This window comes from Spinacia oleracea, chromosome 2 (assembly GCF_020520425.1).
Source record: "Spinacia oleracea cultivar Varoflay chromosome 2, BTI_SOV_V1, whole genome shotgun sequence".
NCBI lineage: Eukaryota > Viridiplantae > Streptophyta > Magnoliopsida > Caryophyllales > Amaranthaceae > Spinacia > Spinacia oleracea.
Window position 1 is genome coordinate 4,104,584 of NC_079488.1, and position 72,089 is coordinate 4,176,672.

General features: G+C 33.3%; 3 protein-coding genes and 2 long non-coding RNA genes across 6 annotated transcripts; all 5 read left to right on the forward strand.

Moving 5' to 3' along the window:
• The first annotated feature begins 6,683 nt into the window (after nt 1–6,683).
• On the forward strand, nt 6,684–14,619 carry LOC110803466 (probable caffeoyl-CoA O-methyltransferase At4g26220). 2 transcript variants are annotated; one of them, XM_022008978.2, is made up of 6 exons: nt 6,684–6,820; nt 8,932–9,037; nt 9,492–9,574; nt 12,750–12,894; nt 12,997–13,128; nt 14,182–14,619. In XM_022008978.2, exons 2-6 carry the CDS (start codon nt 8,972–8,974, stop codon nt 14,473–14,475), a joined length of 720 nt encoding a protein of 239 aa, XP_021864670.2. In that variant the 5' UTR covers nt 6,684–6,820; nt 8,932–8,971; the 3' UTR covers nt 14,476–14,619. The 2 variants fall into 2 exon arrangements, with proteins under 2 accessions (XP_021864670.2, XP_021864671.2); XM_022008979.2 differs by having other exon boundaries at nt 6,731–6,820; nt 8,970–9,037.
• A 13,266-nt stretch (nt 14,620–27,885) lies between these two features.
• Nucleotides 27,886–30,310, forward strand: LOC130466750 (uncharacterized). Its single transcript, XR_008926901.1, has 3 exons — nt 27,886–29,042; nt 29,249–29,306; nt 29,951–30,310. It is a non-coding gene; the product is annotated as an uncharacterized lncRNA (long non-coding RNA).
• Nucleotides 30,311–32,833: 2,523 nt separating this feature from the next.
• Nucleotides 32,834–35,447, forward strand: LOC130466751 (uncharacterized). Its single transcript, XR_008926902.1, has 3 exons — nt 32,834–33,986; nt 34,193–34,250; nt 34,895–35,447. It is a non-coding gene; the product is annotated as an uncharacterized lncRNA (long non-coding RNA).
• Nucleotides 35,448–44,497: 9,050 nt separating this feature from the next.
• On the forward strand, nt 44,498–55,276 carry LOC110803456 (probable metal-nicotianamine transporter YSL7). The gene is made up of 7 exons (XM_022008966.2): nt 44,498–44,954; nt 48,523–48,683; nt 49,849–49,946; nt 50,382–50,516; nt 51,826–52,015; nt 52,686–53,214; nt 54,585–55,276. The coding sequence occupies exons 1-7, from the start codon at nt 44,612–44,614 to the stop codon at nt 55,127–55,129; spliced, it is 2,001 nt and encodes a 666-aa protein (XP_021864658.2). The 5' UTR covers nt 44,498–44,611; the 3' UTR covers nt 55,130–55,276.
• A 6,912-nt stretch (nt 55,277–62,188) lies between these two features.
• Nucleotides 62,189–68,391, forward strand: LOC110803457 (caffeoyl-CoA O-methyltransferase). The gene is made up of 6 exons (XM_022008967.2): nt 62,189–62,340; nt 64,959–65,043; nt 65,180–65,259; nt 66,111–66,255; nt 67,127–67,258; nt 67,913–68,391. The coding sequence occupies exons 2-6, from the start codon at nt 64,972–64,974 to the stop codon at nt 68,201–68,203; spliced, it is 720 nt and encodes a 239-aa protein (XP_021864659.2). The 5' UTR covers nt 62,189–62,340; nt 64,959–64,971; the 3' UTR covers nt 68,204–68,391.
• Nucleotides 68,392–72,089: the final 3,698 nt, after the last annotated feature.

The following is a 72,089-nucleotide window of genomic DNA, read 5'->3' on the forward strand; positions in this document are numbered from 1 at the left end:
CAAAAACCAGCTGTGCATTACCACAGCCACGTCTGCACATTATTAAGGTAATCGCACTTTTTCCCAATACTTGCATTCAATTCGAGGTCTAAGTGGGAATACTAAAAATGAATGGAAAGCAATTAATTTGATTCATCGAATCTTACAAAAACTGGTGCATGCATTACTACTCCATTTTTATTCACTCAAACACGCTTCCCACACTCCGATTCCCAACACCAAAACTCTTCCCATTCTAATCATTCCGCCTATAAAAATCTCGGAACATCCCCTCCTTCTTATCAAATTCCCAATTTTAAAATTCAAAATTCACCTATCTCTCCTAGTAAATCGCACCAGCCCTACCTATAAAATCATGACCCTCTACAAACTCCAATTCCCAAACCCTACAAATTCATCTTCTCCTTCTACACCCATCATCACCGTCATACCTCTTCAAGTCATTCATCCGGAAACAATGCCTCCCAAACAACCAACACCAAAACCACCAGCCACAAAATCCACTACAAAACTCACCACCAAACGAAAACTGGTCTTGAAGAAGGAAATTGCTGCTTTGACTCAGGGGGAACCTCATCTTCCAGCTGAGAAGAAGGTAAAACTCGAACCCACAAAATTTTTCTATTTTCCCCCAGATCGTATGCTCCCTGGTCTTAGCATAGATTTTGGTTGGTGTCGGGAAATAGGGTTTGTAGAATTGTTGGAGACGATCGAGTCTCAAGGTTGGACTTATCTTTTTGAGGTTTGTTCTAAAGCTTGCATGCATCCAGAAGCAATGGGGGAATTTTGCTCAAACTTTGTCAATCAAAAGGGGGTTTGTAGTTCTGAAGTTAATGGGAAACACTTTAGCTTCGATTCTGAGAAATTAGGGTCTTGGTTCAAAGTCCCAGTGTTAGGAGAGGAGGTCTATCACAAGGGAAAGGGTCAAATTGAGCTCGGGGGTGCAACAATGAAGGAAGTTTACTCATATTTTGGTGGTCAAGGGAAACACCCAAAAGCTCTCAACCAGTCTGTCCTCACTCCTTTTCAAAAGGTCCTTTTTAATGTGGTCCGACGAGGCATTGTTCCGCGTCATGACAAGCGTGCTTTGGCAAGCAGGTTAGATCTGATCTACATCTTTCTCCTAGAATCTCAGCGTCAAATAAACTTTCCTGTCGTTTTTATCTCCCATCTCACTCACTCCATCTCCCAGAACAATATGATTGGGTATGGGTCTCTTCTCACCTTCATCATGAGAAAGGTTGGGGTTGACCTTACTCGTTACTCAGCTGAACCTCTTACTCCTGCCCATATCCTTAACAAAGCTTGCTTGAATGGGATTAGCCTGAGTGTAGTGGATGGAGTCGTCTGTGTTGGTAAGACGAATGTGGGAGATACTACACCTCAGGAGGAAGAGGGAGAAGAAGATGTCGATTAGGAGGAGGATGATTTAGAAGGAGTAGAAGAAGAGCTTGATGAGGGAGATGAACTGTCAGATGCGGAAGAGGAGGCACCACTTCCTTGCCAGGAGACAGAGGGTCAGACAGAGGGTGTTCCTGTTGACCTATGTCCAAAGGAGACAAGTCCAATCAAAGCCACCTCCTCTCCCAAGAACATTCCAACCACATCATCTTATCAGCCTATCCGTCGCAGTAGCCGTCTAGCCAGCTCTTCCAAAGGAATTCCTCCGGTCTACAGGGTCGAGGATTCAGAATCAGACAAAGATGGTGAAACTCAATCTGCTGCTCCCTCACCAGACGGTTCAGTGCAGCTCTTGGTGGCTAAAGTGGATCAACTGCAGCTGGACAATGTGGTTCTGTTGTCAGCTGTTACTTCTTTGCAGGAGCTCATTCACAAGATGCAGCAGGACCAGGCAGAGTTCTTCAATGACATGACAGAACGTCTTGCTGACATGATCGTCGAGGAGGTGACACATGCTGAGGATGCTGCTCCTGGATCTCCCCAAACCTGACCCTGCTACAAAATCTTTGCTTATCCTACCCCATATAATCTGCTGTCCATCAAACATTTTATTTTGTTTTGCTGGCTCTTTAAACAATTTTTTTTGGTTTGGTTTTTGGATGCGCCAAGTTTATGACTAATGCTCATTAGTGCGCTTTTCCTACGTTCTGATAGTTGCCCCACTCTGACTTGTAGAATTTTTGCTTGTGTTGTGCTATATGTTGCGTTTATCTTGTTCTGCTTGCAGGGGTGCGGTCAAACTCGTTGACCGACTTGAGCTGCATGATGACTATCTGCTTGCTAGGGTAATATGATTTCCATATCCTCCTTCTTCTTCTTCTTCTCCTTTGGTTCGGCGTTTTTCCCTACTCCCTTTTTGATAATTCCAAAGGGGGAAGATATTGAGAGGACAACTTGTGTTCCATTATATTTGTTTTTATACTTGGGTTTACCACCTACGCGACTCATCTGTTCCTGGTTAAGTTTTTGACTCTGGATTGTCAGGTTACATATCTCATTCCTTAAGTTATTTACTCCTATCAAGTTGTAAGGTTGTCATCATCAAAAAGGGGGAAATTGTTGATTCCTGGTTTTGATGATGACAAGCTTACCTTCTACTAATAGTTCGTTTTGGAGAATGTCAGGAACAGGTTAATATTTAAAGAAGAACAAATGCAACAACCGAAGCAAGCTAGGGAGCTTTGAAGTAATTAAGTTCAAAGTACGTGGCAAGATTAAATCAAGGATCAAGTCAAGCAAATTCTATAAGGGTCGAAAGGTATAAGACCAATGTAATTTAGTACATGCTTAGTATGGGAACAGAGTATTTTGAAGAGTCCTAGTTATATCGTGAAACGAAATAAATCAGTTTTACTTTTACAAAAAGATAAACGTCAAATGTTTTAAACTGATTTTACAAAACTGTTTGAAGTTACACTCTTGAATTTGAGTTAACATATAACTCTCAAAATACGAAAAGATTGATTTTCCTAAACGCGTTTGAAGTAAGATTTGCGAAAATCTATCTATTAAAAAGAGTCCTAAACTGGGTTGGATTTGAATCTAGGTTAAACACTTGGATTCGTATAAATACAACCTTTGTTCTTTGCGAAACTTTTTATCAGACTTATTTACATCAACCGGAAGCTTTCAGGTATCACCCTTAAAGTCTTAATCTTTAAAGAAGTCTGTTCCTGTTCCCATATAGAGCAGTATTTGTTACTTAGTCTTATATCATATGTTAAGTAGTTAATTAATTCTTATACGTTTGATTAAAGTGTTGAGTTATTGTATGTTAAGCCTGAGTCAGGCTTACTTGAGCAAGAGAGAAGATCTCACGAGAGATCAGTGAGTAGGAACAGTTGAGGGACTGTTTCCATAAGGGAAGGAACAAAGAGGGTTGTTCCTAGTCATCTGCAATCAGAGGCGATTGGCAGATTGTGGCCCGAGTAGATTAGGTTTGTAAAGAAACTAAGTTGTTTTGCCTAATTAGTGAAAGTGTTTAAGTCCCCAAAGGGGCCGTGGTTTTTTCCTCTCTATTGGGCCTAGAGAGTTTTCCACGCTAAATCTTGCTTGCATATTTTACTATTTCTGTTCCTTATAGTTTAATTTTTATAAATACGTAAAATATCAATTCACCCCCCCTCTTGAGGAACTCTGTAAAACTAACAAGAACTTACTAGGAAGTTTCACTTCATATAAACCTCTTTGCTATTCACTTCTTAGGAAATGAAACTTCTCATGCATTAGAATGTCAACCAAATTAACACAAATAAATATTTATTTTTAAATGTTATTGGGTTTGATCTTAATATATACAAGATCAAAATATCTAACTTTTGTAATTTTTATTATTATGTAATTAAAAATATTGGTGGTCAAAATTAGTATATACGAAGTATATAGTTTGGAAAGTCAAGATACGATGCATCTATAATTATATTCTTTACTCCCTCCACCACATTTTATGATTCCTTTTTTCTCCGCCTTTTTTTTTTTCTTTCCTCTGTTTTTATTTTTTATTTTTTACCAAAGGCAAGATGACAAAAAAAAGTACATCGTCGCCTCATACGTTGCGTCATCTGAGTAGACCAAAGTACTGCATATTACGCGTATAAGTACCTCATATTCCATTCATTGAAAGACACATTGAACACTCGTACTTGCTCTCACTTCTCTCTACTTTCTTCTCTAAATAAACTTTACTCTGACTATTAATGATTTAAGCATCGAAGAAGATTTTCTCGATTAAACCTCTAATGTTAGCTAAGATTTTCTTTGCTTGACAGGGCAAGGTGTTCTTAAACCATCTTCCCAGTTTTATATTCGGAACAACCATCATGTAGAGTATACTAAAGGCCTGACCCATGCTAAGCCCACTCTGTATCGTATTAGGTCGGGCGGGGCCAAAATTCGTTAAATAGGGCCCAGGCTCACGGACCGTCGTGCTTAAGCCAAATGTAACGTGCTTTGTCATGTTGGGTCGATTCATACTGTGCCTTGTCGTGCTTTTCCAAAAAGATGCGGACCACGTCCAACCTACGACTCCGTGCTCGTGCCAGGCCAGTCATTTTTGTGTCAGGCCGGCCCGGGTCGGCCCACAACATCTTTAGAGTAGATCAGTTGTTGACATTTTATTTTTTTATAGAATAAAGTACATTTAGTATTTTATGTTTAGGTGTGGAACCGTGGAAGTAAGAGAGATGTATTTTACGAAGCAAATTTTTATGTTTGGCCTACGTTGACTACGAGCCCGCCACATTTGAATAAACGTTATGAATCGTATGTTTTTTAATTTGATAAGAAAAAGCGACTCTACTAAACAACATCTATTATAGATTAATCATCCTAGTTATATAGGTTTATGTTTGAGCCACTCTCAAGTATTGCATAGCTGATGAGACTCGACTCTGTAAGGTGAGTTCCACTGCAAAAAACTGTACCATTAACGACGGGAAATCCCGTCGTTAAAGGTCAATAATCGTTGATTAATGACGAGATTTCTTGTCGCGAACCCGTCATAAAAGTGGGCCATCGTTAATGGAAAATCTCGTCGTTAATCCGTCGTAAAAGACATCCTGCGACGATTGTTCCCGTCTTGTTTGGTTGTTAGGTTGTCGTTAAAAATACATATTCTTATAGTGTTCTCCACCAACTTATGTTCGTTGTTATGAATTGTAGATGGATTATGGAGAAAGTAGGAATACTGTGTATTCGGCTAATAAGCAAACATCATTCAAGCTTGATGGAGATAGTAGCTAGGCAACTCAACCTTATAACTGAGAGAGTGAGAGGTTACAACTTACAAGTTTTGTAAAAAATGAAAATAAGATGAATAGAAAGGAAATAAGTCTATTTGACATATGTGCATGGGTTGTCGTATAAACATATTCTTCTATCATTCCTTAAATATATGACTTTGTCACTTAATCTCTGGAAGTATGCATGAGGAAAAATTAAAATAATAATAATTGACATTTAGAAAGTATATCAATATGAATCTAACAATTAAGATCCTACATGATTATATATATTTCCCGACGTAAATATTACAAAAGATAGTCAAAGGTACGATGTAAATAGTGTAAAAGTTAAAATGATGCGATATTTGCGGAACAGATTAAATATCACAATTAGTCGAGTAGAACATCTTATATTTAGATTAAACAGAGTTAGATGGTTAATTTTTTATGGATCGGACTGAAAGTAAATAGTTTTCTTGTCTCTCGAGCTTGTTAAAATTGCAACGATTAATCATAATACTTATAAAGCCTTGAACTTCTATTACTATTCACCCAATAATGCAATTATCTACATACCCCTAATTTCCTTCTTTGTTTTTTTTTTTTGTCTTACTCTTATCAATAGTGTAATGTCTATTTTCACACTTCCTTTTGCCTTTGCTTTCTCTAAGATGCTCCTCTTCCATTTTCGACCTAAGTACGTTACTAATGTTTCATGTGGAATGCTACAATAATGATTTTAGAGAGCTTAATGTTGCATGTGGAATGTTAAAATATCAATGACACCTCTTGTAAACGTATATATAATCGCATATTATTAATTACGAGCAAATCGAGCTTTATCTTTATTTTCCTAGCGTTCGCCATAAATTTGTAAATGTCACTTTACGAAACAATTCTACAAAATAATTTTTTTATAGTTTGGGGGATCGTGCGCGCTAGCGCACGGTCCAACAACTAGTTTACTAAATATTTCATGAATGAATGCAACTTACAGAATTATGTGGATGTCAATTAGTTTAGTTGGTAAAGTCTTAAGGGACGGTATCCCGTATCCAAGACATGAGATCGAATCCCATCTATACCATTTGTCGCCTTTATATCATTTTATGGCTCTCTCCACAACCAAAAAAAATTTGTATATTTTTCTTGAGAAAATTTGAAACATACAATCAAAGATACTCCGTATTAACCAATTGTCTGTTGGTTCAGTGGTGATTAAGGCTGAGCTTGATAGGGAGGATCCCGTGTTCGATCATCCGTAACAACAATTGGGAGGGGACTGAAAACTATCCACCCAGAACTCGTTCCGAATCCAATTTAGCCCTAAAGATGAGCCAGATGGTACACACAAAAAAAAATAAATAAAATAAAAATAAAATACACTCCTTATTAGAGAGAACTTTTCCAAGTCATTATATGGCCCGGTCAAGATGGGGTTATAATATAAAACAAGCGTTGACTTTGAATATCTTGTTCATTTGTTTGACTTGTTTAAAAGTTCAATTTAGGATCTTTACTATTTTTTTGTTTTGACATGAGCTAATCCAGAAATTAAGTGTATAAATGTACCACATAATATTTCTTCTTCAACAAGGGAATCATCGATTAATCTATATCTACCAAGACTCCAAGAGGTATGATCTCTTTTAAATTAGTTTATTCAAGTTTTTCTTTTGAGGGGATTAATTTAATTTATTCAAGTTAATTCTTAGTAATATTCATCTATTTTCTTGTTAACATTTTAGTACTTTTAATTTTTTGTGTAATTTCTTATAAGAGGTTCTAAAATACCGTGAAATTTATTATAACTATTTCACTTTTTGTCAAGAAAAGAAATTAAACAACAAAACATGGTGTAGCCACTCTTAGTCTCTTACAATATTATCATGAATTCATGATCGAATAAGCCTAGCTATAACGATGGTTCTAAAATTAAATACGAAGTTGTTCATAAATTTACTACTAAAAGTTTGTTAAATTATTGTTGCTTTCTAATTCTTTTCCTAACTTTTATAGTTGTAGAGTATGTTATAGCATATGCGTAAAAACCGTTGATGTTAATTACCATTAAAAAAAATAACTATTTGACTAGAAAATATAACTATTTGATTAAAAATTAAGTATACCTATTTAATTTATTGTAGAATCTAATATACATATATAAAGGAGGCATATTTGCTGAAAGATTAGAGCGCCACCTAGGATTACTAATGGTTTCGGCCAATGAAAAATAAGATTTCTAATTTATTTTTGAATTAAAAAAATCGAGTGCCACGTAGAAAATTAATTAGGTGCCACGTAGATATTTAAATTAATTAATTAATTACTAATATATACAATTCCATCCAAAATCAAACGCTCTAATAATTAAAAAACAAATCTAAAATAAAATTCATCCAAAATCATACACTAATCTAAAATAAAATTCAATCTAAAATCAAACATTAATCCAATATTAGAGCGCCACGTAGGAAATCTAATGGTTTCGGCCAATGAAAAATAAGACTTCAAAATTATTTTTGAATTAAAAAGTCGAATGCCACGTAGATAAATAATTAGGTGCCACGTAGATATTTTTATTAATTTCTAATTTATTTTTGAATTAAAAAAATCGAGTGCCACGTAGATAATTAATTAGGTGCCACGTAGATATTTAAATTAATTAATTAATTACTAATATATACAATTCCATCCAAAATCAAACGCTCTAATAATTAAAAAATAAATCTAAAATAAAATTCATCCAAAATCATACACTAATCTAAAATCAAATTCAATCTAAAATCAAACATTAATCCAATAAGAGCGCCACATAGGAAATCTAATGGTTTCGGCCAATGAAAAATAAGACTTTAAAATTATTTTTGAATTAAAAAGTCGAATCCCACGTAGATAAATAATAGGTGCCACGTAGATATTTTTATTAATTAATTATTAATATTTCATATATACAAGTTCATCCAAAATCAAACACTATAATAATTATAAAAAATCAAAATGAAATTCAATCCAAAATAAAAAAAACCAATCTAATCTAATATATAAAATATAGCAATTGATATATATATATATATATATATATATATATATATATATATATATATATATATATATATATATATATATATATATATATATATATATATATATATATATATATATATATATATATATATATATATATATATATATATATATAGGAGTTTTATTTTAACGTAACAATTTAATAGAAATCGTGCATCGCACGGACTAAAATCTAGTATAACTAATAATAGTAGAAAATACAATTTGATCACATTGAGTAATTATTTAGTAAAAAGTTGATCTTCTGCATAAGACAGTCTTATATAAATTTTTCTAATATTAATTCGTATAGGGTACGTGCTATAGTTTTCATCGATTTTTTTGTTGACAAAACTTAATTATCAGAGGTTCTAAGAGCATCTCCAATGGTTGTAGCTAGGGACTAGCTTGAAATTTATTAAATTTTCAAGCTAGTAGCTACACCATTGTAGTGAAAGTAATAAATTAGCTTGGTCAAGCAAATTAGCTTAAACAAGATAATTTGCTTGACAACTAGCTTCTAAAAATTATCAAATTATTAATTGACAAGTGGGACAAGTGAGACCAATTTAAATATCAAGCTATTTCCTAGCCATTGGAGCACAAACTAGCTAGACAATGAAATAGCTTGAAATCTTATGTGGCATAACAAGCTAATTGTCAAATTGACTTACCATTATAGATGCTCTAAAACACCGTGAAATTTCGTGTATAAAATAGCTATGGCATCCAAGGAACAATCATCAATTGCAAGTGAATCAGTGATGCAGAGTGATGAGCTATACAAGGTACTCCCTCCGTCCCATATTAGTTGTTACGCTTTCCTTTTTCTCCCGTCACAGATTAGTTGTTACACTTTTAAATTAGGAATGAAACCATGATTATTATATTGATTCTCTCTTCCCACTAATTTTTTTTATCTTCACCCCTCTCTCATTCAAGTAAAAAAAATACTCCACTAACTCTTATCACATCTAATTTTTCAATAAAATAACAATTGATAACCAAACAATCACTTATCACCTAAAACTTTGTGCAAAGGTAAGTGTAACAACTAATCTGTGACGGAGCGAGTATTTTTAATTACAACACGAAGGAAAACAAAACAAAAAAAATCAATTTTTTTACATTTATTTATGCTAAAAAACTTCAATTTTGTAATTAAACAATTATCTTTAATTATTTTGATTTATGTTGATAATATTAATAATAAAATGTTCTATTAATATGAATGATGAGCAGTATATTTTGGAGACCAGCGTATATCCAACGGAAGCTGAATATTTGAAAGAGTTGAGAGAAGCCACAACTTCTAACCATACTACGTAAGTATTACTTTCGTTTTAAAATGATCTTTACTGTTATTATTTACACAATCATTTAGACAAAGAAAGAAAAATTATTTTAAAAGATGGGTAAATATAATAAAATATGGATAAATAAAGTAAGAAAATGTGTAAAAAAATAGATGGGTGTAAGAAAAAAATTGTTTTATCATAAATTGTTTTTTACCCACCTGAAAACGAAAGTAGTACGTTGCACTTTCCATGTATTTAAATGTCAACCAAACAATCCTGATTATGGATGCTAGAATATGCCTTGAATAGGTCAAATCCCCTTACTGCAATGCTCCAGCACGAGCATCTCGCTGACCGGGTTATCTATTTTGGATCTATTTTCTGGGTTTTTCCTAATCTGTCAAGAGAGTACTATATAAACTCTTTAGGTCATAAATAACCTAGTTGTATTATCTAATATGTATTCCTCAAGATCAATAAAGTTTTCCTCTTCTTAGCATGTGGACAAACCTATATATTGTTAACTAGTATAGTAGCCGTGCAATTGCACGGTTTAATAAGTTTAAATATTAAGTTTGTACTAATTAGGAAATCTATAAGAAATAGTAAAACTTTCATAATATACATATCATTAAATATTAACAATAATGGAGTTAGAAATAAAAAAATTACGCTCTAATAATTACAACTCATTGCAACGTACATCGTCCTTCATACACCATATCATAATTTATGCTACCATTTAAATTTCGAGATTAATTATTAATATATTACTATTTCCTTTATAATATTACATATCCGACTTGTGAGTATTTTTTAGGGTTAATATCTTATTTGACTAACTTAATTTTTTTTAATTATAGAATTATATCAAAGTAAAAAATTAAAAAACAAATAATAATTGAGGAACGAAGAGACGTATATTTTATGTTGGTTATTGTATTAATATACTCGTTCTAGAGACGAAAACAATAATTAAGGAATGGAGCAAGTTGTATTTTGCGCTTGTTACAATTCTCTTACTATGTATTTTACCCTTTCGTACGGAATGGAAATTATGTCGAGAAGACGGTCTATTTTTTCACAAATATCATAATAAAACAATAAGTATAAAAATAAGGACTATATGTAGGTTATAAAATAATTTTTCAATGATTTCATCCTTTCAAGTATTACCATAGAGAGACCATATATAACATATATTCGCTCGTGAAACCATACTATGTCTTTTTAATATATGGACTTAATACAAACTCAAACTAACCTTGTTTTCTTGCTTACTATTTTTCGTGTCTCATTTGCGTGTTTACTCTCTTTAACATAATTTTTTACTTTTCATGTTTCGTGTTTCACGCCATTTCCTTACGACGGTTGATATTAGCCTTTTGGGACTAAGACTTTGTTGTTGTAATGAACTGTAGATATAGCATGTCAATCCCCGCTCATTACCTATGATGGAAGCAAAATCTAAAAGTTTATATATCACACCATCCACCTAGGTATACAAACGCGCCTAGTGTAATGACTCACCTTACCCGCTTCACTACCCACTTTACCTGCCCGAGTAACCATCTTGATATGTATCTTTATTAATCATGTGTGTGCAAGTTTGTAACTTGAGTCTTATTTTATACTAATAAATTACACAGTACTTAATTAAGGTTGAAATAATATTTGAAACTCTGATATTACCAGTCTTAATTATAGCTAGGATATTTAAAAAGGTTTTAACTGCTTCCTAATTCAAAGCGATGCTTACTTTAAAGAATCTCTTTCCTAAATAGTCGTCAATTCTAAATTAACTTTAACCTAATTAATCATGATATATTCATAGTTGACACGTTTAATAAATATTAAATTTTAGAAATAAAAGTGGACTACATTACGGTTAGAGAGACTACATAACTATGTTAAAAATATTAGGTGCGATTGGAAAAAATTATATTTTTCTAGAAATTAATAGACAAACAAAAAATTTTATTGCACTACTTATTTTATTTAGTTCATTTTTACCAAAATGGAAATGCAGAGTATGCTAATTTGTCTTTCCTATTTTTTATGAAGTATATTTGAAAAATTATCAAAGGATATTGTGCATAATATTATATCAAGTTAAAAACTACAATATCCCTTATATATCTTTTATCATCTACGAAATATAAAGTTTTCTTGCCATCTTAAATTATTGAATTCTCCTATTTAATTTTTAGAACACCCTCAATTTTTCATCCAACCTATTTTATTAGCTTCTTTTTAATTTTCATCCCGGAACACACTCATGTACGTGTACCTCTTAAATAGTTATTTTCTTTATTATTCATGTTAGTAAAAGAAGATGTTTGTTGCACCACATTTTTGACAGCTAATGAATTTTGATTGTTTTCTCTTATGAAGAGATTGAATGGTTACCTAGTCGTGTGCCTTTTAAATTAGTTATTTTCCTTATTATTCTATGTTAATAAAAGAGATTGAATTTTTCACGGTTCTAATTGTTTGTACGTTTTAGTTAAACGTACTAAAATTTGGAACACGTACTACAAAAATAAATTATTTCAATATACAAAACTGAAATACCCTCTAGATATAGGTTACTAAAATTAAAGTGTATATGGAATATTTATTGAGCTCTAAATATAGAATATTATGGAATTATACGGGTTACTATTAAGTAATTACTTTTAGAAATTAAATAATTTAAAATTTAAAAGTTATGGACATTAATTCTAGGAGTGACACGTGGACAGTGGAGGAGAGAAGAACTTCTCTTTTAGTATAGATAATAGATATAGATAGATTAGCGACCACATTAAATCTATATATGCACTCTACAAGAATTTGTATCTTTAATGACAACTTAACAACGACGGTTCAAAAATCCCACCGCAAAAGTTTTTTGCGACGGGGATAACAACCAAACAAAGATGGGAGCAACCGCCACAAATTTCTTTTACGACGGGTTAACGACGAGATTCTCCATTAACGCAGCCCCCTTCTATGACGGGTTCACGACAGGAAATCCCGTCGTTAATCAACGATTATTGGCCTTTAGCGACGGTATTTCTCGTCGTTAATGGTACAATTTATCGTAGTGGCATGTGGACGTACCTAACACATTATTAGTGAACCACATACGTTCTTAATTTATTGTTTTTCTTGCTTCGGTTATAACAATGGAATTTCGATTTTATTGGATTCATTTCAGAAAGACAGTTGTTACATGCCCAATTGCTGGACAATTGATGGGCATGCTCTTAAAGCTAGGGAATGCAAACATGGTCATTGAAATTGGAGTTTCTACCGGATATTCTACACTTTTAACAGCTCTCACTATTCCTAAAGATGGGGAGGTAATTAACTAGCTAGGGTTTTACGTTAATTACATCCCAATTAAACGTCAATTTCATATAATTTACAATCTGATTAATTAATGGTTAATATATAAAATGCAGATTCTAGCCATAAGTCCAGACCAAAAATCATTTGAAATTGGTTTACCAATCATCAAGAAAGCAGGTGTTGATCATAAAATCAACTTCATTGACTCGGAAGCTCTTCCCGTTCTAGATCAATTTGCCAAAGATGTAAGTTGTCACAATTAGGCCTGTCAAATGGGACAGGTGGGCCGGGTTTGAGTTGCGCAAATACGAGTTAGGGTTGAAAACGGGTCGGTTGTGTTAAATACGGGTTGAAATTTGAACGTATGCGGTTTCAGGTCGGGTTAAGGTCCTAATAGGGGTTTATGACGCCTTTTCATCAACTTTTTTATTTTTCTATTTTTCATAATAATTGAGTATTTTTGTTAATTTTTATATGGATATATCAATCACTACAAGAATTTCTATCTTTAATGACAACCTAATAGCGAAGGGTCAAAAATCCCGTCGCAAAAGCCTTTTGCGACGGGGATAACAATCAAACAAAGACGGGAACAACCGTCGCAAATGTCTTTTACGACAGGTTAACGATGAAATTTTTCATTATTGACGGCCCCTTTTTATGACAGGTTCGCGACAGGAAATCCCGTCGTTAAATCAACAATTATTGGCCTTTAGCGACGAGATTTCCAGTCGTTAATGGTATAATTTTTGTAGTGAATCATATTAGCAACATAGTTTAATCAACAAAATGATAAAATCCACTATTTTTCAATGTTCAATATAATAACACAAACTTAATAGTCTCAGTTTAATACAAATTGCTTTCTAATGTTTTTCGAATGCTAGACCATTTTTAAATGAGGCTTGAAAAATACTGTGGCGGTGGGTATAAATGAGAAATATAGTAGATAAATTGTGGGGAAAGTTAGGATTTCCTTATTTTATAACTGCAGTTTTTTTTCCCATGAGGTTCAACCCTAATCCGACCCGCAATATTACGGTTGTACGAGTTCGTGTTTATTTGGGTTTTGGGTTGGAAAATCGTGCTCAAACCCAAAAAACCAGTTCAGGTTCGAGTCGAGTTCATTTTTGACAGGTCTAGTCACAATGTCTCACTCTCATCTTTCACTATACTTCGTTTTTAATATATATAGTAAATTAGATGACTATTTTTTGGACGGAAGGTCTATTTTTAGCACGGAGATTAATTGTCTGTAAGACTGTAACGTATGTATGTACGTGTTTGATCCTACGCAGAAATTGAACATGGGAAGTTTCGATTTTGCATTCGTTAATGAGATTGACACTAATAATTACACAAACTACTACAAGAGGTTAGTGAAGTTGGTGAAGATTGGAGGGTTGATTTACTTTAGTAACACCCTTTGTGAAGGGTATGTAGTTAAACAAGAGCAAGATGTGCCAGAAAACAAGAGACTTCTTAGGCAACAATGCCACAACTTCATCAAGGAAATGTCACAAGACCCTCAAGTGCAAATATGTCATTTACCAATAGGCAATGGTTTCTTCTTATGTAGGCGCGTTTATTGAATCTCGTGTGCATCAGTGCCTTTTCAGTATCAGTCATGTTGTTTATAAACTACTATATGTAGGAAGATGTTACGATAAGGAAAATTATGTTATGGAAAGTTTTTCTGAGATACAATATATCTAGGACGTAGTTTACATTGTTTATGATAGTTTCCTGTTAGTTGCAGTTTACCTTAATTACTTCACTTTTGCACGCTATATATTTTTCATCAATGAGAATAAACACACAATCTTTTTCCTTCAATGATACTACATACTAGATTTTAGCATTCTAATAAATTGTTAAGTTAAAATAAAACTTTTATGTATACCAACTACTATATTTATATATTAGATTAGATTATTTTTTATTTTGGATAGAATTTCATTTTAGATTATTTTTTTAATTATTAGAGTATTGGATTTTGGATGAAATTGTATAATTAATAATTAATTAATAAAATTATCTACGTGGCGCCTAATTATTTATCTACGTGGTACTCGACTTTTTAATTCAAAAATAATTTCAAAATATTATTTTTCATTGGCCGAAAGCATTAGATTACCTACGTGGCGCTCTAATATTGGGTTTAGTTTTTGATTTTGGATGAATTTTATTTTAGATTAGTGTTTGATTTTGGATGAATTTTATTTTATATTAGTGTTTCATTTTGGATGAATTTTATTTTAGATTTATTTTTTAATTATTAAAGTGTTTGATTTTGGATGGAGTTGTATATATTTGTAATTAATTAATTAAAATATCTACGTGGCACCTAATTAATTATCTATGTGGCACTTGATTTTTTTAATTCTAAAATAAATTAGAAATCTTATTTTTCATTGGCCGAAACCAATAGTAATCCTAGGTGGCGCTCTAATATTTCAGCAAATATGCCTCCTATATATATATATATATATATATATATATATATATATATATATATATATATATATATATATATATATATATATATATATATATATATATATATATATATATATATATATATATATATATATATATATATATATATATATATATATATATATATATATATATATATAAGATTTGACAACGATTGAATTTTGTATGTATCAGTGTCATTTAGGCTCCATTTAGTTGGGTGTAAAACGTTTTTATTGGCAGAAACCATTAGATTTCCTACGTGGCGCTGTAATATTGGATTAATGTTTGATTTTAAATTGAATCTTATTTATTTTATTTTAGATTAGTGTTTGAATTTGGAAGAATTTTATTTTAGATTTATTTTTAATTATTAGAGTATTTGATTGTAGATGGAGTTGTATATATTAGTAATTAAGTAATTAAAATATCTATGTGGCACCTAATTAATTACCTACGTGGCAATTGATTTTTTTAATTCAAAAATAAATTAGAAATCTTATTTTTCATTGGCCGAAAACATTAGTAATCCTACGTGACAATCTAATAATTCAGCAAATTGAAGGAAATAATGCCTTTGGTCCAAGTATGCATATAATATTAAGTCTAATAAATGCGGTTCAGTATTAATTAACAAGTTAATAAATTCAGTGAGATCAAGTGAGCTGAATGCCTAGCTAGAGGCCGCTTCAGTTCAAGTGGAATTAATGATATTAATCCACAGCTTACTCTTGACTGAACCCGTAGGGTCACACAAATAGTACGTAAACGGATCAAGTATTTAATGTCATTAAATACTCCATCTATGAATATTCGGAATCAACGGATCTTGGTTTCAGTGGGAGCTAAGATCGTCAAAGACAAGCAAATGAATACTCCGGAAATGATGATATTGCCGGAAACGGAAATATGGATCGTATCGGAAATATAAATATTATCCAAGTCCTAGATGTTGCCGGTAACGGAAACATGGTACGTATCGGAAAATATTAATGGAAATGGAAATATTGCCGGAATCGGAAATATTGCCGGAAACGGAAATATTGCCGGAAACGGAAATATTGTCAGAATCGGAAATATTATCTGAATCGGAAAATAATTCTGGAAACGGAAATATTAAATATTTGTTCGAAACGAAAATTAATTCCGGAATCGGAAATATTAAATATTGTTCGTATCGGAAATGAATTCCGGAACCGGGAATTTAATCGGAAGCGCATCGTACGAATTAGCATCGGACGAGGCTTACTAGACGAAGGCCCAAAACGAAGCCAGGCCCGAGCCCAACAAGCCAAGCGCCCAAACACGGAGCTGCTACAGCCTCGCCAGGCCCAGCGCAAGGCCAGGCCCAGCAAGGCCATAGGCGCGCGCGGGCTTATGCTCGTGGGATGCGAGGCAGCGCCTGCTCGTGTGGGCCGCAAGGCCTGCGCGGGTGCGTGTGTTCCTCGTGGTCGTGCAACACTCGTGTTCGTAACGAATCCTAATCCTATTGGAATTCGTGCATTGATTAAATCCTAATTCTAAAAGATTAAATTTATTATTTAGAGTTCTAATAGGATTCTAATTAATAAATCCATATCCTAGTAGGATTATAATTCCTTTCCATAAACTCTATAAATAGGTGCCTAGGGTCACATATTTACATCGAGATTTGAAGTATTCAAAAGATAAGATTTTCAAGCAAAAATCAGCCAAACACTTGCAACCCAAATAGCCGAAAATCCTAGTAACCTTAAGGGCGATTCTAGTTGGTCAAGCTTAAGGCGGATCCGGACGTGCTGTGGACTATCTACGGAGGGACGACACTTGGAGTCCTAAAGACTTGTTCTTGTTCGGTTCGGGCGCAGCTAGGGAGGGCACGCTACAAAGTGTATGCATCTGAATTATGCTAAATGATTATGTGTAAATAATATGTTTCCTGGCTTTATGGTTTTTCCGCATGATTTATGTTTATTCATATGTATCATAACCTAACAGTGGTGTCAGAGCCTCTTATTATTTTCATAATCTAAATTGCATGAACATGGTTAAATTTTACAAATTTGCAAAGAATTAAAGGGGTGATTATATGTACGCAGTTTTTCGGCAGTTTCTTCGTTACTCATCTAAATCGAGTGATTTTTGTGTCAATTTCGCATGTAAAAGGCATTCTAAAATTTTGACAAAAAAAAGTATTTTTTGGCCGAACCCAGAATTCCTATATTTGAAGCCTAACTATGACTTTTCGAAGGTTTTAGTTTTTCGAACGCAAAAGTTTGTAAATTTAAAATGTTAAATTAAGTATTTGCGATTCTTGTTGATAAATCTTGAGTTTTTGATTGACCTACAGTATATGTTTAACAATTATGAATGCCTAGACTTGTTAATTATACAACCTAATTTGCAATTATGATTAATTTGTTGAAATTCGAATAATTTAGAATTGATTTATTTTTCATAATTAATTAATAATTTAATTAGGTATCCATGATTAAAATCCACCATAAAAATTGTTAATTTATGTTAAATTTTTAATTTTTATAACCTAGATTTGAATCCATGTTAATCGGAAATTAAATGATTAATAAATTTTCGATTTTTCCCCCTAAAATTATGAAATTAATATGTTTTATTAATTTGTCATTAATTTTAAATTAAAAATTTTAATTTTTTATGAATACGCCCATAAATGTTGCATGCACAAAGCAATGGAAGCTACGTGTTACCCTTAAGGGGTGTTGTATAGTGTCGGCACGAGACGACGAGCAAGGGAGCTCGTCGCCCGTGCGGTACGAATGCAGCGAGCAACGAGCGTGGCATGCGCAAGGCTATGCGCCTAAGGGGCGTGTGCTACGCGTGTGGGCGATGGGGCAACGGGCGAGCAAGTGCAGTGAGCAAGGCAAGCACGTGTGGGAAGCGATGGATGCTGCACCACACATGCGTTGCCTCGCTCAGCAGCACGCCAAGGCAGTAGCCAAGGCAGCGACAAGCGCAGCACAACGTGCACGCTGACAGCGTTGGCTGGCCTGTCCAGCGAGCGTTGCCCAGCAGCGCGCCAAGGCGATGGGCGAGTGGGCTACGCGCAAGCGTGGCTCGCTGGGCCTGACGCATTGGTGTGTTGTTGCTTGGGCTTTGCGGTACGATCAATCGAGTGACAAGGGTTTGTTGCTTGTTGGACTTGACGAGTTATGGGCGCAAGCCCATGGCCTTGTCTTGACCCGATTGGTTCGTTTTAAATTTTAATTTGAATTTTTTAGTTCGGAAATAATTTTAATTAACGTTAAAATTAATAATTTAAATTGTTTTCTCGGGATTTAATTTTGATTATTATAATTACTATAAATTTTAATTTATACTAATTATTTTACTAAAATTAAACCTTGAATTAATTTAAATTCGTTTAATTCAACTGAAATAAATTAAATTAATGGATTCGATTATAATTTTATATGAGCTTTAAATTTTAATTAAACTTGTATGTTTCCGGTTAGACTAGAAATACATTTTTATGTTTAAAATTAGTAAAGCATATAAAGTTATTGGTTTAAGTGGGAGTAACTTTCGTCATAAACTCTTGATTAGGTCTACAAATCCTTTAACGTTAAACAACTTGATTAGAATTAATAAGGACTGAATAATTGGTAGATTATTGGTGCCCTTAATTAATTGCTGCAAATATTTATGTGATGCATACAATGTGTTTTAACTAACCAATTATGTGGGCCATTCATGATAATGAATGGATGAATGGTATATATTGTATATGTACTGTTTTGCAGGTTATGAAGTGACTAGTATGGCCCAAATAGGATAGAAAATATGGTCTGCGTACCATTAATTTGAATGTAATTGGTCTAAAGCACCAAATTTATTTTTCAATTCAAATATGGTCTGCGTACCATCAAATAGTTGTAATTAGTTTAATTATAGCTTATCCTAGTAGAAGAAAATGACGCCTCACGGTGAAATTCAAGACGAAGTTTCCAATCCATTTTCAAGACGAACTTTGAAGTCGAAGCTTCAAGATGAAGTCGGGACATACTAGATCACATTTATCTTATGCATGCTTTAAGTTATTTATTGCTTTTAAAATGTCTTAAATATGCATGAGGTCGAAGCTTGATTATGTTGCATGATTAAGGATTTTAGTTCACTTAAAATCTAATCAACATAGTAAGAGCCTTAAGTTCCAAACTTAAAAAAAATTGAGTTAAAAGGTGCCATGCCAAAATAACACTTACTTGGATATCCTTTACATCGATCTTAGTAATAGTTTTCCGCCATAGCGAGGTGTTACTTATCGATACTAAAGGTGTAAGGTACACAAATAATTGTGAGTACATGTTAGTTTTGGTGAAACTCAACGATATAAGTAAGGATTCCTTTTATGTCGTGGCAAAATCGATAGGTTTACCTAATAAGTTCTTAGACGTACCTATCAACCAAGAGTAGTTTCTAGACTATTAGCAAAAGGCTTTTGCTTACCTAAAATGTTTTAGAATTGAGTCAAAATACATAATGTGCTTAATTCTTCAATGGTTTTAGGGTCTTGGAATCATTTTATTCACACCTGCCGGAATAATAAAATCGAATAAAATGCTAATAACTTGTTTGAATTGCATGAATGCTTTAATTTTCAAGTTATTACTCATGATAAATGTTTAGACTTTGCATGCTTCAATGTATGTTTTAATTATTGTTTATAATTAAATATCTTTTACTGCAATAAATCCTTTTAGAAAGGTAACAGTAAATTTCCTTGATTGGTAGTGAATCCAAGAACGATTCAGGGAAATGAGAGAAAATGAGCAATTTAAAATGTACGTTTCTTTTAGCGACTTTTATGGTTGTTTTCGAATATCAAAATCGAATGGCGAACCGATTGGTGCTTGTGGATTCAAAAATACAATGTAGTTTTGAGATCATAAAGCATTGGGCTTAAACGCTCAGCTTTATCAATGGTTAACACCTAATATCTTTGTCCATTTAATTCTCGAATGAGTCTAGTCCCTAGACATTCGAATAGATCGATGCTTAGAGAACTTTAGAAGCTTCTGGTAAGATCATCTAGTTGAAACAGAATATTCAACATAAATGGTAAGAACTTTGTTAGAGTGACATTGGACATGTCTAAACAAAGTATGAAAGTCAACACTAAAGAATTCAATTCTTAAGGCTATTAGAAAAGGTACAATAAATAGGAAAACAAAGGAACAAATGAAAGGAATTTACGATTCCGTTTCTACCTATAAGTTTATGTTTAAAGAAAAGTGTCATAGCAATCAAACTTCCTTGGTATCATATACCGCTTGAGGTTCTTACTTCGGTAATAACTCAAACAATGGAAGCTAGGCTACACTAATGGCCTACAAGTGGGAAATGAAGCATGGCAATGCTACATTAGTTGTAGGGTCATCTAGTTTGTTTTAAGTCCTTTCAAAGGCTGGAACTTAATGGCTATTTTGTTCCATAATCAACATACCTAAATTTCTGCTTCAAACACAGAAAGACTCACATTCAAGAAAAACAAAAACAATGTTTGTTTGTTTATTTGAATGAAATGGTCATTTACAGGTTGAGTCAATATGCTTGATTAAAACAAACAACTCTTTAACAATAAAAACTTTACTAGGTTCAAATCAAACCCTTGATTTGAGTTCCAACTAATCTTTGGCATTGTTGCTTAGACCATATAAACAAGTTAACATTCTAAAGCTCTATTTTAATGGACTTTTGAAAGTTGATTGATTTCTAGATCAATTCAAGACAGGCTAGTCTTACTTGTTGAAAGTAACAAAAGATATGAATTATTGTTAGAACGCCTAGACAATAGAATTCAAAGCTAAAGAAAGATTTTATGACTTTATTATTTCACATGGACTTGAGTGAATATAGGTTTATTTATTCAAATGTGATATAAGTTTGAATCTGTTTGGCTAGTTCAAAGATTCAGAAGTACAAAATCCACTTGGCAAGAAATCATAAAGATCTAGGTTAGATCATGTTGATGATTACTTATACCAAGAATGATCATCAATGATTGTGTGTTGTAATTTCACGATCTAGCTCCATAAGATATGGCATATCTAAGTTGGAATGATCGAAGTCAATTAGTACTTGATTCGATCAATGATGAATCATAAAGACTTTTCCTATAATTTCTAAAACAAAATGCTCAACTACCACCAAACTAAACCAAATTCGTCAAAGCTATTGAAAAGTAATTTCAAAATATCTTTTCATAATATATCTAAAGAGTTCCTAAACTCAGTGGGAGCTTAGTGTTTGTCATTCAACAAACTAAGGCCCAAGTATAGATATATGTTTCATTGTGATTTATTCAAATGAGACACAAGGGTATTGTTTCTACCACGAATTTTTGAGAACATAATGTTTGTTTGCTCGAAATAATGTTCTTTTGGAGATTCGTTTCCAAAATGACAAGTGGGAGAAAATAGACCTCGAAAGTATTCGAGGCGAACAACATGAAGGAAATAATGCCCTTGGTCCAAGTTTGCATTAAATGATAAGTCTAATAAATGCGGTTCAGTATTAATTAACAAGTTAATAATTCAGTGAGATCAAGTGAGCTGAATGCCTAGCTAGAGACCGCTTCAGTTCAAGTCGAATTAATAATATTAATCCACAGCTTACTCTTGACTGAACCCGTAGGGTCACACAAATAGTACGTAAACGGATCAAGTATTTAATGGCATTAAATACTCCATCTATGGATATTCGGAATCGACGGATCTCGGTTTCAGTGGGAGCTAAGATCGTCAAAAGCAAGCAAATGAATACCCCGGAAACGATGATATTGCCGGAAACGGAAATATGGATCGTATCGGAAATATAAATATTATCCAAGTCGTAGATGTTGCCGGAAACGGAAACATGGTACGTATCGGAAAATATTAATGGAAATGGAAATATTGCCGGAATCGGAAATATTGCCGGAAACGGAAATATTGTCAGAATTGGAAATATTATCGGAATCGGAAAATAATTCCGGAAACGGAAATATTAAATATTTTTTTCGAAACGGAAATTAATTCCGGAATCGGAAATATTTAATATTGTTCGTATCGGAAATAAATTCCGGAATCGGGAATTTAATCGGAAGCGCATCGTACAAATTAGCATCGGACGAGGCTTGCTAGACGAAGGCCCGGCACGAAGCCAGGCCCGCGCCCAGCGAGCCAAGCGCCCAAACACTGAGCTGCCACAGCCACGCCAGGCCCAGCAAGGCCATAGGCGCGCGCGGGCTTATGCTCGTGGGCTGCGAGGCAGCGCCTGCTCGTGTGGGCCGCAAGGCCTGCGCGGGTGTGTGCGTTCCTCGTGGTCGTGCAACACTCGTGTTCGTAACGAATCCTAATCCTATCGGAATTCGTGCATTGATTAAATCCTAATCCTAAAAGATTAAATTTATTATTTAGAGTTCTATTAGAATTCTAATTAATAAATTCATATCCTAGTAGGATTATAATTCCTTTCCATAAACTCTATAAATATAGGCCTAGGGTCACATATTTAACAGACGATTTTGAAATATTCAAAGGTAAGATTTTAAAGCAAAAATCAGCCAAACACTTGCATCCCAAATAGCCGAAAATCCTAGTAATCTTAAGGGCGATTCTAGTTGGTCAAGCTTAAGGCGGATCCGGACGTGCTATGGATTATCTACGGAGGGACGACACTTGGAGTCCTAAAGGCTTGTTCTTTTTCGGTTCGGGCGCAGCTAGGGAGGGCACGCTACAAAGTGTATGCATCTGAATTATGCTAAATGATTATGTGTAAATAATATGTTTCCTGGCTTTATGATTTTTCCGCATGATTTATGTTTATTCATATGTATCATAACCTAAGACAACAAACATAAACGGACATTCCGGAGGCTTTTCGAAGTTCTTTAGAAAATCCGAACACGTATTCTTTAAGGACTTTAGAAGTGGCTTTTAAAGAATAGACATCTCTTAGAAGACTTTACAAGTGCTTCAAGGAGAACAGAATATTCAAAGGACTTTCAAGTGGCTATTGATATTCTATTGTTTGATGTTCCATACCCAAGTAGGCATAGAGTTAAAGTCACTGAAACTATGAGATTCTTCTATTAGATAGTGAAGAATCATGGAGTTCAGGTCACTGAAGCTATGAGATTCTTCAATTAGATAGTGAAGAAACCTACAACTTGCAGTCAAACTATTATCGCGTAGATTAATGAGTTTGTGACTTCTAAGAAAGCTATGATGAAACCCAGATTCCCTAAAATGGTTAGAGGCCATATATTGACTCAATGTTTTAGATGGTTAAAGGCCATAAAACATAATCAATGTTTTGATGACAAAATTGAATTTTTTGTTGATTTGTAAGAATAGTTTACACCTATTGGTTGCAAATTGGTTTTAAGGATAAAAACCATCAAACATGGAAATGTGTTCACAACACAAAGCTTAGCTTCTAAAGGTTACAAGAAAATTCATGGCATGGATTGTGTTGAAACCTCATGCATAATCGTAATGCTCAAGTCTATAAATCAAGCAATAATTGCATATTGGTACATATGACAATTGGATGACAAAACGTATTCCTCAATCAAATGTTGGAATAAACTATGTACATGGTATGTCATAGGATTTGTGGATCCCAATAAATGCTTGAAAATGAAAGCTAGCTTATAAAACCTAAGTACAGATTTAAGCAAGCAACTGGGAATTGGAACTGTATTTTAGTGAAGCTAATAAGTATTTTAGTTTCATAAAATGTACATGATTCTTATAGATATATAAGAAGTTTAGTGGGAGTACATAAAAACTTAATTGGTCCTATGTGTATCATACACATATCTCTCTATTGTGAAATAATGCTAATGACTTAGATTTGAAAATTATTCATCAATGATGGACCAAGGCGAAACTTAGTGCATACTGGGTATTAAGATCCATTCACAAAGATCTTATAATATTGTTTTGGATTAAGTAATGGCATTTACTAAATCAAACACGAAAGACTCCATTGGAGATATTCGACCCATATGAATAAATCTAAGTAAAAGATGTTTGAACTATGTATAAGCATTTACTAAGTTAAACATCAAAGGATCTAAGTAAGATTCTTAACCTATATTATATGTCAAAGAATTTAGCTGGATTTAGTATCTACTGAAACTAGATGAGCTAAAGCTACATGAATAGAATTCAATTGGGAATGATTCTGCAAAAGAATTTATCATGTATGATATAATATGAGGATCGCCAAAAACGTATCGTATGACTTTAGGCATGAAGAACATATACCAATCTCTATTGATCTAAGTGAAGATCAACTAGATTGAGATCAAGAAAAACTTATGGTACTTGAAAAGGTACATAGGAAAAGTTCTTGACTCAAGGAAATAAATATATGCTAAATATTGATGCTACACGCATAAACACTAGCAAAGGATCAAGCAAGATTCCTTTGGAGTTAACCATTGGCAAGGACGAGCTATAGAGCACCGTGTTTTGAAAATGGCAACATGGGTTGGAGACCATGAGTTGTTGCGTGGGAAATTAAATATTAATTTCTATGTTCTAAGATACAGCTGGAAAGTCTTCCACATATCTGTGAACTGCTTGGATAAGTAAATCCAAACAAAGCATCACTAGCAACCTAAACAGTTGAAGTAAAAGTAATTATTTCCTAAGAAGCAATAAAACAGGGTTGTTTACGTTAAAGAGTTCTTCACTGAACCTGGATGGATCACATGTCTGCTGACTTGATGGTTCTTCATTGCAAAATGTGTAGAACCACTATCGAAGTAAGAAAGACTAGATCACATAATAAACAAACTCAAAAGATCTTATCATCCTATCTCGAAGAAAAATTCGATGAAAAGGATATTAAGATTGGCAAAGCATGATAACTAAACCTATGCAACAAGTGAGAAGCAACACTCACATTGTAGCACTGGAAATCAAGCATAGCTTTGAATTCCATGAACTGTTTTAAAGATAGGTTTGAGGCCCATGGTTGTAAAACATTGGGGTTGAACATTTATCATATATGAAATGTATTTTCATATTCCATTTAATCTTGGTTTAGTATTAAATGATGAGTCCCTTCAATTTGACGAAATATTCAAGATAGACTGTCAGGACCAGTCCCGTGACTAAGAAATGTCTATCAAGTGAACTTGAATGTCAAAAGTTGAAAATGGTCCCTGGTCGGAGTTTTCTATAAAGATGGACGCATAGAAAACGTTAGACGACTAGAATGCAAGATGACTAGTAGTTCTGTTTCTTGAACTATGTGGACATGGCAATGTCATAATCATTTGCACAGATACTTACTTTGGGAAGACTAGTATCGGACAGGCCTATGAAACTTTACTGTAAGAGATGAAAATCTGTCATAAGTAAATTTCATTAAAATTATTAGACACTAAATCCTCAATACCTGAGTGATTTGAGATTACCTCCTGCTTACTTTGACGTTGACCAACCGTCGCACCGTAAAAGGAGGCTATAAAGGCAACGCTCAGGTAATCACCTATCAAACGAAGTCTAATCTCAAGATCGCAAGATTGGGATTGTCCTCCCATAAATCGGGATGAGATGCTTAAAAGTTGTACAAGGCCACTCGGAGAGCTAGAAACTGTAAAATGCATGGCCGTGCTCGGATGAATCATAGGCTATGATTATCTGTTTATTTGATCAGTTGAACTCTGAAACCGAGAAACACCTCTGGACATAATAAGGATGGCAACTCTTACCTTATGTTCAAGAGCAAGCATCGAGCGACAAAGGAATTAGGAAATGCACACTTGTCCCTAAGGACAAGTGGGAGACTGAAGGAAATAATGCCTTTGGTCCAAGTATGCATATAATATTAAGTCTAATAAATGCGGTTCAGTATTAATTAACAAGTTAATAAATTCTGTGAGATCAAGTGAGCTGAATGCCTAGCTAGAGGCCGCTTCAGTTCAAGTGGAATTAATGATATTAATCCACAACTTACTCTTGACTGAACCCGTAGGGTCACACAAATAGTACGTAAACGGATCAAGTATTTAATGTCATTAAATACTCCATCTATGAATATTCGGAATCGACGGATCTTGGTTTCAGTGGGAGCTAAGATCGTCAATGGCAAGCAAATGAATACTCCGGAAATGATGATATTGCCGGAAACGGAAATATGGATCGTATCGGAAATATAAATATTATCCAAGTCCTAGATGTTGCCGGAAACGGAAACATGGTACGTATCGGAAAATATTAATGGAAATGGAAATATTGCCGAAATCGGAAATATTGCCGGAAACGGAAATATTGTCAGAATCGGAAATATTATCGGAATCGGAAAATAATTCCGGAAACGGAAACATTAAATATTTGTTCGAAACGGAAATTAATTCCGGAATCGGAAATATTAAATATTGTTCGTATCGGAAATGAATTCCGGAACCGGGAATTTAATCGGAAGCGCATCGTACGAATTAGCATCGGACGAGGCTTGCTAGAGGAAGGCCCAGCACGAAGCCAGGCCCGCGCCTAGCAAGCCAAGCGCCCAAACACGGAGCTGCCACAGCCTCGCCAGGCCCAGCGCAAGGCCAGGACCAGCAAGGCCATAGGCGCGCGCGGGCTTATGCTCGTGGGCTGCGAGGCAGCGCCTGCTCGTGTGGGCCGCAAGGCTTGCGCGGGTGCGTGCGTTCCTCGTGGTCGTGCAACACTCGTGTTCGTAACGAATCCTAATCCTATTGGAATTCGTGCATTGATTAAATCCTAATCCTAAAAGATTAAATTTATTATTTAGAGTTCTAATAGGATTCTAATTAATAAATCCATATCCTAGTAGGATTATAATTCCTTTCCATAAACTTTATAAATAGGTGCCTAGGGTCACATATTTACATCGAGATTTGAAGTATTCAAAAGGTAAGATTTTCAAGCAAAAATCAGCCAAACACTTGCAACCCAAATAGCCGAAAATCCTAGTAACCTTAAGGGCGATTCTAGTTGGTCAAGCTTAAGGCGGATCCGGACGTGCTGTGGACTATCTACGGAGGGACGACACTTGGAGTCCTAAAGACTTGTTCTTGTTCGGTTCGGGCGCAGCTAGGGAGGGCACGCTACAAAGTGTATCCATCTGAATTATGCTAAATGATTATGTGTAAATAATATGTTTCCTGGCTTTATGGTTTTTCCGCATGATTTATGTTTATTCATATGTATCATAACCTAACACAAATATGCCCCCTTTATATATATAATATTATATTAGATTAGTTTTTGATTTTGCATTGAATTTCATTTTAGATTTTTTTTAAATTATGAGAGTGTTTGTTTTTGGATGAAATTGTAATATGCGTAATATAAATAAATAATTAATACAAATATCTACGTGGCACTTAATTATTTATGTAATACCCCGAATTTTTTTTAAAACTTGATTAATTATGCTTAATTATTTCTACTTAGCTTAAAACCGTTTTAAATCCTAATTTCGAACTTAATTTTAGTTTACGAAGTTTTATGTCGCTTGAATTTTAATATTGTTACACGATTTATTTATTTTAGATTTATAATTTAATATTTACCAGCTTAAGCTACCTTTTAAATCTTAATTATTATTTCGTAGTTTATAAAGGATTTTAATAATTTCGGAACGTTCCTATATTATTCGAAAACTAAATTTATTTTATGTTAACGATATTTATTAAAGAATTATTTCACAATCTGTTTTTAATTAAACATTTCTATTTATATAGGATTCCTAAATATAGCAAAGGAATTTCTGAATTTTACCCACCCTATGAAATAACCCAAAATGCTATTTTAAAAAAAAAAAAAAAAAGGGAAATCCCCTAGCTTTCCCCCCTTCTCCTACGTGTATGGGTACAATAAGGGTCAAAATTTCCTAGTTTCTTTGACTCCTCTTTACCCACAATGCAGTCTAAGTTCATTTTCTTGACCCCCAAGTACCTCTCCTTCTTCTTTACTCTACTTCCATGCTGAGATCATGGGTGATGTCCATTGAATTCCAATTACCTTATAAATAGAGATGAAATCTGTTTCCCATTTTCACAACAATTCGGTGGAGTAATCTAACAAAAAACCTCAAGTCCTCTAGCTATTCCCCTGTTTCGAAACAAACCACCAACGCCACCTCTTGTGGCCACCACCATAGACACCGCAGCTCTGCCACTGCAACTACTTCCACCACCGCAAACACCCCCGCATCCCCTCCCCGGTTCGCACTCCCTTTCCCTTGCTGTTCCGCCACCGTGCCGCAACCACCGCACTCCGCCCACTTTTCCCAGCCACCCTCACTACCTGTACACCTCTTTCGCCGCCCATAATCGACCGGAAACACCCATTTCCCTGCTTTCCCCGTTCGCACGACCCTTCCCCCTTCCTTGCTGTTTCGCCGCCGCGAACCACCACCATTGTCACCACCGCATCACCTCACCGGTGGAAGCACCACTGAACTTTGCCGCCCAGAAACTCCGACCACCTGACCACCTCCATGTGTCACCCTAGTGATGTTGCCGCTAACTCACGCACGCCTCACCTCTCCTTTTTCTTGCCTCTGTTTCGTCTAATGTGAAACCAGGTGGTTTGGGACCTTGCTCCAAATCCCAATTAATATGCTGCTAATATTTTCTTTTCAAAAAAAAAAAAAAAAAGTCAACTATACTTACCAACCACTAAAGACAAATTGGGTAAGTTTTAATGCTATTCTACGTAATACAAGTAATACTCCTAATAGATTCTTCAAGTATGATAATACTCTAACAATAAAGGATTTTATATCTTATTCAAAATGGATTTACATAATTTATAAAACTTGTTTTTCTAAAATATGATTATTAACAACTATATTCATAATTGTATATAATTACTAATTTTGGTAATTTAATCGTATAAGTATTCTCGGAGCTCAGGAAGAACGGTCCATCGAACAGGAAGTATAAACTACGGTTGAGGTAACATCTATTGCTAACACCCACAATCCCCTTATAAAATGTGTTTTATGAGATTATGAAATATGTTTATAAGGATATGTTTTTATAGGATTGTGGGATATGAAATATGTTTATAAGTGTGTTTTATGAATGATGATATTTAAATGTGTTTGTGAATGATTTTATAAGAATGATGTTTATGAGTTACGAATAAGATACGAAACATGATAAATAAAAGTGTAACCGGTTCTGGCAGTTAGTGGGGTTACTATTTCTAGGTCGTGCACGTACCGCCGTACCGCGGGACACCCAACAAGGGAGAGTGCTCCTTGAGGGTTACCGCAAGCTAAAAAAAAAAAAAAACTAATTAGGTACGGGCGTATGTCCAACAAAGGAGAGTGCTCCTTGAGGACTATCGCAAGGTGGGAGACGTCCCGCAAGGCTAACTTGTCAGTTACCAAGTAAAATGAATGTTTTATGAAAGATAATGGGAACTATTAAAGTTTCAAGTTATAAATTATGTTTTATTATAATGCATTTATGAAAGTGTTTTACTATATTCTATTCTCCCTGATTGCAAAGTAAATAAAATGAATTGAAATGAGTTTACGCTGTTAGGGTAGTATGTTACTGGGCCTCGGCTCACGATATTGCTTTTGTTTTAGGTACGAAGAAGATCATGGGATGCCTTAGAGTGAGGATGCAACCACCAAATTCACGATCGATGTTTAGTAAAGATAACTATGTCTCACTAGTAATAATGGATGCATTAATTAAACTCTAAGTTTAATTTCAAGAATTGAGTTAGACTTTTATATTAATATTTAATCAATGATAGAAGTATTTCGTTATTAAAGTTTATTTAGTGATTTAAAAAGGTTATATCGCCTTGTATTTTCCACGAGGGAGATACCGCATGTGACGCTCCGACTAAGCTAGGGTTTTCCGCTGCTAACTAAAGATAATTAACCTAATTAATGGTGTTTAGAAGTCGGGGCGTTACAGTTTGGTATTCAGAGCCAAGGTTCTGCGACCATAAGTGCTAAACCTTACGGGTTTTGCACGAAATAAAATTCATTAGGCTTTAAGCAAGAATTTTAAGGAATAAGTTAAAAAGAATATTTTAAAATCAATTCAAGTTAAAATGGAATGAGTGTGAGTGTAGGAACGGGATTAAAGGGATTTATTCTCCTGTTATTTATGTTTTCCTGATTGAATATATTATGCGAAATATCGATTGTCGAGGGCATTAACGATGCCATGAACGAAGCTCACAACAAGCGCAACATTCACGATGGCGCCAACATTAGTATTATTTCAATTTATCTCTCTCGCTTTGGATCCGAACTTCCCATGTTTTCATGTTTATCATGTTATGAGTTTCCTACCCTAGACAGACTAGGCAAAGTTTAAGCATTACTGTTTTCTTGAAAGAAGTTAAGTTAAAGCACGGTGCGAACACAAAGATTTTGTGGATATGAATTGTTTTGAGGAATTTTTATGGTTATGGAATCTTTAAGGATAGTATAAATGTTTAAGTATCAAACGAGCATAAGGTTGTATTTCACGAGTGGTGGATCACTAATTAAGTTAAGGTTATTATAGGTTTATAGTGTTCAAATTATGAATGAAATTGATTCTAGGGTTACCTTCCCGTGTTATCCATGATAATTATTTTGGTGTATAAGTACAAAAGTCTAGTATCTAAAAGATGATTGATATGCCTCTATTAAGGAAGCTAAGAAGTTATACATAAATGTTATGAACCACATGAGTTAGGGTAGAAGACCCGTTTTAGTTGACATATGAATAAGATTTTGAGGATTTTATCAAAAGGAGTTATCAGGAATTAGTATATCAAAAGATTGAATAATAGAGTATCGAAAGAGCATGAGTTTGTATTTCGTAAGTGGCGAATCAACAATTAAATCGAGGTTTAAAGCATTGAAGTTACGATTGAAATCGATTCTTAGATTACCATTCCGCATAATTTATAAGGATTGTTTTTTTATGTATTTATCTGAAAGGATGCTTGATAATCTCCATAAAGAAAGCTAAGAGAGATAATTTAAGGTTTGCAAAATGTTATGGGAAAACATGTTTTGTGGTGATCGAAAAGACGAAATTGAGTTTGCATTTAAAGTTTTGAGGATTCTACCATAATGAGTTATCAAGAATTAGTATGTGTATCAGGTTGATGATATCAATGAATGTTATGAAATTCGAAATGAGTTATGAATGATTGAGGAATGCAATGAAATTGAGAATAGGAAATCGACAAAACGACATGTCTATAAAACCAGGTAGTCTGAACTAAGTTTTCTGGAAGATAGATTGTTTCTGATAAAGGCACATTTGATGACTTAGCATTATCCGCGAAATACGAGGGTTGTCTACCTGAAATACTAAGAATAAGTAACGATCGAAGTCGTATGTCCAACGATGTATTTTCTATCACGTGATTGACTCGAACCCCTGCAACGAACGTAGTCAACGAAGTTATTCAACATAGAGGAAAAGATAGGAGATCGAAATCAAAACGAATCGAATAAAGAAAGTCAACGACAAGATTCCTGCAGCAAAGAAGCTCAAGAGCAAACGAAAACGCAACATCTCCAGATAGTCGCCTAAGAACAATATAATGTACGAATCACGAGGTTTTATGTAAACGTGTTATGAATCAACCATGCTCGTGTGTTAGATCGAATGATTATGAATGTTATGCTTATGTTGAATGTGAAAATTTTCAATTAATGAATTATGTCTTTATGATATGCTTTATGGATTATGTTTATGCTGACATGATTGTATTGGTAATCTAATCGTTATACATGGAAGCCGACTTCGGTGGACGTTCTCCTGAGCTCAGAGTATGAGATTGTTATAATAAATGACTTTTACGAATTATTTGAGTATTGCAATTGTTAGATAAATATTTATTCTCATTTTCAAAGTCATAAATTTTGCATTAAATATTACTATTTTTGGTAAGAAAAATATTTTCAAACAAGATATCACAAAGTAAAATGGGAGCCTAGTCTAAGCTAACAAGTTTGCCCCTTTTATGTTCTTTGCTCCTCGATCCTATTTTATGAAGTAAAGTGGAGGTACGAAAGATGCTGGCAGAATGTAATTGACCTTAATGACGATTAAGGGTCGATATATAATTTTGCCCCTTTTGTATTCTTTACTCTTCAATTCTAGGTCTCGAGTTGAAGCTGAGTCATCAAAGAAGATGCAGAAATAAAGCTAGACATTGTCGGAATTGATATACAATTGTGAGATCTTGGTTTTAAAATAAAATGTCATACTTTTATTTCGAATATTTTCGATTCTGAACAATCATTTTATAGGTTTAATTTTCAAGTTTCGAGGACGAAATTTTTTCTAAGGGGGTAAGAGTGTAATACCCCGAATTTTTTTTAAAACTTGATTAATTATGCTTAATTATTTCTACTTAGCTTAAAACCGTTTTAAATCCTAATTTCGAACTTAATTTTAGTTTACGAAGTTTTATGTCGCTTGAATTTTAATATTGTTACACGATTTATTTATTTTAGATTTATAATTTAATATTTACCAGCTTAAGCTACCTTTTAAATCTTAATTATTATTTCGTAGTTTATAAAGGATTTTAATAATTTCGGAACGTTCCTATATTATTCGAAAACTAAATTTATTTTATGTTAACGATATTTATTAAAGAATTATTTCACAATCTGTTTTTAATTAAACATTTCTATTTATATAGGATTCCTAAATATAGCAAAGGAATTTCTGAATTTTACCCACCCTATGAAATAACCCAAAATGCTATTTTAAAAAAAAAAAAAAAGGGAAATCCCCTAGCTTTCCCCCCTTCTCCTACGTGTATGGGTACAATAAGGGTCAAAATTTCCTAGTTTCTTTGACTCCTCTTTACCCACAATGCAGTCTAAGTTCATTTTCTTGACCCCCAAGTACCTCTCCTTCTTCTTTACTCTACTTCCATGCTGAGATCATGGGTGATGTCCATTGAATTCCAATTACCTTATAAATAGAGATGAAATCTGTTTCCCATTTTCACAACAATTCGGTGGAGTAATCTAACAAAAAACCTCAAGTCCTCTAGCTATTCCCCTGTTTCGAAACAAACCACCAACGCCACCTCTTGTGGCCACCACCATAGACACCGCAGCTCTGCCACTGCAACTACTTCCACCACCGCAAACACCCCCGCATCCCCTCCCCGGTTCGCACTCCCTTTCCCTTGCTGTTCCGCCACCGTGCCGCAACCACCGCACTCCGCCCACTTTTCCCAGCCACCCTCACTACCTGTACACCTCTTTCGCCGCCCATAATCGACCGGAAACACCCATTTCCCTGCTTTCCCCGTTCGCACGACCCTTCCCCCTTCCTTGCTGTTTCGCCGCCGCGAACCACCACCATTGTCACCACCGCATCACCTCACCGGTGGAAGCACCACTGAACTTTGCCGCCCAGAAACTCCGACCACCTGACCACCTCCATGTGTCACCCTAGTGATGTTGCCGCTAACTCACGCACGCCTCACCTCTCCTTTTTCTTGCCTCTGTTTCGTCTAATGTGAAACCAGGTGGTTGGGACCTTGCTCCAAATCCCAATTAATATGCTGCTAATATTTTCTTTTCAAAAAAAAAAAAAAAAGTCAACTATACTTACCAACCACTAAAGACAAATTGGGTAAGTTTTAATGCTATTCTACGTAATACAAGTAATACTCCTAATAGATTCTTCAAGTATGATAATACTCTAACAATAAAGGATTTTATATCTTATTCAAAATGGATTTACATAATTTATAAAACTTGTTTTTCTAAAATATGATTATTAACAACTATATTCATAATTGTATATAATTACTAATTTTGGTAATTTAATCGTATAAGTATTCTCGGAGCTCAGGAAGAACGGTCCATCGAACAGGAAGTATAAACTACGGTTGAGGTAACATCTATTGCTAACACCCACAATCCCCTTATAAAATGTGTTTTATGAGATTATGAAATATGTTTATAAGGATATGTTTTTATAGGATTGTGGGATATGAAATATGTTTATAAGTGTGTTTTATGAATGATGATATTTAAATGTGTTTGTGAATGATTTTATAAGAATGATGTTTATGAGTAACGAATAAGATACGAAACATGATAAATAAAAGTGTAACCGGTTCTGGCAGTTAGTGGGGTTACTATTTCTAGGTCGTGCACGTACCGCCGTACCGCGGGACACCCAACAAGGGAGAGTGCTCCTTGAGGGTTACCGCAAGCTAAAAAAAAAAAAAAACTAATTAGGTACGGGCGTATGTCCAACAAGGGAGAGTGCTCCTTGAGGACTATCGCAAGGTGGGAGACGTCCCGCAAGGCTAACTTGTCAGTTACCAAGTAAAATGAATGTTTTATGAAAGATAATGGGAACTATTAAAGTTTCAAGTTATAAATTATGTTTTATTATAATGCATTTATGAAAGTGTTTTACTATATTCTATTCTCCCTGATTGCAAAGTAAATAAAATGAATTGAAATGAGTTTACGCTGTTAGGGTAGTATGTTACTGGGCCTCGGCTCACGATATTGCTTTTGTTTTAGGTACGAAGAAGATCATGGGATGCCTTAGAGTGAGGATGCAACCACCAAATTCACGATCGATGTTTAGTAAAGATAACTATGTCTCACTAGTAATAATGGATGCATTAATTAAACTCTAAGTTTAATTTCAAGAATTGAGTTAGACTTTTATATTAATATTTAATCAATGATAGAAGTATTTCGTTATTAAAGTTTATTTAGTGATTTAAAAAGGTTATATCGCCTTGTATTTTCCACGAGGGAGATACCGCATGTGACGCTCCGACTAAGCTAGGGTTTTCCGCTGCTAACTAAAGATAATTAACCTAATTAATGGTGTTTAGAAGTCGGGGCGTTACAATTTATCTACGTGGAACTCGACTTTTTTAGTTCAAAATTAAGTTTGAAATCTTATTTTTCATTGGCCGAAACCATTAGATTTCCCACGTGGCGCTCTAATATTGGACTAATGTTTGATTTTAAATTGAATTTTATTTATTTTATTTTAGATTAGTATTTGATTTTGGATGAACTTTATTTTAGATTTATTTTTTAATAATATTAGAGTGTTTGATTTTAGATGGAGTTGTATATATTAGTAATTAATTAATTAAAATATCTACGTGGCACCTAATTATTATCTACGTGGCAATCAATTTTTTTAATTAAAAAATAAATTAGAAATCTTATTTTTTATTGGCCGAAACCATTAGTAATCCTAGGTGGCGCTCTAATATTTCAGCAAATATGCCTCCTTTATAATAGATTTAAGCTCGTACGATGCACGGATCAATACATTAAAGGGGTTGGATCGTCATGATTAATTGAATACCTCATCACATATATCGATCAGTCAGTAATTTTTTTTTTGTGTCTAATGTAGCCGTATTATTATATAGAACATGGTAGTTGACTCCTAATAAAATTTATCTATTATTATCTTTTACTAAGTATTTATTTATTATTTAGACTCCTAGAAAAATTGGCACTCCGAATGCTCTCCAAAAAACTCCCCTTTAAATAGAACTCCTTTGTATATACCAATTTTATATATTAGATTAGATTACTTTTTGATTTTGCATTGAATTTTATTTTAGATTTATTTTTTTAATTATGAGAGTGTTTGTTTTTTGATGAAGTTGTATATTCGTAATATTAATAATTAATTAATAAAAATATCTACGTGACACTTAATTATTTATCTATGTGGCACTCGACTTTTTTTAATTCAAAATTAATTTTGAAATTTTATTTTTCATTGGCCGAAACCATTAGATATCCTACGTGGTGCTCTAATATTGGATTAATGTTTGATTTTAAATTATATTATATTTATTTTATTTTAGATTAGTGTTTGATTTTGGATGAAATTTATTTTAGATTTATCTTTTAATTTTAGAGTGTTTGATTTGAGATGGAGTTGTATATATTAGTAATTAATTAATTAGAATATCTACGTGGCATCTAAGTAATTATCTACGTGGCAATTGATTTTTTTAATTCAAAAATAAATTAGAAATCTCATTTTTCATTGGCCGAAATCATTAGTAATCCTAGGTGGCGCTCTAAATTTTCAGCAAATATGCCTCCTTTATATGTATACCAATTGTAAGCCCGTGCGATGCACGGATTTGTTTAATATATAAACTTATTCAAAAACTCGTACATTTCAAACTTTTGATACTACGTAATATATTAATCCACTAATTCTATGTTAATTGCAACCTCCTAATGTTTAAATAACCTACGTGGTATATATATAAATAATGAGTTTGTCTTTTGAAAAACAATAATCCATATTGTTGGGATATAAAAGTATTTTTTATTTTAGTATCTTTTATCAATACGATCTTATAAATTTTAGCTTTACCCAACTATTGCCTTTGTAGGCTAGCCTTATTAGGGAGTATCATATTTTTTTTTTATATGGAAATCTTTTTTTTGTCTATTTGTGCCAGACCTTGTAGACGTTTTCTAGTTTTGCACTTATTTGATTATTACTTTTAGCAGAAATAAATCTTATCTTCGGTAAACACGCAATTACAATGATTATTTTTTTAAAAAAATATAATCTAGTCAGACTTCTATCGGTAAACACGCATCATAATTGTATACAAGCAATATAAGAAGTATACTTTTTGCAATAGGAAAATTTGGTAATATTAATCCAATCTTTGACCGATTTTCTTTTATTAAGCCCACCTACGACATATTTTTTAATAATCCCACCTTTATTACCTAATAACTTTTATTGGGCCCAACAGGTCATAAAACTGTTGTAAGCGGCATTATTTCTCTACATGGCAGTACTCTCTCTCGATATATTCAGTCATCATCATCAATTCATCACCATCTCGTTGACTTTTTCACCGATTACCGGCCACTTAGGCCCAATAAAAGTCGTCGGATAGTAAAGGTGGGATTATTAAAAAATATGTCGTAGGTGGGATTAATAAAAGAAAATCGGCCAAAGGTTGGATTAATATTACCAAATTTTCCTTTGCAATATACATGTACTCAAACTCGATAATTTAACAATATGTTAGAGAAATGTTTTTAGGTAGAGTAGGAGTGTAGGACCATATAGTTTGTACTACGTAATTGGATAAAGAAAATCATGCTTATTTGTACATTTTGTGAGTGTAAGTTGAACTAATGTTAAACTCTGATGTGATTTTAAATAATATTTTTTTCATATATATTCAATACTCCATATTAATGTTACATGAACTACTACTCTATATCTTATTTTCATAAAGTTTTTATCTGTTTTAATTATTTCAAAATATTGTTGTGCCATTATTTATCACCAATGAAATTTTCACTAATTAGTAACCTAATAGGTTAATGTAAACAGTCTTTGACCATATCTTACGAATTAAGTATTATTTTTTTCAAAGTACTACAAAGTACTTATTGACTTTTTAACAAAGTATTATTACTTAAATTTTAATAATTATTTGAAAAAGAAATCATAAAAAACATACCTTGATTTATGTTCAAAAGACACGTAAATATCCTGATAAACATGAACAAATGATCAAAATATTATTGTAACTTCCTACCATGAACTATTAAATAATCAAACTCACCTATCAAAGAAGAACTTATAAGAGCAAACCAAACATATAAAATAAAATAATAAGCATAACTAATACTCCACGTTGGTTTGATGGGAGTAATTCTCCATCATGGTTTATAACTTTATATATATCGACCAAGCTACTTCATCATACAAAAAGAGATTTACTATCTTATAAACTCTAATTAGTTTTCTTATTTAAAATTTATTTTTATGATTAGAACTTCCAATTTATATCTTAAAGAATTGCAGTGTATTAGTAGGTAACTTAGATTCGTGATTTAATTAGAATTCTCGATCATAAGTTTGGTACCCGAATTGATACATAGAGCCGTATGAATTAATGAAGAAACAGGGCTTCCAATATGAATTAATGATTCATAGCACAAATTGACTAATAATTGATTTTGCATAGGATTATTAGGACTACTTTTTTTTTGGACTCTACCCATCGGAATTGATTTTTTTAATAATTATGACTATTTTTTTTGGACTCTACCCATCAAATAGGAGTATACGTTTGTTGGCAATCTTAGGACTATTTTTTTTTTTTGGACTCTACCCATCAAATAGGAGTATATATATTAGATTAGATTAGATTTGACAACGATTGAATTTTGTATGTATCAGTGTCATTTAGGCTCCATTTAGTTGGGTGTAAAACGTTTTTATTGGATACGATTTTCCTCTTTTCAATCACTTTACGTTTATTGGTTTGATCGACAAAGGATGAAAAATAATTTTCCATCAGGAAAACATTTTTCAACTTTTCTTCCTTACCTTCCTCTTCCTTCTACTCCCTCCATTCCTTTTTGTTCTTCCCATTTCCTTTTTTAGCATTTCTTTTTGTTCTTCCCCTACTGAATCTTTACTATTTTTGGCCATAGTTTTTTTACCAATTTACCCTAAGATTCCCCACTATTTACAAAAAATACCCTAAGATTCTACCCTTTCCCACCCACTTTTACCCCACCCACCTTATTTAATTAATTTCCCATCCCCCATAACCCCACCCCACAACCGTCACTTTCACTTCAACCGATTTCTCTCTCTCTCTTCATTACCCTCCTCACATTTCTGATTTCTCTCTCTCTCTTCATTATCTTACTATCCCTCTCTCTTCATTTTCTTACTCTCAAGAACATCTGTTCTTGCATTTCCTCCTTCCTCCTCTCACTTTTCTCTCTCTCTCTCCTCCTTCCTCTCTCACTTTTCTCTCTCCTCGTTCAATATCGCCGCCACCACCACCACCACCACAATTCCGCCTCCGGCACCGCCCCCACCACTACGTATTATGGGTTTAGATGGTGAAATTCGACCATGAAAACCCTAGATCTAGAGTTTTCATGGTCGAATTTGACCTCTAAATCTTCAAAATCGTTATATTGAGATCATGTTGGTATGAATTTATTTTTGTGTTCTTATTTCGAATTTTTTGGATTGACTTTTGACGATTTTCTGGGTTATTTTTTGTTGAATTTTTGGATGGTTTTTGTTCGGGATTTTTGGTCGATTTTTTCGATTTTTTTTTTTGATTTTGGTGGAATTTTGGGTTGAATTTTGGTTGATTTTTTGGGTTTATTTTGGTCGAATTTTTCGGTTGATTTGGTCGAATTTTTGCCTTGATCTTGGTCGATTTTTGGTTTAATTTTTCTGATTTTTTTGGTCGAATTTTAGGGATGATTTTTGTCGATTTTCTAGGTTGATTTATTGGTGAATTTTTGGGTTGATTTTGGTCGAATTTCTTGTCGAATTTTTGGGTTAATGTGGTCGAATTTTTGCCTCTATCTTGGTCGATTTTTTGGTTGATTTTTTCTGATTTTTTTGGTCTATTTTTTTGTCAGTTTTTTGGATTGAATTTTCTGGGTATGTCGATTTTTTGGAGTTTTTTGTTTTCTGGGTTTGACGATTTTCTGGGTTTTTTGGTTGATTTGTCATTTTCTGGGGTTTTTTTGGTTAATTTTTTGGATTTTTCTTGATTTTTTTTTTTCGAATTTTTGATGATTTTGTTTGTTGATTTTTCTGGTTTGAACTTTTGTTGATTTTCTGGTTAATCTGATGTTTTTTGTATTAATAATAAAATATCTCCCATTTATCTTATTTTTTAAAATATTTTTTCTCTCTCCACTTAATTTTAAATATATAATCTCTTACACCCAATCATTACTCTTACACCCAATCATTACTCACATCCCAATACAAACCAAGATTCAGTTTTCTTAAACCACACCCAACATTCTTTAGGGGAAGAACAAAAGGGAATGGAGGGAGTAATTCCCATCAATCTTCTTTCATGTTTTCCTGTTTCCTTCTTCATAATTTTTTTTGGTAAAGAATCAAACAACGGAAATCTGATTCAAAATAGTGTTTTTTCTTGGAAAATGTTTTCCATTGAAAATCATTTTTCAATGAATTTTTTTTTACGTCAAATCAAAGTAGCCCTTAGAATATTTTCCATTGAAAGTTGCAACTTTAGTGAATGTTTTGAGATTGCAATTTGATATTGCAATTATTCAAACAATATCAAAATTCTTAAAATCTATACTTCTATTTAATAACGTACAAGCCAATTTAAAAGAAACGTAAGAAGCCACTCCATGTATTTATATTTATAACAAAATATGAAACAAAATGCAAATACACTTTTTACATGTACTCTTAATAAGTAAATATAGATTGTTATTTCGATCTAACAGGTATTATGTTAATGATTTCTACATACAATTTCGTTGAAATAACTTAATTAAATAAGTATCCAAATGACCAACCTATTTTGAATGTGACAACTTTTAGATTTTAATCTTAAAGATAAAAATATCTGTATATAACACGGGATAAAAACTAGTTATTTTATTAATTTAATAATCGCAACAACATTTTCCATCATCTTGACAATGACTATCCGCTGCTTGAAGCTCATTGCACTTCTTCACACATTCCCCTTTGGTTTTGTGATTGCATTTTATTCCAAAATCAAATGCAAAACAGTTTTCAGGAATAATTGGTCTGTCTCCTTCACTGGCTTGTGCTGAATCAATTATTTGCCAACAACATAATATTAGGAGAAAGAAAAAAAAATGTTTAATATTCTTGCTTATGTGATGCTCTAATATCTCAAGAAATATACGCGCTTTAATTATATACTAGTATTGGGTAAGGGCGATGCCCCGAGTTATACATGTATACCAATTTCAAATAATTCAATAATTATTATATTTTGTTATAAAAAGATGACATATAATTTGTTTGGATTAGTGGTAAATTATTTGGTTTACAAATGAGAAGTCACGGGTTTAAGACTTGTAAAACACATATTTATCATTTTTATATAAATATATGTGTATGACATGGAAAATTGGAGTATTATTACGTGCGTGTCATGTGTCACATAGATTTGATTATTAACGATTTTTAATATATTAGTATAGATGCGGATTACTCCATATTAGATTAGATTACTCCCTTTTATTTTTTAATGCATTACTTGAATCGTATACTTAGCAATAAAATATCTCCAATTTTCTATTTGGAGAAATTATAAAAAGTTTATATTATGAAAATATGTATTGTCACTAAATCCAACAACATTTTATATAATAACATTTAATTTTTATACATTGTTAAAAAAAATCAAGTCAAACTTAATATATGAATAGTTTCAAAATCAAAGTAATGCATTTAAAAACAATGCAGGGAGTACGAACATAGCATACATACCACACCTAGTCTAAGACCTGACAATTGAATCTCGATCCGTCCGCACCATTGCCTTTGTGGCTCCCTTTACACCAAAAAGTACAACACTGGTAGGTTGTGATTTACCATTTTGGCCATAACAATGACTATTTTTTATTTTACTTTTTGGTGTAGAGAGAGCCACGAAAGACAAACCGACAAATGATATAAACGAGATTCAATCCCATATTTTGGGTATTATGTTTTAAGACTTTATCAACTAATTAACCTAATTGACATCCACCAATACGAGGACGACTTTTTCGTTGTTAGAATTTTATTCTTTAAGCTTATAATTAATCACAAATGACAGGACAATTAATGTTTTAAGACTTACGATTATAAGGAGTTTTTCCTGGAATTGCTGACGATGTTGATATTAGGCTAACAGTTGTGACAATCAATACCATTAGAGCAAACATCTTATTGACTGCCATTTTTTTTTAAATAGGGGAAATGGCTTATACAACGAAGATAATATTACAATTATTATGTAACAAAAAAAATTAGGGTGAAGGATTAATTAATATGCAATCATCAAACAATTTTTTGTTAAATAGAATAGAATTTTCACATATATAGAAATTCCAATAATAGGATAGGATATTTTTTTTTTCTATACGCTAATTTAGCTTGCATAGTCTATATATAAAGGAGTATGATTCCGTGACGTTTTATCCCTAATATGAAGGAGAGTCTGGAAGGTAGTCTGAACGTATATATGATGATTGAATCTCGTATGCATCAGTGCCTTCCAGTATGAGTCACAAAATATTGTTTACGAACTACTATATATGTAGAAGATTGTCTAAATAAAGTAAAATCCATCACTTATACTCCGTATATTCCAATTTCAGAATGCAATTGTTCAAATAATAAAAGTAATATAATAATATCGATCTTTAGTATATTCACACACTTTCTTTTATCAATTTTTTTATATTGATTTTTACATAATGAATTATACAGTTATGTGAGATATTTTTTTTCAAAATATCAAATTTTTATAATTTTAACAAATGTATAATTAGATATATTAATATATTGCATTGACAAACGTGAAACATCAAATGATGTAAGTAAACAAAATAGAGAAAGTATTTTGTAACATTAGTATGTTGTATGGGACATAACCTATTGTATTTCTAATATCTAAACCATCAATTATAGTTTCAATAATTATATTTGCCATATGTATAATTTTTATTTTTGGTGAACATGCAATATTTATAAGAATAAATTATTTTTTACCACCAAAAAAACTAAAACTTGCATTTTACCACGTACCTAAAAATAATAATTTAAAGTTGTTTTTAACCACATGAAAAATGGAAAAATATATGAAAATGTTATGTATGTAGGGGGGCAATAACGGTAATACTTCTTATATGTTATATTATTCCATGATTTCATGTATATATTTAACTCTATTCTCTTCCCCCAACTTCCTTATGTTTCATGAATTTACATATTTTTTCACCACTATTAACTCACACAATTGAGAAAATTTAATGAAAGTTAGATATAAGGGTGAAAAAGTTAAAGAAAATCACACATGGAGTGTAAAACATTGAATGGAAGTTGAATTAGGTAGCCATACATAAATTTTTCATCTGTTTTTTCGTTTTCAGGTGGTAAAATACAAGTTTTAATTTTTTAGGTGGTACAAAATAATTTTTCGATTTTGTAGGTGGTAAAAACAATTTGTCCTATTTGTAATGAATGTGAAAAACCAAGGTTGTCTTTTACTTCTCCAATACATTACTTTGGCTCTTAGAGCATGATCAACCCCAAGTCTTAAGACATGAATTGTGCTGACATGGCATATGATTCATCAGTCTTAAGATCAGACATATAAAAATTGTAGCATTGAAGTAGACAAGTCTTATCAAAGTCTTAAAGTGAGTTTTGAAAAATTAAGACTCAATTTAAGACTTGGTATGTGAGTTAAATTAAAAAATAAAATGATATTTTACATAAATTTACAAGTCTTAAATTATTTAATGGGTGAAGAGCTAAATTTGATTGAATCTTAAGGAGTCTTAACAATAATTTAATTATTTAATATTAATGAAATGCTGACATGGCAAATGAAGAACATCTTAAGATAAGACCCCCTTGATCTTGCTCTTAATGTCTCAATTATGTGTAATTTTTTTATTTAGAAAATATTTATCGATACAAATCTAACAGTATCTCTTACGAATATAATTTTTGTTACGCATGAATTACAAAAATTGATCAAAGTCATAGTGTGAATAGTATAAAAAATCAAAATGGTGTGCGAATAATTTCTCTTAGTAATCGTACATTCATACCATATAGTCCGTGTAAATCTTTTAAAAAAAAAGAAAATTTTGCTTTCCTTTTAAATAGGTCATTAATGAAATCATTTGATTTAAATTGTCACCAATTATTATAGTATTAGAATTCAAAATTTTCATTTAATTATTGATTTCAAGAATATTACCACATATAGTTAAATGTAACAATGTCCTTTTATGTCATTTTATGTAATCAAACGACTCACCGCTAAACGCTATTTACTAAACACTTTCATTTAACTCGCTTATAATATCTAATCAAACCATCTAATTAATACAAACCGATAGTCAAACCATTCAATTCAAACCGCTACGACTACCCGTATCTAATCAAATCATCTAATTAATACAAACAACGCGATAGTTGATCAAACCTGCTAGTTCAAACCACTACCGCTACTCGCTAATTGTCAAACATGAATCTTTCCTTTTAAATAGGACATTGAAAAAAATCTATTTGATTTTCACCAAGAGTAATTATTGTATTAGAATATTCATTTCCAACCTCCTCCCTTACCCATTTCCCAAACAAACCAACAACCCAAAAAAAAAACCCTCAAATCAATTCCCCTAAACCCTAAAGGCGTCATTACAACAATGGCGCTCGAAATCGACGCTTCATCGGCGTCGGAAATGACGTCGGTAGAGAAGGATTTTGAGGGATCAGAAGTGCCGAAATGGGAACAACAATTAACGATACGAGCATTTGTCGTTAGTTTCGTGTTAAGCATTCTATTTACATTCATTGTAATGAAACTCAATCTTACCACCGGAATTATACCGTCGCTTAGTGTTAGCGCCGGTTTATTGGGTTTCTTCTTCGTTAAAACTTGGACAACGTTGTTAGATAAATCTGGTTATCTTAAACAACCTTTCACTCGTCAAGAAAATACTGTTATTCAGACTTGCGTTGTTGCTTCTTCCGGCATCGCCTTCTCGGGTTAGTAATTTATATTGTCTTTCTGGCTCATTTGCAAAAAAAAGAAGAAAGAAAAAGACAACAGTTTTTTTATATGCATTTTAATCTGAAATTTGTTGTTGATAATAGTATATTTACGATTTCATATGCAATACCAATGAGGTCTTGATTTAGAGGTTAAGATTGAACGCCTGTATACGATAGATGTGTATTAATTTATAATTTATATTGCCATTCTGACTAAATAATAAAAAAAAATTAAAAAAAAACAGTTTTATATGCAATTAAATCTGAAATTTCTTGTTTATAACGTAATTATCTATTCAAATTGTAATTCCAATGAGGTATTGACGGTTAAGATTGAACGCCTGTGTACGATAGGTCGATCTCAGGTCTCAATTTGTAATTTATATTAATTGTTTTTCTGGCTAAATAGTAAAAATAGAATACAAAAATCAGTTTTATATGCAATTAAATCTGAAATTTCTTGTTTATAACGTAATAATATATTCACATTGTAATACCAATGAGGTATTGAACTATTGACAGTTAAATGATAGGTCTCAGGTTTCACTTTGTAATTTATAATGCCTTTCTGGTTAAATAGTAAAAAGAAAAAACGGTTGTATATACAATTAAATCTGAAATTTCTTGTTTATAACGTAATTATCTATTCACGTTGTAATACCAATGAGGTATTGATGGTTAAAATTGAATGCGTGTGTACAATAAGTCTCAGTTACTAATCTGTTGTACTTTATATATTTTGTCTTTCCGGCTAAATAGTAAAATAAAGAAAATTAAAAAAACAGTTTAATATGCAATTAAATCTGAAATTTCTTGTTCATAACGTCTGATTTTAGCTTTTTCTATTCACATTGTTATTTTCACCAGAAATCCAACTTTTGTTTTTGGGTAAATGGGGACTATTTTGTAAATATCATGGGATTTCAATACTACATGTTTTGACGATAATTTAGGGCTCGTTCGATTTAACTACTAGTTTTTAGTTTTTAACTCCATAGTTTTTTAGTTTTTGTAAGTCATATAATTTAGATTTAATCATTAACTAAAAAGTAATCATACCTATATTAATCGTAAAACTGGAAACTACGTTTTCATATCTTGGTTATATAGTTTTATAAAAATACAACTGAAAAATTAAATAAAAACCGACACCGAACAAACTTCTGGATTAAAATTTCATTTTTATTAGTCATTATTGAGGCAAACAAGAAGGATTAGAGCTTGTGGCCGGTACCATGATAAACAATTGACCGAGTGGTTAAAATCGATGGCTTCAATGAGAGCTTGTGGTACTATGATAATTAATTGACTAAAATCGAGGGTCTGCGGACGATAGTTCTCAGGTTTATCCTCCAACCCGTTTGTTATTTTATTGCTCTTGTAATTTATTGGCAAAAAAAACAAAAAAAAAAATTTAATAAAAATTTTGCCTAAAAATATTTTTACACCCGAAAAAATTGCACACAAATTCGCCCAAGGCATACTCAAACAAGCAGAATACAACTCGCATGCATGTGGTGGAATAGACTTAAATAAATAAATAAATTGTCTTCGAAAATTCATGTATTTCTTATAACCATAAGACAAAGACTCCGTTGATATTTCTTATACCATTAATTTTAATTTAACGTAACTGAATTCCAAAAATCATGGTTACAATTTTGGACAAAGTTTTGTAATTGGATCAATGATATATGTCACGTATTCATCTACTCATCTGGCATTACTCTTTAATTCGTTTTTTCCTAAATTAAATGATTGCATTTTTTTTCTTCTAAAATTAGTGTGGAATATTTCTATTTTAAGCTATTTTTATTTGGGTGAATAGTTACATCATATCATTAGCTGTGCTTTCTATTTTAGCTATCTTTGTTGTCAATTAACAACTCATTTAAATAATAATTAAAAATATTCTACTGAAAATATTATACACCTGGATGCACTAAAAATAATAATATTGGTAACATAATAGGGAATTAAATAAAATTCCATTTCCGACCTATATATCCAAAGTGTTAAGAAGGTCTAGCTAAGCTTAAAATATTGGACTAGAAGTTGCAATTATTGTAAAATGAGTTTTGGAGTGACGAATCCAAATCGTTTAAATTATGAAAAAAATTCTTGATTTTAGCCAAACATGAATTGAAGTGTTGTGTGTCCATACCCATTAATCTATATCCGAGTGTCAAAAGATCTGATACATGTACATAATCTATACATAGTCTATACCTAGGAACACCATAGATTATTAGAAGTCATGTGACATCTCATTATTAGAAGCCATGTGGCATCTCTCATTTCATCCATCATTTTATTTTTTTGTTTTTTCCAATTTTTCTTTATTGTTTTTATGATTTACAACTTCTAATGCCTCTTTCACTCCATTTTACTTATTCAACATCAAGTTATTAATAATCTAATATACTCATTAGTCTCTTCCACTCCACCCCTTTAACATCCAATATTTATTCAACATATAATTTTATATTTTTCCAACCTTCAAATTACACCTCTATTTAATTCATATATTACCAAAAATCAGAAGTACTCACTAATTAATACTTCAAAAGACATCTGAGCAACCACTATACAACAGCCCGTTTTATGAAAGGCTCAAAAGCTAGTTGATATAAAATAAAGAGTTCGAGTAACATACATAGATTAATATATTGCTATATTTTCTTAAATTAAACTTTGTACACCTATATGACTAAAGCATTCCTTAATTGATATAAAATGAAAAGTCCAAGTAACATAAATTAATACTTCGTACATTGCTATATTTTCTTAAATTAAACTTTGTACATTGCTATATTTTCTAAAATTAAACTTACTTCCGTTTCAAAACAATCTTTAAACTTTTCGTTTTAGTCTGTTTAATAATGTTCTTTACACTTTATTTTATTCTATTTTTGAACATGAAATTTACCACCTTACCCTTCTTACACCACAATATTTACAACTGTTCACTCATTTTTTCTTACTTTATCCATATTTTATTATATTCAACCACATTTTCTACTTTTGTCTTAATATTTGTGCAAATAGTAACTGTAAAGATCTTTGTGAAACGGATGTAGTACTACGTATATGACTAAATGCATTAATTCCTGCATGACAACATAAACATGTACTAATAGAAGTACATACTACCTCCGTTTCAAAAAGATCTTTACAGTTACTATTTGCACGGACTTCAATGCAATATTTAACTACTAATATATCCAATTTCGTATGTGAAAAAATTATAAAAATTTGATATTCTGAAAATATATCCCGAGACCAATATAACAAGATCTTACATGTAACGTTTTGATGTATATAATGGTGAGAATTTACGGTCAAATTTTTTATACTTTGGACACATTTTCCAAAGCGTAAAAAACTTTCTGAAACGGAGGTAGTACAACATACTACTTTGTAGATTAATTAGCCAATGTTTTAATTAATAAATTTGAACAAACTACTTGGTACATACTTTAATTTGCTATCAATAATTCAATAAACATAGTTTAATTAGGCAGTGTGGTAATTAATTAATCAATTTTGAACAAACAAACAGGAGGTGCGGCGAGTTACGTACTTGGGATGAGTGAGAGAATTGCATCACAAGGAGATAAAGCCTTTATACATGATATCAAGACACCTTCTTTAGGTTGGATGATTGGCTTTCTCTTTGTTGTTAGCTTCATCGGCCTTTTTTCCGTTGTTCCCCTCCGTAAGGTACGTTTTTCTCGTTCTTATTTATAGACTACGACCCTATTTATTTAAATTGAACTGAACTGAATATCAAGATGAGCTCGGCCCGCCGGTCTAACCCGGCTCAAAATTTGGCGGGTTTGGATAGAGTTTTTCGGCCCAGTTTTTAGGCTCGGCCCGGTCCGACAATTTTAATTTTTTTGGCGGGTTTGGGAAACATAAAACTACACATTTTAGTTATAAATTTGGCCGGGCTCGAAAATAACCTGAAAAGTCTGGTATTTTAGGCCTGAAATAGCGGGTATGGGGCACAATTTTTGGCCCAAATCTTGGACAGGCATGGCCCAGCCCGACATAACAGTCTGATTTTTTTGCCTCGGTCCGTCCCGAACCCGGTCCGGCCCGCCATTTGATCAGGTCTATGTTAATTAGAAATGCTAATGGATGATAAATATTTCGCATCTAGATTATGATTAAACAGGTTGAAAATCTTGATCCAACTCTTTATTATTGGGTTGGGTTCGGGTTAAGATGGTGAGTTGGGTCAGATTTTGCCGACTCTATGGTCTAGTCTGAATGTTGGTGGTCTGGTATGGTATGATAAGATCTGATCCAATAAGTAACAAGAATAAGGTGAAGAGAACATGACCTAAGACCTTGTTCTTTTGAACTGAACTGAACTGAACTGAATTCTCCCGAACTGAGCTGAGCATGTCACATAGTTTTTACTTAATTTCGTTGCACACAACTTTCACAACTATCAACTTCTTCCATTCTTATTTAGCTGACATAGTTTGACTTTAGCAATATTCACAAACCCTCATCTGATCGGATTTTGTTATTTATGCGCGCGTAGACTAAAATGTAATAATGTAAGATCTTGTTAAATATAATTCACCCCGATCTTAGTGATAGAAAAATGTGTATATTCAAACGTGATAAGAAATGCAAGTAGTCAGCTAAATAAGAGCGGATGAAGTATATGTTAAATTAAAGTGTTGTTCCATACTTCCTATAATCTAAAGTTAATACACGAATACTCCCTCCGCTTCTTTTATTTGTCCCGTTTAAATAATTTAAACGTTTCCATTTATAGGTTTTTATTTACTCACCCAACCTAAGTATCTTACCATTCTGTAACGTTATTTAGAATTGCTAATGGATGCTCAATTAATATTTTTGCATGTAGATTATGATTATTGACTACAAACTTGTTTACCCGAGTGGAACTGCTACTGCCCATCTCATCAACAGCTTCCACACTCCAGAGGGTGCCATCATAGCCAAGTATGTTTTTTATCTGAGGATATTTTTATATTTACCACCTTTTAAGTTACATGATTTGTTATTTACCACCTTTTAAATTACTAGTTTTAATACTGTAAGAAATTGTACCATTAACGATGGGAAATTCCGTTATTAGAGACCAATAATCGTTGATTAATGACGGGATGTGCTGTCGCGAACCCGTCATAAAAGGGGGCCGTCATTAATGAAAAATCTCGTCGTTAATCCGTCATAAAAGACATGTACGATGGTTTGTTTAATAATTAGCCCCGTCGTAATTAGTTTGTCGTTAAAGATACGAATTCTTGTAATGTGATACTTACAACTTTATAAAATGTAATTTTATATTTACCACCTTAATTTTATAAAATATTGTATATTCACGTCCTCTTAACGGATTTCATCAAACTTTTCTTTATTTTGTTTTGATTACAGGAAGAAGGTGAAAATGTTGGGGAAATATTTCACATTAAGCTTTGTGTGGGGTTTCGTCCAATGGTTCTTCACAGGAGGAGATGATTGTGGATTTTCGAATTTTCCTACATTTGGTTTAAAAGCCTATCAGCAAAAGTAAGTCATTAATGAAACTCTATATTGTGATGCTGATTACTTATTAGTTAATGCAGTGACTCATTTTGACCAAAAACAAAATAAAAATGAAACTCTATATTTTATTTTTATTTTTGTTTTCCCTAAATTAATTTTGAGTTAAGCTTACTCCCTCCCTTCTTGAATATTTGCAATAGTTTGACTTTTACATTATACATTAATTTTGACCAAATTTTCTTACTATTACGTAATATATAAAAATCAAATGTTGTTTTGTACGGAGTAATATGTTGTTGGATTAGTTTTAAATATACATTTTTCAAATATCAAATTTTTAAGTTTTTAGTAACATATAATTACGTTTAATTACAGTCAAACTAGTAGTTTGTCAAAAGTGCCAGTCAAATTGTTCCAAGTAAGGGGGACAAGGGGAGTATATATGTCATTTTTTGTTGAAAGAAAAGAGTCGCTTCACCATTACGTTAACAAGTCACCAAAATATACATCATCTAAAGATCGAGTTATTACCGAGCATAGCAACTCACACTTCATGTGACACCAACACTGGCCGAAATAGTGCCTTCTATAAATAAAATGCAGTTGTTTTCTGAAATGTCACTAAAACTGATTAGGGGGTGGATATCACATCTTTGATGCAACAGACTCAGCCGGCTTCCTGGCATAGTATCAAGCATAGCATCTCACAGTTCATGTGGCGAAAACTTAAATCCATTCATGATAGGGGTGAAAGTTCGTTTTCGGTTTGGATTAAGGTCCAAGCCGAATCCAAACCGAACTAAGTTGGTTTTCATTTTTTGAAACAGAATCCAAACCAAATAACCTTTTTAATCCAAATCAAACAAAAACGGATTTTTAATTTTCAGTTCAATCCAAACCATAAAATCGAATTTTCACGAGCCTTTCATTTGGGCTTGTTTTTGGGCCTATATTATACATGTTTTTAGCCAATTTTCAGGCCCTTATTATACTTTTTACTTTTTTAGCCAAGTTCGATTTATTGGGTTTTAGTTCAGTTTATTCGGTTTCAGACATTTTAGTCCAATCCAAACCATAAAACCATTTTTTAAAAAAATTCTTAGTCCAAACCGGACAGAATTTCTTGTTCAGTTCTGTTCGATTTTCGGTTTTTTGCTACCAAACTTTCACCCCTAATTCATGACACCAACACTGCCCGAAAAATTGCCTTCTACAAAGGAAATGTCATTGTATTCAGAAATGTCACTAAAACTGATTAGAAGTTGGATATCACGTCTTAGATGCAACAGATTCAGTCGGCTTCTAACTTTACCTTTGATGTATGTAATTGCAGGTTTTACTTTGATTTTTCTGCAACATATGTGGGTGTGGGGATGATTTGCCCATATCTTGTTAATATATCTCTACTACTTGGAGCAATTGTATCATACGGTATCATGTGGCCTCTCATTGAGAAACAAAAAGGTCATTGGTATGATAAAAGCCTTAGTGATGACAACCTTCATGGTCTACAAGGCTATAAGGTAAGGTTTTATTTATGTCTTGTTCTCTTCACCTGATCTAGTTTGATTTTTTTAGTTTATGTTCTGGTTTGGTCTGATTTTTCTAGTTTCTGATTTGATCAGATATGATCTGAATGTTTTATGTAAGTGCTTTTTGCTTTTTCTAGTTTGATGTGGTATGATTTTTCTGTTCTGATCAAAATGTTTTGAAACAAGACTAACAATGTGTTCGGAAACCAAGTTAATGTGAAAATGTGAGTTAAAGTAAAACTATGGAAATCATTTGCCAAAATAATAAAAATTTACTGACCCGATGTTGACCCGCGACCAGCTTTCGACTCGCCCATTATTGACCCACAAATTGACCCTTTCGTTACCCGACCCGCTTTTGGCCCGCATCGACCCTGACCCGACCCGTCCAATAACTAGCCCTAATCATGTACATTGTTGAGTTTTTAGGCCTTGTTATCTTCACCTCATAAGTTCTGATTTTTCTAGTTTTTTATCTGGTCTGAATGTTTTTTTTGATTGTTTTTTGCTTTTATGGTCTGGTCTGAACTGGTGTTAATGTTTTTTACTTTTCTGGTCTGGTCTGGTCTGGACAGGTGTGAATGTTTTCGGTAAGTTTTCTTACTTTTCCTGGTGTGCTTTGCGGTTTAATCAGTTACTTCACTGTCCTTATTGGTTGCAGATTTTTATTGCAATAGCAATCATCCTAGCAGATGGACTCTACAACTTCATCAAAGTCTCCTATCAATCAATATTAGGTTTATCCAAACAATACAAACAAAAAAACTCAGATACAATTCTTCCATCAAACAATACATCTGAAGTTCCCACTTCTGAATCATTATCATTCGATGACCAAAGAAGAACACAGTATTTCCTGAAAGACATAATCCCAACTTATGCAGCAGTTTCTGGGTATGTAGCAATTGCTGCAATCTCCATTGGTGTACTTCCACTGATATTTCACCAGCTAAAATGGTACCATGTTTTGGTCATGTATATTGTTGCACCATTGTTGGCCTTTTGTAATGCTTATGGTGCTGGTTTGACTGACTGGTCGTTGGCGTCGACGTACGGGAAGTTGGCTATATTTGTTATTGGTGGTTGGGCTGGTGCTTCTCATGGTGGGATTGTTGCTGGACTTGCTGCTTGTGGTGTTATGATGAATATTGTTTCTACTGCTTCGGATCTCACACAAGATTTCAAAACAGGTTAGACTTGTTTCTTCTGGTTAGAATTTAGAGATTGGCGGGTGGGTCGGGTTTCACCCAACCCACCCTGACACACAGTCCATAGTTGGTTACGTGGGCTGGATCATATATGACCCGTGATAAAACACGTCTGACCCAACACAGCTACCAAAGCATACTATACCCACCCAATGCACAAAACACAACCCACCTGACCCGATACAACTCACCATGGCACACTCAACCCATGAACACAACCTAACCCATCTAACCATGTGACCTACTCAACCCACCATCCTAATTTAAACTATTTTGTATGTTTAAAATGCTAGTAAATTTTAATTTTATTGTTTAAACATATTTCCTCCGGTCTTTTTTAGATTGACACATTTTTTAAGCACGTTTGCTAATGCATGATTTCAAACATTAGTGTGTTCAATTATGGATAAGAATTTTTTTTATATAAAGTTGATATCTAAAATATATTCATTAAGACGAATCTAATAAGACCCCACATAACTATGATTTTTCTTAATAATAAATCACAAAAGAAAATCAAAGGAACTTGTGTGACTAGTGTCAAAAGTCTTATTGTGTCATCTAATAAGAAACGGAGGAAGTATATATATTCCCTCCGTTTTTTTTTTTAAGAGATACACTTGGTTGGGCACGGGTCTTAAGAAGAATAAAAGAAGTGGGGTTGGGGTAGATATTTTAATAAATAAGTACATTGGGGACCATGTCCTTTTGAACAAGTGGAGGTGGGGGTGGGGTGGGTGTAGTTGTAAAATTATTTTTTAATTGGATGGTGGGTCATAAAGTGTAGTAGATATATTATTTAATTAGGTGGTGGGGTTGATAAGTTACCAAAAATGGCAAGTGTATCTCTTAAAAAAATACGGCCGGAAAAGACAAATGTATCTCTTAAAAAAATACGGAGGGAGTATATATCTACATTTACGTGAGTAATGAGTAGTATAAATTAATTAATTTAAGTTCATATGAATTTTAAATTTTTTTTAATGTTTAGGTAATATCCAAACCTACTTGACCCACATCAGCCCAAAACATGCTAAACCCACTGAATCGGATTACACCAGACCTCAAAATTTCTCCAAACCCACTTGACTCACTCGACCCGCACAACCCACCACGACCCATCACGTACTTTGTGAAAAGTTTTTCCAACACAGTCCACGGCCCGACCCACCTTGACTTTCAGTGTGTTGATCGTGTGTCAACTATTCCAGACCACGATCCACTAAACCAACCCATGACCCACCCAACCCGTCTCGTTGGCTATTTGTACTCCTAGTAGAACTCCAAATTAAAGATTGTCTCACTAACTATTGTATATTTTTCTTATCAAAATTGTGAATGAATTGAAACAGGTTACATGACACTAGCATCACCAAGATCAATGTTTGTGAGCCAAATAATAGGAACAGCAATGGGTTGTGTAATATCACCATGTGTATTCTGGATATTCTACATGGCATACCCAGATCTAGGGTTACCAAAAACCCAATATCCAGCCCCATTTGCATCCCTCTATCGAAACATAGCCTTACTTGGAGTTGAAGGAATAAGTTCATTACCTAAACATTGTCTAACCTTATGCATAATATGTGCAATTATTGCATTAGCCATAAATGGGTTAAAAGACATTGTTGGGGAAAAGTATTCAAGATTTATACCAATTCCAATGGCAATGGCTATACCTTTCTACCTTGGTGGTTACTTTGCTATTGATATGTGCCTTGGTAGTTTGATATTGTTTTTGTGGGAGTACAAGAATAAGGCTAATGCTGATATATACGCGCCTGCTGTCGCGTCTGGGTTGATATGTGGTGATGGAATATGGTCTTTGCCAAGTTCTATACTTGCTTTGGCTGGTGTTAAACCACCTCTTTGTCTCCAAGTTGTTTCTAGCTAGTTCTAGTTACATTACATCAATTTGTGCTCATTTTGTCTAGCAATCTTGTTAACCTTTGTGATAGATTCTAGTACAATACAATTGTTATGGATTTTTTTTTTTGCTTACTATTGTTACAATTGATAAATAAGAATATAGATTCTAGTATATAGAAGAATATGTATGTATTTTTATTGTTATTGCTAAACAAACCAAACACACAAAGATTTTCCCTTATAGCCTCAAAGGTTATGTTATCAAATTCCATTAGAGGTTTAATGGGACGTGAGAATTTCTCTTAAAATACCCTCTCACTTCCAATAAGTCTAGCCTATAAACTGGCTGAAAATAAAGATGGCCGTAGATTGGGTTGAATTTTGGGTTGAACCCATCGGTTTTGGGCCTAAATGGGTCCAACCCACGCTAGCCCTCTTAGCAATGTTGTTAACCTTTGTGATAGATTCTAGTACAATTCAATTTGTTAAGGATGTTTTTCTTTTTTAATTGATAATTAAATATACCGTATGTATATATGTATATATATGTTTTCGTATTGTATTGATAGACAAACCAATCACACAAAGGTTTGCGCTCATAACGTCAAGGTTATGGGATCAATCTCCACCTAGAGTTTTTTTGGAGGTAAGAATTTCTCTTACAATCCCCTCTCACTTCTAATGAGTCCAGCTGGAAATACATTTGTCAGGTGACAGTTTAGCTTAGTAAGGTCATTCATAAAGATGGTCGTGGGTCGGGTTGAATTTTTGGTTGAGCCCATGAGTCGTGGGACCAAAATGGCCCCAATTCCACCCTAGCCTGCTTAGTATTGCATCATGTCGTGTCGGGCCAAAAGTTTCAAAATGGGGCCCAGACCCATAAGTCGTCATGTTGGGTCGGGTTGGGTTGTAGTGTAGCGTTGTGCTGGACCGTCGTGCCTAAGCCTAATTTTACTAAATTTAACATGCTTTGTTGGGTCGTGTCGAATCGTGCGTTGCCGTGCTTTTTCCAAAAAATTGAGGCTCGTGAGTCGTGATATATAAATATAGTTAAGTTCAGATAAGTTTAACTTTAATTTAGATAAATTTAGATAATACAAAATAAGTCAATTAGAAGGGATCCTAAGATTAGCCGGTTTTTGTCCCTTTTTTTTTTTTTTTTGGTTTAAATATAATCTTGTCATACTTTTTTCATCTTTTTAACACGTAGATTTTCATGAAATAGCTTTATAAAGACATGTGTCTTGATGATGTTACAACCCCGATATCTCCGACACTCCATGTAAATTATCCACAAACTTTTCAGAAAGGCCGATCTACGATAATATATTGTGTGGTGGCATAAAAGAGAAAGGTTATCTGCACCTGTTATAATTTTTTAGTTACCCTTATTGATGTTATAAGTTTTCTTTATTGTAGTTATAATTCAGTTACCTAGTGTTTAAGGCTATTAGCTCAAATGGTAGAGCAATATATAATATCGTACATGGTGTGGGGTCAAACTCCACGTAGCCTACTACCTATATTACACTTGTGTATTGGTGTAAATTTTCATTGTTGGTATTGTATTAGTCACCGTTATAACTTGTAAAAGCATATCACTCTTGATCAGGGCGCTTCATTTTTTATTGTTAGGGTCGCATTTTTTCAATGGTTAGGGTCACATTTATCCTTGAGTAAAGTAACTTTAGTCCTCGAATAAGGTAACTTATATCTTTGATTTGGTTCACTTTTATATTTGAATGTACGGTAAAATATCGTAGATCAGGGGCACACAATTTCTTTTGTAAATTATCAAGTACAAATTCTTTGTAGTATTCTCAACCTAAAAATATTACTAGTTAAATTAAGCGGTAATAATAATAATAAAATAATAATAAATTTAAATAAAATAAGTTGAATAAATTGAAATTTTGATTTAAAACCGACACTTATGATGTTAAGGGCCCAATAAAAATTCTGTACTAAGAGATGTTAGATTAAAATAAAATAAATTAGAGACATTAATATTCACAAACTCTTATAAAGGAGGTACAATAAATAGTGTCCAATAGAGTAATAATTGACTTAAAATATTTAAAATTATTTCCAATATATGTAAAACTAATTTTTAGTGTTATTTTTCTTTAATTTTAATAAAAAAAATTGAGTAAAAATTTCCCGATATATAACAAATTTATTATCCACATTTTATGGGCAAAATATTTTGCTAAAAGTAATGTAATAGACGATGTTAGATTAAAATAAAATAAATTAGAGACAAGAATAGAAAATAACGTACGTGGAGCACACTACAAAACGTTAATTTATCATCACACTCCACTACTCCAACTCAAATAAAAGCAAACAAATGAAACCCAATTCCAATTTCATTCATCTCGATAAATACCAAACAAGCAGCTTCAGTTTTTACTCCTTAATTGGTACGTTTTCATCTCTCTTTTTCCTGTTTTTATTTTCACTTTTTATTTTCTTTTTGTTTTCTTCTTTGTTTTTTCAATATGTATGCACAATTCATTCAATCAATATCTTTTACTTTTTTTTTTTTTACTTTTTTATACATAAATTGTCTATGAAAAATATGGTGCTCTGGTTTGTGGATCTAGCAAGATTTTTCTAACTTATGTTCTTGGTGTTTTGCTTTAATTTATGCTTATATATGCTTATTTGCAATTCTTTTAAAGAGTCAATGACTTTAAAATACGGATGTGTTTTGTACCAATGAGATCTTGACCTATTAGTTAAAACTAAAGAGTGAAGACCTACGTGTGATAGGTCCCAGGTTCAAATCTTCATCTACTATTTGTAATTTTATATTGTGTTTGGTTGATAGAACTAGATTTTCCTATGAAGTGGGATAAGTTTTTTAAAGTTATTAATTATACAAATTAAAATATGCATATAAAATATTAGTGACATATTGATCGAAAGCATTTGTATTCACTAAGATGTCAGAACTTTTAAACCCTTACCTCTCATAATTTTTTGGTCAAGATCCGTCACTGTCTATGAACAAAAAGTAGTATCTATTTCCTTAGAATTCCCATTCCATTTAGAATATACATTTTTTTTAGGAAAAGGAATTTCTAAATGTTAATCAAATAAGCACTATGAAGATCATGGTGTTGGATAGCCTGAATCTTACATGCCTTCAAGCGTCGAGAACACTAGTTTGATCGTAATTATATGCAATTGTATATTAGTAGAAAGTTTAAAAAATTGTTATTTGTAAAATTTAATTTTATGATTAATCCAACAACATATTAAACAACACCATTTAACTTTTACTCCGTATATATTAGTAAAAAAAATAGTCAATGTTGTGATCAATGATGCAAATGTCATACTGTTGCAAGTATTCAGAATCGGAGAAAGGGAATATGTGAGTTTGTGTATAGAATTGGACAATGAGTTGGCTTAATCGATGTCGATGGGCCCTTCCACTCAAATGTGTTTTATGATTTTATCACTTTACGTTTGTTTTTAGGTGTATGGCTGTTTATCTAATTTAATTAAAAAAAAAGGACTAGAGGAGGGAGTGGTTGGGTTAATTAAGTACGCTTCTTTTAATTACTTATGGCATGTTGAATACTCCACATTTTGTTGGGTTAATTAATTACGTTTCTTTTAATTACTTATGAGTTATGGCAGGTTGAATTAGAGCTGTCAAAACAGGTCATCGGGTCGGGTTTGGGTCGGGTCATCTCGGGTCTCGGGTCATGATCAGGTCGGGTCGTGTCGGGTCAATATTTCATTCGGGTTGAGTTCAGGTTCGGTCGGGTCGACTTCAGGTCGGGTCATATCGGGTTTTTTCCTATCCCGGGTTCAGGTCGGGTTCGGGTCGGGTCACATTTCGGTCAGGTTTGATTTCGGTCACATTTCGGTCAGGTTTGATTTCGGGTCTTATCGGGTCGGGTTTAAGTCGGTTTGTAGCAGATAATTTCGGGTTCGGGTCTTATCGAGTCGAGTTTAAGTCGGTTTGCAACATAGTTATTTTCGGGTTCGAGTCTTAGTTTGGATCGGATAATAATCATATCAAATGGAATTCAGGTCGGGTCACTCTCAGGGACGGGTCAAACTCGGGTCTGATAATTAACCTATACATTTTAATTATTTTATACTCTAATTTTTTTTTTTAAACTTATTTTAGAGTCAATAGCAGGTTTCATCGAGTTACAATCGGTTTCGGGTTGACATCGGGCCGGGTATCGAATCGGGTTCGGGTCATTGTTCGGCCGGGTCAGTTCGGTTACCGGTCATTTTCGGGTCGGGTTCGGGTTCGGGTGTTACAACATCGGGTTAAAATCGGTTATCGGTTTTTTCGGGTCGGGTACAGGTCGGGTTTCGGGTTACCTGTTTAACCGTAATTTCGGGTCATGGTCGGTTACGGGTTCGGTCGGTTCAGGTCGGGTTTTCAGGTCGGGTCAGTTTTTGACAGCTCTAGGTTGAATACTCCACAATTTGTTTTTAGAAAACAAGGTCATACAAGTTGTTTAACAATAACATATGATCAATTAAAAAGTTCAAAATTTCCACCAAATAGAAACTAAAAATTATAAGCCACCATGTAGAGTACTATACGAAGTGTAATACAACTTTAATCATAAACTAGTTATCGATACGAAACAAACAAAACCTCATATGATTATATTATGGTGTTTATATGATTGGTAATATTAGGTCAAATATTTCAAACTTTGAACTCAAGGAGTAAGTGCGATCAATATTTTGAAACGAAGGTAATAAAAGTTAGGTCTTGTTCTCTCACCTGATGTGGTCTGATTTTTATTCTTGTTCTCTCACCTGATCTGATCTGATTTTTCTAGTTTCTGGTCTGAATGTTTTCCCTAAGTGTTTTTTTTTTGTTTTTTCTAGTCTGATTTTCCCAATATGATTTAATAAGCAATGAGAATAAGATGGATTTTTTTTTTTTTTTTTTGCTTACTATTGTTACAATTGATAAATAAGAATATAGATTCTAGTATATAGAAGAATATGTATGTATTTTTATTGTTATTGCTAAACAAACCAAACACACAAAGATTTTCCCTTATAGCCTCAAAGGTTATGTTATCAAATTCCATTAGAGGTTTAATGGGACGTGAGAATTTCTCTTAAAATACCCTCTCACTTCCAATAAGTCTAGCCTATAAACTGGCTGAAAATAAAGATGGTCGTAGATTGGGTTGAATTTTGGGTTGAACCCATCGGTTTTGGGCCTAAATGGGTCCAACCCACGCTAGCCCTCTTAGCAATGTTGTTAACCTTTGTGATAGATTCTAGTACAATTCAATTTGTTAAGGATGTTTTTCTTTTTTAATTGATAATTAAATATACCGTATGTATATATGTATATATATGTTTTCGTATTGTATTGATAGACAAACCAATCACACAAAGGTTTGCGCTCATAACGTCAAGGTTATGGGATCAATCTCCACCTGGAGTTTTTTTGGAGGTAAGAATTTCTCTTACAATCCCCTCTCACTTCTAATGAGTCCAGCTGGAAATACATTTGTCAGGTGACAGTTTAGCTTAGTAAGGTCATTCATAAAGATGGTCGTGGGTCGGGTTGAATTTTTGGTTGAGCCCATGAGTCGTGGGACCAAAATGGCCCCAATTCCACCCTAGCCTGCTTAGTATTGCATCATGTCGTGTCGGGCCAAAAGTTTCAAAATGGGGCCCAGACCCATAAGTCGTCATGTTGGGTCGGGTTGGGTTGTAGTGTAGCGTTGTGCTGGACCGTCGTGCCTAAGCCTAATTTTACTAAATTTAACATGCTTTGTTGGGTCGTGTCGAATCGTGCGTTGCCGTGCTTTTTCCAAAAAATTGAGGCTCGTGAGTCGTGATATATAAATATAGTTAAGTTCAGATAAGTTTAACTTTAATTTAGATAAATTTAGATAATACAAAATAAGTCAATTAGAAGGGATCCTAAGATTAGCCGGTTTTTGTCCCTTTTTTTTTTTTTTTTTGGTTTAAATATAATCTTGTCATACTTTTTTCATCTTTTTAACACGTAGATTTTCATGAAATAGCTTTATAAAGACATGTGTCTTGATGATGTTACAACCCCGATATCTCCGACACTCCATGTAAATTATCCACAAACTTTTCAGAAAGGCCGATCTACGATAATATATTGTGTGGTGGCATAAAAGAGAAAGGTTATCTGCACCTGTTATAATCTTTTAGTTACCCTTATTGATGTTATAAGTTTTCTTTATTGTAGTTATAATTCAGTTACCTAGTGTTTAAGGCTATTAGCTCAAATGGTAGAGCAATATATAATATCGTACATGGTGTGGGGTCAAACTCCACGTAGCCTACTACCTATATTACACTTGTGTATTGGTGTAAATTTTCATTGTTGGTATTGTATTAGTCACCGTTATAACTTGTAAAAGCATATCACTCTTGATCAGGGCGCTTCATTTTTTATTGTTAGGGTCGTATTTTTTCAATGGTTAGGGTCACATTTATCCTTGAGTAAGGTAACTTTAGTCCTCGAATAAGGTAACTTATATCTTTGATTTGGTTCACTTTTATATTTGAATGTACGGTAAAATATCGTAGATCAGGGGCACACAATTTCTTTTGTAAATTATCAAGTACAAATTCTTTGTAGTATTCTCAACCTAAAAATATTACTAGTTAAATTAAGCGGTAATAATAATAATAAAATAATAATAAATTTAAATAAAATAAGTTGAATAAATTGAAATTTTGATTTAAAACCGACACTTATGATGTTAAGGGCCCAATAAAAATTCTGTACTAAGAGATGTTAGATTAAAATAAAATAAATTAGAGACATTAATATTCACAAACTCTTATAAAGGAGGTACAATAAATAGTGTCCAATAGAGTAATAATTGACTTAAAATATTTAAAATTATTTCCAATATATGTAAAACTAATTTTTAGTGTTATTTTTCTTTAATTTTAATAAAAAAAATTGAGTAAAAATTTACCGATATATAACAAATTTATTATCCACATTTTATGGGCAAAATATTTTGCTAAAAGTAATGTAATAGACGATGTTAGATTAAAATAAAATAAATTAGAGACAAGAATAGAAAATAACGTACGTGGAGCACACTACAAAACGTTAATTTATCATCACACTCCACTACTCCAACTCAAATAAAAGCAAACAAATGAAACCCAATTCCAATTTCATTCATCTCGATAAATACCAAACAAGCAGCTTCAGTTTTTACTCCTTAATTGGTACGTTTTCATCTCTCTTTTTCCTGTTTTTATTTTCACTTTTTATTTTCTTTTTGTTTTCTTCTTTGTTTTTTCAATATGTATGCACAATTCATTCAATCAATATCTTTTACTTTTTTTTTTTTACTTTTTTTATACATAAATTGTCTATGAAAAATATGGTGCTCTGGTTTGTGGATCTAGCAAGATTTTTCTAACTTATGTTCTTGGTGTTTTGCTTTAATTTATGCTTATATATGCTTATTTGCAATTCTTTTAAAGAGTCAATGACTTTAAAATACGGATGTGTTTTGTACCAATGAGATCTTGACCTATTAGTTAAAACTAAAGAGTGAAGACCTACGTGTGATAGGTCCCAGGTTCAAATCTTCATCTACTATTTGTAATTTTATATTGTGTTTGGTTGATAGAACTAGATTTTCCTATGAAGTGGGATAAGTTTTTTAAAGTTATTAATTATACAAATTAAAATATGCATATAAAATATTAGTGACATATTGATCGAAAGCATTTGTATTCACTAAGATGTCAGAACTTTTAAACCCTGACCTCTCATAATTTTTTGGTCAAGATCCGTCACTGTCTATGAACAAAAAGTAGTATCTATTTCCTTAGAATTCCCATTCCATTTAGAATATACATTTTTTTTAGGAAAAGGAATTTCTAAATGTTAATCAAATAAGCACTATGAAGATCATGGTGTTGGATAGCCTGAATCTTACATGCCTTCAAGCGTCGAGAACACTAGTTTGATCGTAATTATATGCAATTGTATATTAGTAGAAAGTTTAAAAAATTGTTATTTGTAAAATTTAATTTTATGATTAATCCAACAACATATTAAACAACACCATTTAACTTTTACTCCGTATATATTAGTAAAAAAAATAGTCAATGTTGTGATCAATGATGCAAATGTCATACTGTTGCAAGTATTCAGAATCGGAGAAAGGGAATATGTGAGTTTGTGTATAGAATTGGACAATGAGTTGGCTTAATCGATGTCGATGGGCCCTTCCACTCAAATGTGTTTTATGATTTTATCACTTTACGTTTGTTTTTAGGTGTATGGCTGTTTATCTAATTTAATTAAAAAAAAAGGACTAGAGGAGGGAGTGGTTGGGTTAATTAAGTACGCTTCTTTTAATTACTTATGGCATGTTGAATACTCCACATTTTGTTGGGTTAATTAATTACGTTTCTTTTAATTACTTATGAGTTATGGCAGGTTGAATTAGAGCTGTCAAAACAGGTCATCGGGTCGGGTTTGGGTCGGGTCATCTCGGGTCTCGGGTCATGATCAGGTCGGGTCGTGTCGGGTCAATATTTCATTCGGGTTGAGTTCAGGTTCGGTCGGGTCGACTTCAGGTCGGGTCATATCGGGTTTTTTCCTATCCCGGGTTCAGGTCGGGTTCGGGTCGGGTCACATTTCGGTCAGGTTTGATTTCGGGTCTTATCGGGTCGGGTTTAAGTCGGTTTGTAGCAGATAATTTCGGGTTCGGGTCTTATCGAGTCGAGTTTAAGTCGGTTTGCAACATAGTTATTTTCGGGTTCGAGTCTTAGTTTGGATCGGATAATAATCATATCAAATGGAATTCAGGTCGGGTCACTCTCAGGGACGGGTCAAACTCGGGTCTGATAATTAACCTATACATTTTAATTATTTTATACTCTAATTTTTTTTTTTTAAACTTATTTTAGAGTCAATAGCAGGTTTCATCGAGTTACAATCGGTTTCGGGTTGACATCGGGCCGGGTATCGAATCGGGTTCGGGTCATTGTTCGGCCGGGTCAGTTCGGTTACCGGTCATTTTCGGGTCGGGTTCGGGTTCGGGTGTTACAACATCGGGTTAAAATCGGTTATCGGTTTTTTCGGGTCGGGTACAGGTCGGGTTTCGGGTTACCTGTTTAACCGTAATTTCGGGTCATGGTCGGTTACGGGTTCGGTCGGTTCAGGTCGGGTTTTCAGGTCGGGTCAGTTTTTGACAGCTCTAGGTTGAATACTCCACAATTTGTTTTTAGAAAACAAGGTCATACAAGTTGTTTAACAATAACATATGATCAATTAAAAAGTTCAAAATTTCCACCAAATAGAAACTAAAAATTATAAGCCACCATGTAGAGTACTATACGAAGTGTAATACAACTTTAATCATAAACTAGTTATCGATACGAAACAAACAAAACCTCATATGATTATATTATGGTGTTTATATGATTGGTAATATTAGGTCAAATATTTCAAACTTTGAACTCAAGGAGTAAGTGCGATCAATATTTTGAAACGAAGGTAATAAAAGTTAGGTCTTGTTCTCTCACCTGATGTGGTCTGATTTTTATTCTTGTTCTCTCACCTGATCTGATCTGATTTTTCTAGTTTCTGGTCTGAATGTTTTCCCTAAGTGTTTTTTTTTTGTTTTTTCTAGTCTGATTTTCCCAATATGATTTAATAAGCAATGAGAATAAGATGGATTTATCTTTCAAATGCTAACTCTTTAGAAGTTATAGAATCAACAATATGATTAGGCTACATAGTAGTCGGTCGACTTACCCCCCTCATTGTCATTCATCTGTTGAAAACTCTTTTGTAACTCTTCAAGATTAATATTTTGTTGCAGAGATTTAATTAAGATGGATAAGGAATTTGATCTCAAAAAGCAGGTTAAGATTACAGGATTGCTACAAAGTGAGGAATTGCACAATGTATGTGTCACACTTTCCCTTTCAATTGTCATAGACTAACTATATTGATCGATTCATTTTTTTTTTTTTTTTGTGTGTTGTTATGCTAAAATGTTGTGGTGCTTTAGTTTACTCTTGTACACTTATTTGGTTGCAGTATATCCTGGAAACTAGTGTTTATCCACGCGAGGCGGAATGTCTTAAGGAGCTTAGGGAAGCAACCGAAAATCACCCTATGTAATATTTCCTTCTCCCTTTTGCTATTATAACTAGTTTTAATTGTTATAAATTAATTAAAATCATGTAATTCTAGGTAGCCATGTTATATTGTACATCAAGCCAAGAGTATATATAAATATGAAAGTACAAAATCGAATGTGTATACACCCGTAGTAGATTTCACGCTAAAGATGGTTGTGAGCAGGGTTGGACTTCGGGTCGAGCCCACGAGTGTGGGTCTAAACGGACCCGGCCACGACAAGAGCTTGTAATGGGAGATGTTGTGTCGAGTAGAAATTTTTAAAATGGGGCCCAAGCCAAGCCCATGTGCCCTCGTGACGGGTCGGGCCGTAGTCTCTAAGTTTTTACTAAATTTAGTGTGCTTCTCGGGTCGCGTCGTGCTTTTCCTAAAAAATGGGGTCCATGTTCGGCCCATGACTTTGTGTCCGTGCCGCTCCATGCTTTTTTCGTGTCGTGTCGGGTCGGGCCGTTGTCTCTAAGCTTAATTTTACTAAATGTAATATGCTTTCTCGAGTCGTATCGTGCTTTTCCTAAAAAAACGTGGCTCGGGTTCGGTCCACAACTTCATGCTTGTGCCGCTCCGTGCTTTTTTTTTTTTTTAGTGAATGTGGCTCAGATTAGGCCCACGACTTCGTTCCCGGGCCGAGCCGTGCTTTTTTCGTGTCGTGCTGGCCCGGACCGACCCACAATCATCTTTACTTCAAGCCGGTGTACCAAAAGAAATATTCACAATCAAGATTCGTGTTTCTCATTAACGTTGTGCTCGGTTCACTTTATCTCCACTTGTTTCGGGAGAAAAAAAAACAAAAATATGCTAGCCCATCTTATAGTATTTGTTCACTTGCTAGGTCCTTTATGGCTGGGGCACCAATTGCAGGACAAATGATATCATTCCTTTTGAAGAAGGAGAATGCTAAAAAGACTATTGAAGTTGGAGTCTTTACTGGATATTCCCTCTTGCTTACTGCTCTTTCTATCCCAAATGATGGCAAGGTTCATTTTTCATATTCATACTTTTTACCAACTTGCTAATTGAACATTACTGCACTATACTCCCTCCGATTTTTTTAGGAGTTACATGTTAATTGGCACAAATGTTAAGAAAGTTCAATTGAATGTTAGAGCATGACCAACCCTAAGTTTTAAGACTCGAGTGGTGCTGACATGGTATATGACTCACCTACTTTTGAGAATTTTTTGACAAAGTGTTAAATTGAATCTTGAAAAACTAAGACTCAATATAAGACTCCTTGTGTGATGAGTTCAACAAAATAATAAAGTAATATATGGTGTATAACTGCATAAATATACAAGTCTTAAATAAGTTTGAAGGGTGAAGTATTAAATGATTGAATCTTAAGGAGTCTTGACAATAATATACTTATGTAATAATAGTGAAATGATGACATGATATACAAAGAAAGTCTTAAGACAAGACCTCATTGATCTTGCTCTAAATAATAATAAAGTAAGTGGGGGTAATAGACAATAAAGAAATACGTAGTAGGAAAAACAAGAAGCAAGTAGGATGTAAAAGTAACTTAAAACAAATTGTTTATGATTGTAGTGGAAGTAAGAAACACGGAGTTCTGAGTAATAAAGAATTGGGAGATGGGCGTAAAAGTTACAAAAAATGAACATTTATCTTTATACGGTCATAAGTAGTGGAGTAATAGTATCCCCTAAAAAAATACGGAGGAAGTTATATAACACACTACTTAGTACCAGTAGTCGGTACAACTTAATTCCGTTTCAAAATGATATTTGCATTTTTTGTTTTAGCCTGTGTATAATAGTTGGATTATTGGAGTACTTATTGCATAAGTGAACATTAACTTATGTTGTTAGTTTATGGTTACTACAGATTACTGCAATTGATTTTGATAGGAAGGCATATGAAATCGGATTGCCATTCATCAAAAAAGCTGGTGTTGAAGGGAAAATCGACTTCATTGAATCAGATGCTCTCCTAGCTCTTGATAACCTTCTGCTCAATGTAAGTGTTAAATTTGTGAAACTCCGTGAATTGGAGTGAATTCCTTTGATCATATTTATAGTGTTACAATAGTCCTAATTATATTGGCAATTTGGCATCCCCTAATATGACTAGATTTGTACAATTTATATGCTAAGAGAATTCTCTATCCCTAAGTCTACGATTCCACATAAATATCTCTTCTAGCCTTCATATCATACATAAAAGTCCGATTTTATAAGCTTTTTGTGGTAAGTTAGGTAGGAGTTTTATATAGATTACATTTGTTGATGCAATCAACCTTAATATGGTCTTGAACTCTTGATAGTCTAGGTGATATGCATTTTGCATCTCTTACCGTGGTTACGAAAACACAGAGTATTGTTAGAATATGTCTTGAATCGGTCAAGTGCCTTTATTGCAACGTCCCACCACAAGGATTTTGTGATTCTGTACTAGGGTTATCTATTTTGGGCTTATTTTTTGGACTTTTCCGCATCTGTCTAGAGAGTACTATATAGACTCTTTAGGTCATAACCTAGTTGAATTACGTTACTTGCATTCCTCAAGATCAATAAAGGTTTCATCTCCCCTACATGTGGACGTAGCTAACACATTGTTAGTGATGAACCACGTTAAATATCTATGTGTTCTTTATTTACGTTCTTAATACAGGCTGAAAACGAAGGGAGTTTCGACTTTGCCTTTGTGGACGCGGACAAGACTAGCTACCAAAACTACCATGAGAGGTTGATGAAGCTCGTCAAGGTCGGGGGCGTGATTGCTTATGACAACACTCTTTGGGGAGGAACGGTTGCCATGCCCGAATCACAAGTAGCAGACTTCATGTTGGAGTATCGAGAAGCCGTCATGAAATTGAACAAGTCTTTGGCTGCTGATACTCGCATAGATATTGCTCATCTTCCTCTTGGAGATGGTATTACTTTCTGTAGGCGTTTATATTGATTGATCATCCATTATTGTCTTCCATGGTTAATTCTCCTAATAATAATGTTGCCAATAATTGGAGGAGAAACTTGTAACCTTTGAACCATTTCTTAGACAGTATAACTAGATGTGATGTTCTTCCAAAGATTGTGATTATTCTTGAATAATCACGTTCCTAGTTTAAGAGAGTTATGAACCTTTGAACATATTCCTCTTCAAAGACAAATCTCTAATATCTCCCCGCAAACTCAACATCCTCAAATAACAATGTATTTTCTGTTATTGAATTATGAAACCAAAAAATAGTCCTATTTATAGTAATAATGTTCATTTTGAAAATTGAAAATAAAAAACTGAAAATTACTTTTTGCCAATTTCATATTTTGGTTTTTAGTTTTGCGCCAGTCAAAAATCCAAATGTTTAAACAAAAAATGATAATTCCTACGTCTCTTTTTGTTCTTTACGTTTTCTTTTTGGGTGTCCCAAAATGTTATTTACATTTCCTTTCATATTATCACATAAATGCTTAATATTCTATCAAAATTAGTGTCCTATGATTATTTTAACCAATTAAATTCATTCGGTCATTTAATCTCTCACACTTTTCCATTGGTACATTAAACTTTTATCATTTTCCCAATATCAGAGTTTTGATAAAGGTGAAAACATTATAAATAAACTATAATTTGTTTTGTTTAAATTAAAAAATAGAGGAATCTCAATGCATATTAATTAGTCGTTAAAACACGTGCAAAATACCAAACGTAAAGAACAAAAAGAAACGGAGAGAATAAGAAAGTGGGTGGAATGAAGATTGTACTTGTCATGATAGGGCGGGTATGGATTGCGTGTCTCAACCCCAACCCGCTAACTTGTCACGAATCCTTAATAGTTTATTGTACATATTAAACATTTTCTTGATTGTATACACTACATAACATTAATATTAACAAATTTATGTCAACTACTGAAAAATAAATAGGTACATACTCGACCATTCCGTTTCTAAATAGATATATATTGTTTTTTCTTTTCGAGATATAACTTTTACAGTCCGTTTGGTAGCCAGGTAATAAACGGTGGGTATGGGAATAAATCTTAGTGTTATTTGAAAAGAAATTAACATCATGATGTACATGGTTAGGGGTGCTTATGAGCTCAGCGAACTCGCGAGCTACTCGAACCCGACTCGGTCAAAGATCGGTCAAAACTCGACTCGAATCAGCTCGACTCGAGCTCGAGATCGACTCGAAAATTTAACGAGTCGAGTCGAGCAACCTTGATACTCGACTCGAAAAGCTCGAGAAGCTCGAATTATTTTTATATATATATATATATATATATATATATATATATATATATATATATATATATAATATTTTATTAAAATAGAAATTTTTTATTTTATCATTTTTATTCATCATTTTATGTTTTTTTGTTCCTTAAAAAATATACTTGTTTTTTTTTCTTCCTAAAATGGATGACTATATTATTAAGGACAAAAAAAAAATCGAAATCGTCCATCTAAATTACACTATTTGGCAGCCAAAAAAATTTATATAGTTACTCCAACATTGGTATATAGATGAGGGAGGAAAGAAGGAAATAATTATATTCATTTTGTCCCACATAGGTAAATAAGTGAGGGAGGAAAGAAAGAAAAGTTATATTATCTTTGTCCCACATTGATAAATAAGTGAGGGAGGAAAGAAGGAAAGGGTTATAAGTATTACTCTTTGAGTGTGAAAGTGTACAAATCACTTCCATTGGGCTTTCATTTGGGCTAATGGATATAATGATTTGGGGTATAAACTTATTTTTTATAAGATTTGAACGTGATTCAAGTCGAGTTTGAGCTCAATTTTGGATTTTCGAATTGGGTTTTGAGCTCGAGCTTGAGTTTTCGAGCTGATTTCGAGCTTGAGTTTAGTTTTTGAGCTCGAGTTTGAGTTTTCGAGCTGATTTCGAGCCGATTTCGAGTCGAGTTCGAGCTTGGGTTTAGTTTTCGAGTTCGAGTCGAGTTTGAAAATTTTAAGCTCGCGAGTTTTCGAGTCGAGTCGAGCTTGACTATTAGTTTTCGAGTTCGAGTCGAGCTTAGCTAAACTCGAGCTCGACTCGGCTCATTAGCATCCCTATACATGGTAATGAAATTTTGTCTCAAACTTGGTGTTTTTCTTCATAGATTTGCATTCCCATCTAATACCACTCCCCAAATGGTAATGGATGGTAATGAAAATTTATAAAGAAAAAGAGATAATTTTGAGTGAATTAGCATTACCATCGGAATAGATTTTGATTTTCCTTACAAGTTTGCATATAAATTCATTCCCATTGACACCATTTATGGCCGGCTATCGAACGGACCGTTAGTGAATTAGGCGTGTACATTTATATACTCAAATTATTACGGAGTATTTAAAATTGAAATGTTATAATGATAGGGGGAAAAAAAAACTAATTCTAATGATATACTCCATAATAAGGCCCTGTTTAGTTCACCTTATTTCAGGATCTTATTACTTATTTCAGATTTAATCAGATCAGATCAGATTAGACCAGATCAGATCAGACCAGACCAGATCATATCAGATCAGAAAAATAAGTTCAGATCAAATCAGACCAGACCCGATTATTATGATGATTATTATTATTATTATATATTTATATCATTGTTAAGGGATACACTTGCCTTTACCGGCCGTATTTATTTAAGAGTTACACTTGCCATTTTTAGTAACTTATCAACACCGCCATCTAATTAAATAATCTATTTAATACTCCCTCTGTATTTATTTAAGGGATACACTTGCATTTTCCGGCCGTATTTATTTAAGCGATACACTTGCCATTTTTAGTAACTTATCAACCCCACCATCTAATTAAATAATCTATCTACACCCCACCCCCACCCCTATGGTCCCCACTTATTTTACTTATTAAAATATCTACCCAACCCCACTTGTTTTATTACTTTATTTCATTCAATTCTTTTTCTTAATACTCGTGCCCGACCAAGTGTATCTTTTAAATAAATACGGAGGGAGTATATCATATGTTCCACCACCCTATTTACAAAATAATTTCAGAACTACACCCCACCTCCCACCCCCTAAAATGACATGGTCCCCACTTATTTTACCTATTAAAATATCTACCCAACCTCACTTGTTTTATTATTTTATTTCATTCAATTGTTCTTCTTAATACACGTGCCCGGCCAAGTCTACCCCTTAAATAAATACGGATGGAGCATTACTTAAGGCATAAAAAAACATTAACAAAACATTCAAATTCATCAAGTCCAAATTAAAACCATTAAGTCCAGATCAGAAACGATATGACCAGGTCCTGTCCATATCAAAACTGATTTTTATAGATCAGAACCATTATATATCTAGACCAGAACTGATAGGATCAGATAATATCCCGATCATAACTGATCTGTACAGATCATGTTCATATCATGTTCAAATCTGCAAAGATCTTGTCTACATCAGAAACGATCCTTAAATAACCAATATGTTCAGATCAAAATTGATTTCTACAGATCATGTCCAAATCAGAATCGATATGTCCAGATTATAACTGGACTAGATATCAACTATGTTCAGATCAGAATTTTTCTACAAAGATCATGTCCATATCATAATTGATTTGTACTGATCATGACTAGATCAGAACTTGTCTGCACAGATCATAACAAGATCAGAACTAATCTGTACATATCATGTATAGATCAGAAAAGATATGTACATATCATGTTCAAAGCAGAACTGATATGTACAGATCATGTCCAGATCAGAACTCATCTGTACAGATCATGTCCAGATCAGAGCTGAACTGTACAGATCATGTCCAAATCAGAACTGGTATATACAGATCATGTCCAGATTAGAACTGAAC

Coding starts and splice junctions, on each gene's coding strand:
- LOC110803466 (XM_022008978.2), top strand. CDS start 8,972: ATGGCATCCAAGGAACAATCATCAATTGCAAGTGAATCAGTGATGCAG. Junction 9,038..9,491: donor AGAGTGATGAGCTATACAAG/GTACTCCCTCCG, acceptor AATGATGAGCAG/TATATTTTGGAGACCAGCGT. Junction 12,895..12,996: donor CTATTCCTAAAGATGGGGAG/GTAATTAACTAG, acceptor TATAAAATGCAG/ATTCTAGCCATAAGTCCAGA.
- LOC110803456 (XM_022008966.2), top strand. CDS start 44,612: ATGGCGCTCGAAATCGACGCTTCATCGGCGTCGGAAATGACGTCGGTA. Junction 48,684..49,848: donor CCGTTGTTCCCCTCCGTAAG/GTACGTTTTTCT, acceptor TTTTGCATGTAG/ATTATGATTATTGACTACAA. Junction 52,016..52,685: donor ATGGTCTACAAGGCTATAAG/GTAAGGTTTTAT, acceptor TATTGGTTGCAG/ATTTTTATTGCAATAGCAAT.
- LOC110803457 (XM_022008967.2), top strand. CDS start 64,972: ATGGATAAGGAATTTGATCTCAAAAAGCAGGTTAAGATTACAGGATTG. Junction 65,260..66,110: donor GCAACCGAAAATCACCCTAT/GTAATATTTCCT, acceptor TTCACTTGCTAG/GTCCTTTATGGCTGGGGCAC. Junction 67,259..67,912: donor TTGATAACCTTCTGCTCAAT/GTAAGTGTTAAA, acceptor TTCTTAATACAG/GCTGAAAACGAAGGGAGTTT.